The sequence below is a fragment of the Culex pipiens genome, chromosome 2 (assembly GCF_016801865.2).
Source record: "Culex pipiens pallens isolate TS chromosome 2, TS_CPP_V2, whole genome shotgun sequence".
Lineage (NCBI taxonomy): Eukaryota > Metazoa > Arthropoda > Insecta > Diptera > Culicidae > Culex > Culex pipiens.
Genome location: NC_068938.1, coordinates 201,608,094 through 201,679,986, shown reverse-complemented (window position 1 = coordinate 201,679,986; position 71,893 = coordinate 201,608,094). Strand labels below are relative to the sequence as shown.

The window sequence follows — 71,893 nt, the reverse complement described above, 5'->3', positions numbered from 1 at the left end:
TTCTTAAATTCTTAAATTCTTAAATTCTTAAATTCTTAAATTCTTAAATTCTTAAATTCTTAAATTCTTAAATTCTTAAATTCTTAAATTCTTAAATTCTTAAATTCTTAAATTCTTAAATTCTTAAATTCTTAAATTCTTAAATTCTTAAATTCTTAAATTCTTAAATTCTTAAACTCTTAAATTCTTAAATTCTTTAATCCTTAAATTCTTAAATTCTTCATTCTTCGGAATGAAATTTTAGTGAGGAATTTGGAATACAATCTGTATTAAAATTCATAGATTTTGAATTTTTTGAATTTTGAAATTTAAAATTTAATCATATTAAAATTATAGATTTGGGTTTTTTGAGCTTATATTTTTTAAGTTAAATTTCATTTATTAGATTTTTCAATTTTGTTTATATTGGTTTATAATTTTCTATTTTGTTTATATTGGTCAAAGTTATTGAAGTGTCCCTCTGATTTGCAAAAAGATTTTTTTGTGACACTTGTCTTGATGTCTTTTGAGGTATTTTTAAAAAAGATTTTTGCTTTCATTCTTTCAAACATAAAACGAGTTTCATTTTTTTTTTATCAAATACTTTCTGTATTAGTTTTTTTCTTTGCAAATAACATTTCTTGAATGCAGGTCGCGATTTTTTTTTACATGGCGCGGATTTTGCGCAGATTGAGGTTTCGGTCGGCGCGGATTTGGCGCGGATTTTTTTTCGACTTTCCCGTAACAACCCTGAAAAAGCAAAAACTGAAAAATTGGTTTATTGGACCTTTTCAAAAAAAAACTCCAGATATGAGCTTGACATTTCGGTCAAGTAGGTTTCCCATACTGATGGGCTACATATTTCAGAGTGTAAAATCAAATTAAATTGCATAAAATAATGCAATTTTTATTTTACACCCACGCCTTTTACACGCAGCTGGATTACCACTTTTTTAGCTGTGTAAACCGAGTGGAATTGAAAGAATTTAAATCAATATATTATTGAACCGGTAAAACCTGTTTCTAGAGTTGTTGAAATATGTTCTTGGTGTCCATTTTTTCGAATCGTTTTTTCTTCAATATACATAGCTTTATTAAATTTGATATCGAAATAATTCGGGCTGACAATGTGATACCTGTGTTTCATACAAAATTTCAGATTTAAGGTGTGCAAGTTTAAATTGATAATCAATAAGAATGTTTAAACGCGCTTCATTTTGTAAAAATAAATAAAGTATATTCATTAAATTTTTATTTAAAAAAAATTAAAAACAAGATTTAAAAAAACTCTACTCCATGAATTGCCAATAAATTTTATTTTTTTTTTCAAGAAAAAAATGTTTTTTAAGTTCGTGTCACTGGGTTTAAAATGTAGCCTAATGATCAATAGCGTTTTATGCATTAATGATATGTATTTTTTTTTTAATTTTTGGAGCTGTTAAAATTACATTTCAAAGATTTCCAAAACTTTTTTTGATTACAGGTTTAAAATTGCATCAATAAGTACTAGTGATATTTTGATAAAGTGCACAATTTTCAAGTAAAATTTATCTATTTTCAATCGCTTTTCTTTAAATTAAGAAAAAGTCCAAATTAAATCAAACGAAAAGTTGAGAAGTTTTTCTACTTTTTTTCACTGAATTGCACTACATTGATGTTAACGTAACATTTAAAATTTGATCCACAATTTCCGTAAAATCAACAATTTAAAAATAAGGACTAAATTTTTTTTACTAAATAAGTGACACTTAAAAAAACATATTTCGTTTTATTTTTTTTTTTTTGCAAAACTTATACTAAAGCAACGAAAGGTGGGATAAACAGCGTTCAAAAAAGAAAACATTAGAAACTTTTACCAACCTTATAGAAAAACGTTACTTAATCCACCTTTAGGTGGTTGGTTCCTTCCTCACATTCATAAAGTTAATACATTCAGTAAAAATAGCAACATTCCCCCTTAACATGTTTAACAAATCAACTTTATTACTTAATTCTTATGATAGGGTTCACAGACCTTCAATATTTCTGGCTCATCGGCAAGGTCTGATAAAAAACCTATCCAGCGATAGTTCGAAGGAAGATTCAGACAATATTTCTATCACAATATCTGAAATCAGTCCTCCAAAAAGTGTATAAATAACACATAAGTGCTAATAACTTTTGATAGGGTTGTCTTATCTTCGATGTTTTAGGCTCATTTGAAAGGTCTTTTTAATACCTTTCTGAAAATCTATAATATGATAGGTTTTCTTGCAAAAATCACCCTTTTTACAATCTTCCGGACATACACCAAAATCGTTTTTTTAACATAATTCTTGAAGTACTTAACTAAACTTGCTGATTTTAAATAGACCAGTCCGGAGATAATCGAGTGACATTTTTTTGTCCACCCACCTACACACATCTACACAGACATTTGCTCAGAACATGATTCTGAGTCGATAGGTATACGTGAAGGTGGGTCTACGAGGTCAAATTAATTAGTTCATTTTTTAAGTGATTTTATAGCCTTTCCTCAGTAAGATGAGGAAGGCAAAAATGTATAAAAATTTGGAAGCGAAACAATGTCCCTGGGCTTTGTCATAATGAGTGTCATAGGTTTGATGCTTGTTTGGCAAAGAGTATGATTTGATTCGATGTGGAATTAAAATCGAAGTGTTCAGTATATTGCTGAAGCTTCCATTTTTACACATGGACACCACTTCATGCTGCGAGAACCCACTTTGGCGTAGTCTCAGGGCTTAATCGATGGCCGGTAAGCTGTCATCGAGACAAGGAGGTTCTCTGATAGTGGAAATATCACATTTGTACAATGAACCGCTACATATGTGATTTTTCCCTATCTTAATGTGGGTGTCAGGTTAGGATGCGGGTTTAAAAAAATAGTGATTGTAGAATTTAGGATTTTAACTATAAATATCAACTTTTTATACTTTGCCTTTAGTTATTTAGGGACAAAATTAGTAACAGTGAATTTAGTAATTCTATCAGAATCGGTGATTTTCATTCAAGTAGCATTCAAGTAACCATTCTAATTTGTCAAAATTTTCATAGAGTCTCGATCAATCAATAGTGAAATGATATCGGACTAAATTCGTTGATCTGTTGAACTAACGGTTGTCGGATTATGATTGTATCGACCATTGTTGCGAATCGAGGATCTACTGGAATTCTGACGAACAAATGGTCGTCTCTTTTTCAATTCACGACTTGTAAAATATCAACTGTTATTTTTTTTGTTTTTTTTTTTTAGAGGAAGCCAGACAGGTTTTAAAAGAAACGTTTTTTTTGGTTAATAATTAAAATGTCGGGGATTTGAGATAAGAGTAGCTTTCGGATAGGTTGCTTTAAATCTTGTATTCAATTCAAGTTAGGTAGTTATCCGCAAATGAATATTTGGACTTATATGAATAATTGAACATTTTGGACTTATGAATAACACACAACTGTGCATTTATTCTAGAGTCAGATCCATACAGCGTCAGTGTTTATTTGGTCGAAGTGTACTAATTCATTGGCAGATCTGATTCTAGTTGTAATGTACGACAAGACTACTGACGGACGTGACAGGACGAGGGCCCAGTTTAGAGGTTTCGACATCAACGATGTGCGGCTGGATCACCCTCCCAAAAAAAAAAAAAAAAAAAAAAAAAAAAAAAAAAATTTGGAAGCGAAACAATGTATCAAAACATCATCAAAAATTTAACTATTGCCAATATATTTCTATCATTAAAATTATTTTTGAAAAAATCTGTGGATAAATTGCAATGAAAAGCCTATTTGCAAAAACGCAGGAATTTAATACCTGGTTTAAAAAATATTAAGTTATGTTTTGTTGAAAATTGATTTGTTTATTATGTTCAAATATTTTGTTTGGGATGATTTTCATATGTCCACCATCACACAATTTATCTTCTGGTACCCCCTAAGACCGCTCGTGGTACGTGTACCCAAGTTAGAGAAGTGCTGCTCTAAATAATTACAGTGGACTCTCTCGTTGTCAATATTGAAGGGACCGTCGAGAACGAGAGATATCCAATTATAGAACAAAAAATCAAAGCAATCTATTTGAAGGGACTGAAAAATTTATTGACAGCTCGAAAATTATTGATATCGAGAAGATCGACAGCCAGAGAGTCCACTGTAAAATGATATAACTTTAAACATTAATCATTTTCAAAAACAAAGTTATTTCTAGTTTTAGCTACTGCAGGGTTATGTTAAAAATGTTTGTTTTTGACTTTTTGATAAAATGTATTTGTATGTTAATTTCCGAATGTAATTTTTGTTGTGTAATTCCGTAGTGCTTACTTTTCCTTTCATTCTAAAACGGCGAAGCGGCCTACTTTTCCCCAACAAAAATATCAGAATCAAAAAGTAATACTTTTCGACACAACACACTTTTCAGCAATGGGTGCTCAAAACTTGAACTTTTCAGCACTTGTATCGAAAATTGTTCTTATTGTTTTGGCTTAAAATTCCATTCACATGGTGTTTTTTGGAAATGCAAAAAAAGATAAAATTCGCTGCAAAACTTATTTTTCAGCACTCATCGTGTGTATCCAACTCGGTGAACTTCGTTGTATAAATGTACGAAGAGTGCTGAAAAATCTGATACTTCAATTAGCTGAGAATATTCCCTACAATTTTTATCTTAGAACTGAAATTTGAGAAAATACTTGCGCTAAAATAACAATATTGAAAAAGTTAAATTTTCAAAGTGTTGGCCAACTTTTCAATTTTTTTCAATTAGCGAATATTGGTCCGGTTTCGAAATTTATAAAAATTTAATCTCTGTTTTCTTTTCAATCTTCCAAAAGAGTAAAAAAATGTTTTGCCTCAATAAAAAAAATCATTAACTCAAATGTAAATTGTTAGGCACCTTTTTTTAAACTTCATCTCCATTTTTCCTCTCCGTTTTCAGAGATAAAGAGTTGCATGTGAAACCGCGTCATCCGTCCCGCCAGTCAGAGTCTCAAGACGGATCAACCGCAGTGCATCAGCAGCAGCAGCAGCAATCCCCCGGCAGAGTGTAGTGGCATCCCAACCTCCTGCCCTGCCCAACCTGCTGCTGCCCCATCCTCTTCTCCCGCTGGTGAAAGCAGCAGTACTGGAGACGCCGCCGCCCCAACAGGAACAACAAAAAGTCGCAAGCGCAAACTGCAGGAAACCGCCATGTACAAAATGCCCGAGATTAAGCCAATTCCGATGCAGTCCCTGCCCCACTCGGACGGTCAGCAGCAGCGGCAGCCCAAGACGACGCCGATTACGGACGATTACGAGATCTCCAACACGGTGCTCGGGCTCGGCATCAACGGGAAGGTGGTTCAGTGCACCAACCGGAAGACCGGTGCCAAGTATGCACTTAAGGTAGGTGGCAGTAGCTGCCGGTGGTGGTGGGATTAGATCACAAGCGACTCAGACAAAGCAAAGGCAACTCACGCCCGTTTGTTTACATTTGGGGTGACTCATTAGTGTGGGGGCTGCTCTGGGACCTGTTGTTGAAGATTAAAAGCAGCGCGCGCATATGTTGCCATTCGTTGCGTTATCGACGTAGCAAGTTCAAGCGAGCATCAAATAGCGCCCCGACTGGATGATTCATTCCGGTTGTCATTACGTGTTCTAATTAGCACTTGGCAGAGGGAAATCCCAGGTTTTTTTTGCAACTTTTTGCGATTGATGAAATTGATGATTTCAAGTTATGGAATTTAGCGACACAAATTCAAATGATTTAATTTCATGAGATCTGTACAAAATACCCATCATACAGAAAAACAACCAACAATGTTTGTGCATATTCTCAATTCATGGGGATGCATAAAGCAGAGTGTCCATAAAATCTCGCTCAAAAAAAAAATACTGTTCTTGGGAATTTTACTTTTTGTCCTAATGACCTACAATTTTTTTGAAGACACCAAATCGCAATTCGCTATTTTCAGTGTAAGAACGGGCCTTGACCGATCTTAAGCACTAGGTTCCCGACATACGCGCACTGCCCTTACACCTACATCTCACCCTTGCTCTGAGTCAGTACGAGCAACTCGCTAGAACACGCATTGAGTGTTCGTGCCAGGCATGCACACCTTCTTTTTCGGTTACGCATTTTAACTCGGCCGGGGATGGTACATTGCGTAGGGTTTGATGTAAGTATAAGCGCCTAACCATTTTTTTGAAGACGCCAAATCGACCAGAAAATCCCTTTCTAAGATATACACGAAAAGTAACATTTTTCAAAATAACTTTTGAGCAATTCTCTCAGATTTCGGCCATTCATTTTTTTTTTGATTTTTTTTTTTATCCGGCTGAAACTTTTTTGGTGTCTTCGTTATGCCCAAAGAAACCATTTTGCATCATTAGTTTGTCCATACAAATTTAACAGCTGTCCATACAAAAATGATAAATGAAAATTCAAAAATCAGTTTCTTTTTAAGAATTTTTTTGATCGATTTGGTGTCTTGGGCAAAGTTGTAGGTCTACAATGAAAAAAATGATACAAGGCAAAACTAATTTTGGTGATTTTTAATTTCACTTTTTGTCACTTAAACTTGATTTGCAAAAAACACTGATTTTTTCCATTTTCTGATATGTTTAAGGGGACATAAAATGTCAACTTTTCAGAAATTTCCAGAATGGGCAAAAAATCAGAGTTATGAATTTTGGAATCAATACTGATTTTTTCAAAAAATCGAAATATTGGCCGCAAACATTTTTCAACTTCATTTTTCGATGTAAAATCAAATTTTCAATCAAAAATTACTTCAGTAAAATTTTCATAAAGTGCACCGTTTTCAAGTTAAAGCCATTTAGGTAACTTTTTGAAAATAATCGCAGTTTTTAAAATTGTGCACATGTTAGCTCACCTTTGAAAAAAATATTTTTGAAAAGCTGAGAAAATTCTCTTATTTTGCTTTTTCCGATCTGTAAGCCCATACATCCAATTGAAATGTGGTCAAAGATAAAACTAATGGGAAATTGGACGAGCTTTTTGGTAAAAAACCTATTTTTTCAACATTTTTATTTTTAAAAACGCTGTAACTTCATAAGGATTGGACGTAGGACAATGGTCAATATGGAGACATTAATGTAAAATTGTCTGGAGAATCGATTCCCGTATTCGGCTTTTGAAAATTTTGACGTTTAGAGCACTTTTCAAAAAAACAGTTTCAGTAAATGATTTTTGTATTTTTTTAGGTGAGTTGCTCCATCCTGCATTTTTCGTGAGTCTTTTTGTAACATCTTAGGCTATTTTCACAAAAAAATTGAGCGAAAAAAAATCGTGGGCTCACCTTCAAATTTAAATTTAAAACTTAAAAATCAAAAAATCTCATAAAAGTGGAGTGTTTTTTCTTTCAGTGTATTTTTTTCGGAAAGCCCGTCAAATTTCCTACAAGTTTGTCTTTGACCACTTTTTGATACAATGCAACGGCTTCGAGATACAGCAATATTTAAATCACGAAATACAAAAATATTGAAAACACGTACGCCCTTCTCAAATGTCATTATCGAGTGTTACTGGCTCCATATACACAAAAATGGCTTATACATGCCTAGGATAACATGTCTACAAAGTTTCATTGAAATCGGAGAGGGTCGAGTACAACCGATTCCCTATTTGACATAGAATTGCTCTATATTGTTTTCGAAAATATCGGAAAATTTCACAATTGTTTCATATATTAACATTGAAAATCGGACCATTAGTTGCTGAGATATTGACGATAGAAAATGGTGGGTTGTTTGGGTGAAACTTAGAAAACATCAATTTTCCTGTTTTTAAACCTTTGCATTGCAATATCTCAGCAACTAAAGGTCGTATCAACATAGTCCGAATAAGCAAAATATAGAGAATTTTCTCAGCTTTTCAAAAATATTTTTTTCAAAACTGGGCAAACATGTGCACTAATTTAAAAAAATGAAAAACTGCGACTATTTTCAAATAAGTCACTTAAATATGGCTATAACTTGAAAACGGTGCACTTTATCAAAATTTTAGTAAAGTACTTTTTGATTGCAAATTTGATTTTACATCGAAAAATGAAGTTGAAAAATTTTTACGACCAAAATTTCGATTTTTTGAAAAAATCAGTATTGATTAAAAAATTCATAACTCGGTCAGTGATTTTTTGCACAACCTGGAAATTTCTGAAAAGTTGGCATTTTATGTCTTCTAAAACATATCAAAAAATAAAAAAAATTAAAAATAGTGTTTTTTTGTAAATCAAGTTTTAGTGATAAAAAGTTAAATAAAAAAATCACCAAATTTTTTTTTACCGTGTATTATTTTTTCCAGTGTAGTCCGTATCCATACCTACAACTTTGCCGAAGACACCAAATCGATCAAAAAATTCCTTCAAAAGATACAGATTTTTGAATTTTCATACATCATTTTTGTATGGACAGCTGCCGAATTTGTATGGAAAATTATATGGACAAACTAATGATGCAAAATGGCTTCTTTGGGCATACCGAAGGCACCAAAAAAGTTTCAGCCGGATTAAAAAATACAAAAATTAAAATTGAAGAAAAAAGACCGATTTCGTAGAGAATTGCTCTCTAACACGTGGCAAGTGAAGATACTTTCAGCACTCATCGTATTTATCCAAATTGCTAGAGCCTCGTTGTACGACTTGTTTAGAAATAATCTTAATTTTACTACTTGTTGCATAAACTTCTATTTAATAGAATTCGCTCATTTTTGGGGTTATTTTTTTAAAGCTTGATTTCAATTATGGAATTGAAAGTTTGCTACAAATAACCAAGTTATGCGTTATGCCATAATTCAAAACCCAACAGAAAACTTAACAACCATCATTACCCGCAACTAAAATTCCGCCGGACCTGGTTTAATTGGTTCCGACCAGACACCGGAGGGAGAGCATCCAAAATAAACATGAACCGTAAACAAATTGAATGTGCAAACGACCGAACTTGGCCGACCGCTGCTAGGTTTACGTGAGTAAAACCCGCATGAAATAAGGTAGAAAAAAGAATTCCGGAACAGAAGTATGACCTATTTTAACTCGTCTCAGTTTCTGGGGATTTTTTTTCAGTTGAATTATGATATCTTTTTGAGCTTTCGAAATGAATATTTCTCAAATGACTTTCGCGTTGTTCGTAACCATTCACAATCCCATAATTACGGCAGTAGCAACATAATCCTGTATACAATTAAGCAAGTAGCAGAATCTGTCCGACTGTCTGCGAATGAAGACCATGTCTGATGGTGCTATAATTACGCAGCCAAGAATTAGATTTGCCTTAGGCCTGGGCAGTGCCTTTGAAACTGTCTCTGCCCTGGTTGGCTGGTAATAATTAATTAAAACGGCACTTAAAAAACAATTACGAGACGTCGCAGCGAACGACTTCGGGCGCTACACGCACTAATATTTGGGATATTTTGTAAGAAATCGAAAGTTGGGGTAACTTTGATAAAATTTTCAAAAAAAAAATTAAATCACAGTATTCGTAAAAATTTTCTAACCAATCTAAAAATAACTATATTTGGAGTAAGATTGAGTCACCCCACGTGACGGTACCTTATGACCTGATCATTTAGCCATTGGCGATTTTCTTTAACCCTCGCACAGCTTTGTGTCACAAGCATTTGTGAGCACACAAACCAACCTCGCACACTGTAAAAGCACAGACAAAAGGACCATATTTCAACAAATTAACTTTGACAGCGTGGAATCTCACCACTGCAAACTTGAATTCACCACAGCTCGATTTCACAACTAGATGGCTCTCGTAAAAAGTGATTAAAAAAAAGGTTTCGTCTGCTTGTCCGTACCCTAATAGCCGGTGACTGCAAAACGATATATGAATATGGATTTGTGGGTCGTCGTGTCGAGTTGGAGAGTTTCCATTGGACTTTCATTACATTCGACGCACACGATGTCAATCACGACGACACAGCAGCGACACTGCGGGCATTTTGCGCGACGATTTAATACTATTTGCCAAGAAGGGTTCTGCGTTCGAAGTCAGAATCAATTGATTGACTTTGGCACAGTACAGCACCTTTGGTGACGTACGGCGTCAGACAGAGTGCTTTCAATGGAGAAAAATGTAATTGGCCGGTTAATTATCCGACTGGGGCAGGGTGGTTTTTTCTTTTACTCTTTTTCATGTTATTTTTATCTACTAGGTGACTGACTGACTAATTCGTTTGCAAACGGAAGGTTGATGGAATGCAACACGTGAGAAGTTTAGATTGGCCTAGACACGCGCAAGCTAATTTATATCGCAATTGAAATCGATTCGAACTGGAATGCAGTTTTTATGTTCTACGGTAGATTTTATATTAAACATTGAACAGTTTAAAAAAAAACTCCTTATTGTTTTTTTAACTCTAGTTTAAGTCTAGTCTCTTTAAACTCTACTTCCCTTTTTTGTTTTTCATTGTTTTCTAAAATATTTAATTTTGTACTAAAATAAAAGGAAGCCCTACAGAGGAGCGGCCGTGGCTGACTGGTTACGGTGTTCGCTTTGTAAGCGAATGGTCCTGGGTTCGATTCCCATCTGCTCCCAACGAGAAAGTATAGGAAATATAAATCTTGAAACTCTGAACATGAACGAAAAATCAAAGTCGCTCGAGTCGGGGTTCGATCCCCCGTCCTTTGGATTGGTAAGCAAAAATGCTAATCACTAGGCCATCGCGACTTGGTGAGCTATGACTGGAATTAGGAATACTGTTACTATCAACTATATACGCGCTGGGTCCTTGTCCATTTGACAAGGGTTCGGAAGTTCTAAATAACGTTTGAATCCGATTGGTCCAAACGTTCTTCAGGGCGGGGCTTGTCGATAAAGCTGAAGTACCTCGCGCTCGGCTAGCCAGCGTAGAAATGGGTAACCGAAGCTCGGCAGAGCTAACACCTTCCAAATGCCTATGCGAGTTATTTGCATGTATAGAATGTAGATCTAAAAAAAATACATGGAAACAACTCAATTTGTAAGAAGCGACCGCGTGGTCCCGTTTGGTTGGTTGCACACACGCACACACACACACAAAATAAAAGGAAGCCCTACAGTCGCAACAAATTATGTTAAATAGTATTGAATATTTAGCCCTTTTGAAATGTTAGTTTTGATTCCATAGTTTCAAGGTTTTTTTTTTTCAATGTTTAATTTTTAAGTTAAAAATCGCCGATGAAAACCTTACCGTGTACTTATATTTCTTGAATAGTCCTCACCAATACCTACAACTTTGTCGAAGACACCAAATCGGTCAGAAAATTCCTTAGATACTGATTTTCGAATATTTACATACTAGTTTTGTATTGACAGCTGCCAAAATTGGAGACTGGTATGGGGGAACCAATTACACAAAATGGCTTCTTTGGTCGTAGTTTGAGCAAATAAAAATGCACTAAATCAGAGCAAGAAACTTTCATGATTTATGTATTTTTTAGGAAAGTTGCTCCTTTTTGAATTTATCTTGTGTCTGGAACAAAAAAAAAATCATCTTGAAATTTGATATTAAAACGGAAAAATCAAAAAATCTCATAGAGGTGGCGTATATTTTTCAGAGATGTCGTCCAATCCTTACAAGTTTGTCACTGACAATTTTTTATACAATGTAACGGCTTCGGAATACAAAAAAAAAACAAAAGCAATCCACTTTAATGACCCCCGGGACTTTTGTGGTCTCTGTTGCACAAACTCTGCTCATTTCTAGGCGTCCGAAGGTTATGTGTGATGAGTCACCCAAAACCTCTTTTACGCAAATGGACCGACGCCTTACTTCCCCATCCGATAGAAGGCGTGATTAGGCAAATCTCGTCTCGAAAAATGCCAGCGGGTCCATCTGGGATTGAACCCAGGCCTACTGGGGTAATAGGCTACCACGCTAACCACTAAACCACCGGACCCGGTGGCTTCGAGATACAGCAATGTTTAATTTATTTAGATACAATTATATTCAACAAACATACACCCTTCCAGGGTTGTTACGGACGGCGCGGATAGCGCGGAATTGCTGGCTAAATTTGCTCATACCCAGATTTCGCGTGGATGGCAATCTTATTACATAAAATAATAGAGAGAGATAAAATTACTTTCATGTTAAAAAGAAAAATACTATCCGGAATTACGATATTTTTTTTTCATGTGCAAAAACTTCGATTTCTTAGAAGTTGTGATTTTTTTTTGTATTTGTAAATTCTGCTCGGTTTGTTCTAGAGGTCGTATCGAGGTGCTCCGATTTGGATGAAACTTTTAGTGTTTGATTGTCTATACAAAAATGTTAATTCTTAAATTCTTAAATTCTTAAATTCTTAAATTCTTAATTTCATAAATTCTTGAATTCGTAAATTCTTAAATTCTTAAATTCTTAAATTCTTAAATTCTTAAATTCTTAAATTCTTAAATTCTTAAATTCTTAAATTCTTAAATTCTTAAATTCTTAAATTCTTAAATTCTTAAATTCTTAAATTCTTAAATTCTTAAATTCTTAAATTCTTAAATTCTTAAATTCTTAAATTCTTAAATTCTTAAATTCTTAAATTCTTAAATTCTTAAATTCTTAAATTCTTAAATTCTTAAATTCTTAAATTCTTAAATTCTTAAATTCTTAAATTCTTAAATTCTTAAATTCTTAAATTCTTAAATTCTTAAATTCTTAAATTCTTAAATTCTTAAATTCTTAAATTCTTAAATTCTTAAATTCTTAAATTCTTAAATTCTTAAATTCTTAAATTCTTAAATTCTTAAATTCTTAAATTCTTAAATTCTTAAAATTCTTAAATTCTTAAATTCTTAAATTCTTAAAATTCTTAAATTCTTAATTTCATAAATTCTTAAATTCGTAAATTCTTAAATTCTTAAATTCTTAAATTCTTAAATTCTTAAATTCTTAAATTCTTAAATTCTTAAATTCTTAAATTCTTAAATTCTTAAATTCTTAAATTCTTAAATTCTTAAATTCTTAAATTCTTAAATTCTTAAATTCTTAAATTCTTAAATTCTTCAATTCTTAAATTCTTAAATTCTTAAATTCTTAAATTCTTAAATTCTTAAATTCTTAAATTCTTAAATTCTTAAATTCTTAAATTCTTAAATTCTTAAATTCTTAAATTCTTAAATTCTTAAATTCTTAAATTCTTAAATTCTTAAATTCTTAAATTCTTAAATTCTTAAATTCTTAAATTCTTAAATTCTTAAATTCTTAAATTCTTAAATTCTTAAATTCTTAAATTCTTAAATTCTTAAATTCTTAAATTCTTAAATTCTTAAATTCTTAAATTCTTAAATTCTTAAATTCTTAAATTCTTAAATTCTTAAATTCTTAAATTCTTAAATTCTTAAATTCTTAAATTCTTAAATTCTTAAATTCTTAAATTCTTAAATTCTTAAATTCTTAAATTCTTAAATTCTTAAATTCTTAAATTCTTAAATTCTTAAATTCTTAAATTCTTAAATTCTTAAATTCTTAAATTCTTAAATTCTTAAATTCTTAAATTCTTAAATTCTTAAATTCTTAAATTCTTAAATTCTTAAATTTTTAAATTCTTAAATTCTTAAATTCTTAAATTCTTAAATTCTTAAATTCTTAAATTCTTAAATTCCTAAATTCTTAAATTCTTAAATTCGTAAATTCTTAAATTCTTAAATTCTTAAATTCTTAAATTCTTAAATTCTTAAATTCTTAAATTCTTAAATTCTTAGATTCTTAAATTCGTAAATTCTTAAATTCTTAAATTCTTAAATTCTCAAATTCTTAAATTCTTAAATTCTTAAATTCTTAAATTCTTAAATTCTCAAATTCTTAGATTCCGAAATTGGTAAAGTCTTGATTTTAAATTTTTTAAATTATATATGTTTAAAATTCCAAAACTCTAAAATTTAAAAATTTCTGAAGTTTCATATTTCGAAAATCCAAAAAGTCTAAAAAACAAAATTTGATTTTTTTTTAATATTCTTATTTAAAAAAACTAAATCTTAAAGTATTAATTTCTTTTAAATAAAATAATCCTAAATTCCGTAATAGTTAAAATTAGTTATTCTAAAATTCAAAATACAAAAATACTGGGCTGCTCAATAAATACGAAATACCTACGCAAATAAAAAATAAAATTATAAACTTCTAAAATTATAAAATTCTAAAATTTTAAAATCCTGAATTTGAAAAGTATTATTTTAAGATCTAATAAGATGAAGGATTCCCTATCTTTATAGGACCTTTTCAAATAAAACTCTAGAAGAGTTTAATGCTCAGTGACCTGTAATGTTTTCCTTTAAATTAAAGTTGACATTATACGCCCTCACAAAAGTGTCAAAATTCATTCACCCAAAATTTAATTCCGTTTCGTCTCACCCTCTCTCCCTTCGACAGGTCCTCCACGACAACGCCAAGGCCCGGCGCGAGGTGGAGCTGCACTGGCGCGCCAGCGGCTGCCGGAACATCGTAAACATCATCGACGTGTACGAGAACAGCTACAGCGGCAACCGGTGCCTGTTGGTCGTCATGGAATGGTAATTTTGATGATCTTTTATGGGTGGCTGTGGGTGGTTATGGGGGGACGGGATAATGTTGTTGTTACCTGGTGCTTATTTCACTTGCACTTTTAAGGAATTGGAAAATTGTAGAAATTCAAAATCGAGATAATAATTTATAAAATTTAATTCAAATTATAAAATTGATTTTGAGATAAAAAAAATTAAACAACGAAAGTACAATTTCGTCTCCTTTACACAGGATCACTTCTATTATGACTAGAGTGATATTTAAAGGGTCTGGGGCTGTTCCACGTGCAATCCCAAGACGATAGACTACATTGTTGCATCATGAATTGATGATTTCGGCCAATAGTTTAAGGTTGATCCAAAAGCAACAAACTATATCTCTGTAGCGAAATTATTTGTAAATCGTAGCTTTTTTTTCGCCCACTTCAAATATATTGTACAGTTCAGTTGCACAAATTAACATATGTTTGATAAACGATCAGTTGTTGATACAGTTTTGCGTCGCGTCGTAAAAACATCTACACTCAGTACGCTTCAGGCAGGTGTGATAGAGAGCAAAAAAAATAATAACTGCAAACCGTTTTATCGTTCATAACCCATATCTGCGAGGAGCGATGTTTGTGTAACATGCAAGCTTACACAGTTGACTGAAGGTTGTCAGAGCGAGGGGTTGTTAAAATGATAGATGAGAGTGGACATTGTTGGTTTTGTTTTAAATTTATATGGTATGGTATCACCGAATTCTTTGTTTCTATTTTTTTCCTAAATTACAAATTTGATTTTCAAAGTAAGACACCAAAAAGATAAAAACTTTCTCAAAAGACTTAACAATATTATGTCAACGGTCGTAAAGCTTGTTCAGACATATCCCAGACCTTAACCATCTCAAAAACAGCCAAACTTATTTGGGAATGCCGTGGAGAATTTCCCTTATCCCCTTAAAAAAGTGGAACATCAATATTTCACATCTACCAATTCATTTTTCTAGTATTTTTTCTGGATTTAATTTTGAAATATGGAAATCTGAAATCGGATTCTTATTTTCCAACAACCCAAAATTTTTTTTTGGGCACAACATTTGCCTAAACCTCCCCTAGACCTAGTTTTTCCTCTCCCTAAACGGTCAAATCAATATGCTGATTGCAACCTTCGTCCCGCCGTGTAAACGCCAGGTCAGCTGGCAACCTTTTCGCTGGGTTTCCATATCGTCCATCATGTTTATTTTTACGAGTTACTAAACTTATGCGCCAAAAAAAGCACCACGCCATAAAAAACACAAAAAGCGCCATCTACACAGTTGAAAAAAAAAGATTAAGGTGAAAAAAAGTTATTTTTATGAAATTTGACAATTAGTGGCTAAAAATGGCAATCACTTCAAAAACGAAGTAAATTTACATGATTTCTATGTAAAATTACACTTTTTTCATGACATAAAATCTGTAAACAATTTCAGGTTATTTTTAACTGTAGGCTGAAGCCCACACCTTCCCCCTTCAGACAGTCACGTGGGCCGGGAAAAACTAATTGTTGTGTTATTTCCGGTTTTTAACCCGTTTTTCTTCCTCTTCTTCCTGTTTTCCAGTATGCTCGGTGGCGAACTGTTCCAGCGCATCCAGGAACGCCAGGACGGACCATTCACCGAACGAGGTAAAGTGGATTAGAATTGCAGAGCAGAAATTTCCAGTGAGTGTGTGTGTGTGTGCGTTTGTAACTGTAGAATTTGTGTAAAAAAGGAAAAGATTAGAATTACGTCAGTGGCCCCCAACACAACACAACCCTGCCTCTTGACCTGCTGTAATTGTGAACTAACCTTTTAGGGTGGGAGGCATTCTTCGTGTTACGCTGCTCAGCCCCCCCGTATGTGGGTCTACGGCCTTGAACTATTTTTAAAGTTTTCATTTACTTTGTTGTGGTCTTATTCTAGGTTTTCGTGCTTGGATCTTAAAATTAATACAAGAAAGCAAATCAAATTTAAATATATTTTTTTAAATTAGAAAAAATCAAATACTAATTTTTAGTATCAGTTTTATTATTCGAAGGGTCTCCAATGGAGAGACTTTAATACACAATTCGAGTTCAACGACCCCTAATTAGTAACCCTACAACCTACAATCACAAAACAAAACGTATTTTTCACCGAAAAAAAAACAATATAATAGTAGTTTATGCAACAAGTTGCAAAAAGAGGATTTTTTCAGCACGAGTCGTACATTTATCCAACGAGGTTCACCGAGTTGGATAAATACGAAGAGTGCTGAAAAAATCAAGTTTTGCAACGAGTTCCACACAACATTTTTTGCAATTCCAAAAAACACACACTGAGTGAAATTTTTTGTCAAATTTTCATGTATTTTGTCAATAAATCGTTTAAATCAAAAAAATGTTGAAAAGTGTTACTTTTAGAAACAAGTGCTGAAAAGTTCAACTTTTCAGCACCCATTTGAGTGCTGAAAAGTAGAACTTTTCAGCATTTATTTTGAAAAGTGTTGCTATTCGATTCTGTTATTTTTGGTACAGAAAAGTAGGCTATTTCGTCGTTCAAGAATGACAGGAAAAGTAAGTAGTTTCACGACGGAACTGCAAAAAGATTTTTTAAACTCTGCCATTTTTCGTAATTCAACTGTAACATTTTTTGGAACATGTAATGTTTTATGGGAAACAAGCCTCACCCGAAAAACTTCGTCTTTTCCTTTTTTCGTTTGTTGACGTTTTTAGCTCTTTCCTAATCAGCCTCCTATGATCAAAATTTGATTTTACGCAACTTTTTCCATACAATCTGCAGATTTTCCGGAATCGGTTCCAGAGTGGCCAAAGTTGCCACTTTTTGTCGTAAGAACCTTCCTTGGGCTTAGACGAACCCAACGCAACAAAGAGCACCTCGATCCGTATTGAACTGATTCGCGTTCGAACAAAACCGTCGAAATTTGTTATATATATAGAAGATTAATGTACATTTTGAATCTGGAATAACCTAGAAGGATCATTTTTTCATTTGGATTTAATTTTATTTTAAGATTTCGTGTTTTTCCAACTTTGCAGGGTTATTTTTTAGAGTGTAACAATGTACTACAAAGGTGTAGAGTAGATAATTACAAACATTTTGATATATAAATATAAGGGGTTTGCTTGTAATCATCACTAGTAATTGCGATTTTACGAAAAAAAAGTTTTGAAAAATTTACTTTTTGCGTTTCTCTTTGTTTCGTCGTCCGTGTCTGTCGCGGGTGACCATGAACGGCCATGATCAACGACGACCAACTTTTAAAATTATTAGAAAAAAATACTAAAAAAAATGTTGAAGATGTTTAGGGAAAATGTTGGAAATATTTTAAAATAAAACGGTCTAAATATGTTAAACTAAATGTTTCGGAAATATCATCAAAATATATACCTTAATAACAATAATATTAAGTTTGAAACTGCTTCAAAAAATCTTTAAAATGTTTCAAAATAAGTTGGTGTAAATATGTTGATGTTGAATAATTAATTTCGGAAATATATTTAAAAAAAATCAATTGCAAGGCTGTATCTCAGTTTTTAGTTCCGTTCCTCAAAGCAAAAAAAAACAAAATTGCAATTTTGAAATTTAAGTATCCTTGATGTACGCATAAAACATTAGCAAAATAAATAGTTGTTGGTAAAATATTCATTTTATTATGCCTTTTTCCAAATTTAAAAATTTAGAAAAATAATTTGCTTCAAACATTTTTTTATTACATGATAACAGGCAAATACTTGTAAACTGTATTGAAAATGTTTTACACATTTTTAAATGTTTGGGCTTTTAATATAAAGTAACAAAAATATTGAAAAATGTCTGTTAAAAGTGAGCAATTCTATACGGAATCGGTCTTTTTTCTTTAATTTTAATTTTTGTATTTTTTAATCCGGCTGAAACTTTTTTGGTGCCTTCGGTATGCCCAAAGAAGCCATTTTGCATCATTAGTTTGTCCATATAATTTTCCATACAAATTTGGCAGCTGTCCATACAAAAATGATATGTGAAAATTCAAAAATCTGTATCTTTTGAAGGAATTTTCTGATCGATTTGGTGTCTTTGGCAATGTTGTAGGTATGGATATGGACTACACTGAAAAAAATGATACACGGTAAAAAAAAAATTTGGTGAGTTTTAATTTAACTTTTTGTCACTAAAACTTGATTTGCAAAAAAAAACACTATTTTTATTTTTTTTATTTTTTGATATGTTTTAGAGGACATCAAATGCCAACTTTTCAGAAATTTCCAGAATGGGCAAAAAATCTTTGACCGAGTTATGATTTTTTGAATCAATACAGATTTTTTCAAAAAATCGAAATATTGGTCGCAAAAAATTTTCAACTTCATTTTTCGATGTAAAATCGAATTTGCAATCAAAAAGTACTTCAGTAAATTTTTGATAAAGTGCACCGTTTCCAAGTTATAACCATTTTCAGGTAACTTTTTTGAAAATAGTCGCAGTTTTTCATTTTTTAAAAATAGTGCCCATGTTTGCCCACTATTGAAAAAAATATTTTTGAAAAGCTGAGAAAATTCTCTATATTTTGCTTTTTCGGACTTTGTTGATACGACCCTTAGTTGCTGAGATATTGCCATGCAAAGGTTAAAAAACAGGAAACCCATAATTTTCTAATGTCGATATCTCAGCAACTAATGGTCCGATTTACAATGTAAAAATATGATACATTCGTGAAATTTTCCGATCTTTTCGAAAAAAAATATTTTCAAAAATTTAAAATCAAGACTAACATTTCAAACGGGCCAGACATTCAATATTACGCCCATTCTCAGCTTTTCAAAAATATTTTTTCAATAGTGGGCAAACATGGGCACAATTTTTGAAAAATGAAAAACTGCGACTATTTTCAAAAAAGTTACCTAAAAATGGTTATAACTTGGAAACGGTGCACTTTATCAAAAATTTACTGAAGTACTTTTTGATTGCAAATTCGATTTTACATCGAAAAATACAGTTGAAAAATTTTTGCGACCAATATTTCGATTTTTTGAAAAAATCTGTATTGATTCAAAAAATCATAACTCGGTCAAAGATTTTTTGCCCATTCTGGAAATTTCTGAAAAGTTGGCATTTGATGTCCTCTAAAACATATCAAAAAATAAAAAAAATAAAAATAGTGTTTTTTTGCAAATCAAGTTTTAGTGACAAAAAGTTAAATTAATTTTTACCAAAAATTTTTTACCGTGTATCATTTTTTTCAGTGTAGTCCGTATCCATACTTACAACTTTGCCGAAGACACCAAATCGACAAGGTTGAAAAAAAATCACTTCGAGCGAATAACGAATTTTAATGTATCATTTTTGTATGGACAGCTGCCATATTTGTATGGAAAATTATATGGACAAACTAATGATGCAAAATGGCTTCTTTGGGCATACCGAAGGCGCCAAAAAAGTTTCAGTCGGATTAAAAAATACAAAAAAAAAACGAATGACCGAAATCCTAGAGAACTGCTCAGCTACAGACGGCTAAACATTTATATTTTGGCCTTTTCAAAATTTAATGCCTGACTTTGAAGTTTTGAAAGTATTTTTATAAGATAGATTAAAATATTTCATAGACATTTTTTTTTATTGTCATTGAAAATCGAACCAATAGTTGCCGAGATACCGTCAGTTGGAACTAGTTTGTGTTCTCACCATACCCTTACATTTTTAAAGCCGACTCGGTCAAAACCAGTACCGAAAAGTACCTAATAAAAATAATTTTATTGAAAAAAAATACCCTGCAACTTTGGTGAAGAAACCAAATAGATCAGAAAATTCTTTCCCGAGGTAGAGATTTGTTTAAATATGTACAGATAAATTGTGCCAAAATTGTATGAATACAAACTTGTATGGACAAATCAATGTTGCAAAATGCCTATTTTGGTCATTGGGAAACTCCCACCAATTTTTAGCCGGAAAAATAAAATTCAGTTTGATGTTCAATATTATTTTTATACGGTTGACCCTTTCCCTGAACTCTCTCTCACACAATTGAACAATGATTCTTCCGAATGGAATTTTTCCTCGGTTGTTTCCAATTCCGGTGGGAGAGCAGTTTCATTTCCCCGTTTGTTTCCATCAACGCGCCGGGGTTTGCAGCGCAACCCACAACATGACTGTTTATTTGTGTTTATCTCACCACTTTAACTAACCTTCTCCGCACCGCTCCCTTGGTGTTGTTGTGCAACACCTGCTAATTTATGTAGTTTTAGACATTCCGATGCAAACGCGGTGTGTGCGAATGTGTGTGGCTGTGTGTTTGATACAATCTTTACTCCTCTTTCTTGATTCTCCCTTCTCTGAGTGATTTCTTCCTACACGGAAATGATTGTATTTTATTATTGTTCTCTTTCACTTTATCTCTCTCTCTCTCTCTTATTGATGTATTTTCTTTCTTTCTTTTTTTGTTCTCTCTTCTCCTGCTTTGTCCCCATTCTACCCATTCATCCTCAATGTGGCCCGCACCCCCCACCTCCAGAGGCCGCCCAAATCATGCATGAGATCTGTGTCGCTGTGAAATACCTGCACGATTCCAACATTGCACATCGGGACCTCAAGCCGGAGAATCTGCTGTACACGTCGCCCCACCCGAACGCCATCCTCAAACTGACCGATTTTGGCTTCTCGAAGGAAACGTTCGTCAAGGACACACTGCAGACGCCCTGCTACACGCCGTACTACGTCGCGCCGGAGGTCCTCGGGCCGGAAAAGTACGACAAGAGCTGTGATATCTGGTCGCTCGGCGTCATCATGTACATACTGTAAGATTTTAATTTTTTTTGTTTTACTAAATAAATTTAACTAAACACCATTTCTTCCCACAGACTGTGCGGCTTCCCGCCGTTCTACTCCAACCACGGGCTGGCCATCTCCCCGGGAATGAAGACCCGCATCCGGACCGGCCAGTACGACTTCCCGAACCCCGAGTGGCAGAACGTGAGCCAGGCCGCGAAGGATCTCATCAAGGGCATGCTCAGCGTCGAGCCCGAGAAGCGGCTGACCATCGATCAGGTCATGAAGAATCCGTGGGTTCGGGTGAGTAATCACACTTGAAGCAATCCAACTTTGGGTGAAAATCATTTAAATTCTGTTTTGTAATTTGTAGTTGTACATGGAAGTGCCCCAGACGCCACTGCACACCGAGCGAGTGCTGAAGGAGGGTGAAGAGACCTGGCCGGAGGTGCAGGAAGAGATGACCCGATCGCTCGCCAACATGCGAGTGGATTACGATCAGGTAAGACTTAATTTAATTTGACATTTAACAAAATTTATAAATCATTAACCTAGAAAAAGCTGTTAAATCAGTTGAACCTGAATTGTGGTAATTTCATACCCAGTAACTAGAATTTTTGCCCGATAACATAGGCGCAAGAAACGCGGGGTTGTTACGGACGGCGCGGGTGGCCATCCTGATAATTGAGAGAAATAGAATTACTTTCAGGTTAATAAGAGAAATATTATCAGCAATTAGTGTGATTATTGGGACATGTTCCGGTGAGCGTACTGTGCACAAATCCCAAATAGGGGCTTGTGACTAAACAGAAGCTGGCCTCCGCCTTTGAATTTTAGATGGGATTTAACCCGTAGAATTTTGTTTTTCTTAATTTTAACATTCTTGAGGAAAAAAGAGAACGATCAAAACATTCAAAAATTAGAGCAATTAAAAATTCAAATTTTCTGAAATTCAAAGATTCCAAAATTTAATTGATCCGGAATTTCTGAATTCAAAATTTATAAAATCAAAAGTTCTAAACTAAAAAAAAAAAATAAATTCAACATTTAAAAAATTTCAAAATTCAAGAAATTAGAAATTTAAAAGGTTAAAACGAAAAAAAACAATAAAGAGAACAATAATTTTATTTTTCAAAATCAAATTATTTGCTCTACAGCACTGCCTTGGCGTTCTCGATTGCGAGATTCATACTCGAAACTAGGTGTTCGAAGGCTTGATTGTTGAGGCGATTGCAAACCTCTTTTTACACCTTAGCTTCCATCCATCACGGGATTCGAACTGACGACCTTTGGATTGTGAGTCCAACTGCCTACCAGCGACTCCACCGAGACAGGACCCAGGGAGACGACTCCTACACCCGGACTGAGCTAACGACCTAACCCTCTAGCTTGGTTAGACTCGTCTCGAAAAATGCCACCGGGACCTTCTGGGAACGAACCCAGGCCGACTGGGTGAGAGGCAACCACGCTTACTCCTACACCACGGTCCCGATTTTCAAAATCCTCTATTCTTAAGTTCTAAAATTCTAATATTTTGGACCTTGAAAAAAGAACTACAGAATTCTTCAATTCTGGGTGAAATGAAAAACTGCAGAATTCTTAAATGCTACCATTTTTGTCACCATCTAGGATTACAAAAAATCTAACCGGCTCCGTGGCTTAATGGTTACGGCTTCGGTCTCCCAAGCAGAAGCTTCAGGGATCAAATCCCGGTCGGTACCTTTGAAATTTGGAATCAGGAATTTTAATATGATAATAATAAAAACTAAAATGAATCAGGTGGGATTCGAACTCACACCTTTGGATTGGTGGTCTGGGACGCTAAGCAGTCAGCCATCAGAAGGTTAAACTTTAGCAGTGAATTGATCCGTAGTGTTGAAACATGTTATCTCTTCTTCTCATATTATTAAATACGCGCTGATCCCTGATTTGCCTAAAGGGATTGGAAGTCTAAATATAGATCGAGTTTCCTTCAGATGCTTGCTTCTATGTTTAGGCGGGGCCGAACAATGCCCAGCGACCTCGGAATTGGACCGCAAGGAGCTCTGTCATTCTGAAATGGGTCGTTGGAAGCAGCGCGAGGGCTATCACCACCTAATACCCGGGACTGAGATAAGTTGTATCAGCATTCGGCATGTACACAGTCTGATACAAATTATACTTTCCCATAATTTCGCTACCGGTTAGCGGGTATTGGATTGGGCCACACACACACACACACACATCTAGGATTACAAAAAATCTGATAACTTTAGAACATTTTGGACTCATTTTTTAGGTGAGAGAAATTTTGAGAAGAAAATAATATATTAATGCTTCACCCAAAGTTAAAGAACGAGAGGATAGTCCTCACGAAAAGAAACGTGAGAAAAGTGATATTTTGCGAGAGTATAGTCCTTTCGCGTGTTCATTCGTTCATTGGAACAGTTCATCCTATTGAGTGGCTTATATGGACACATGACCGCCACTTTGTCACCGAACCACGGTGGCCCATACGGCAAAGGCACGGTTCAATATGCCGAAGGTCTTGGGTTCGAGTCTCCGTACCGGTACTTTTTTTTATGGATGAACTTTTTTTTGAAGATGAACCCATGAGTAGAGTACTCTCGGTTATTTCGGGATTTATCCTCTCAGTCCGCACACAGTACCATTTTACTACCGAATCGTGCTCTTTATTCTCTCGTATGCCGATGCCCAGTTCTGGGTGTTCGATTTTTCTAAGTGACAATTTGATGATGATCATCGAGTACGAACTGTATTTTAATTTTCAAATCTCAAGATTTGGGAATTTTAAATTTTTTAAATGTTTTTTTTATTTATTTTTTATATAAATTTGATTCAGTTTTTTGTCTAAATTTATAAATGTTGAAATTTCTATTTTTTTATTTCACTGTTGCCAATATTTTTGTTTTGCCTTTTCCCTCTGGTATACTTAATCCTAGCAAAAATAAATTTGACCGGCGTTCCAAGATTCTGCGTTCTGAATATTATCAACTGTTATGAAACTCTTTTGTATGTTCTTAAAAAAAGATAAAACTTGAAATAACAAGCTATAGTATCAACACTTTAATAAAAATAAAAGTGATTTAAAATGCGTTTTTCACTAGTTCAGTTGTTCTGCAATCATTAGTTTTCAAAAAATGTAATATTTGATAAAAAAAAATTGCAAAAAAAAAAACTTTTTGCTTCCCGTGCATCGAAAATTTTCAAAAAATCAAAATATTGTTGAATCAACCAAAACTGATTCTGAACCCAGGGGAATGCATTTCAAATTGATTTCAGCAGATTTCATTTAAATTTTTATTTGAAATTCAAGCGCTTTGAAAATTTTAGTTTTGCTCCCTGATTGTTCGGGCCGATTTTGAAGGGGGGTGGGGGGAAAGGGTGGTGAAAAGAACCTTTAAAAATATGTTAACCAGCCTAATTTTAGGATTAAAAAATAAAGAGCTTAAGAATTTATTGATTTAAGAATAAAATGATTTCATGATTTCATGATTTAAGAATTTAAGAATTTAAGAATTCAGAAATTTAGGAATTTAAGAATCTAGGAATTTAAGAATTTAAGAATTTAAGAATTTAAGAATTTAAGAATTTAAGAATTTAAGAATTTAAGAATTTAAGAATTTAAGAATTTAAGAATTTAAGAATTTAAGAATTTAAGAATTTAAGAATTTAAGAATTTAAGAATTTAAGAATTTAAGAATTTCAGAATTTCAGAATTTCAGAATTTCAGAATTTCAGAATTTCAGAATTTCAGAATTTCAGAATTTCAGAATTTCAGAATTTCAGAATTTCAGAATTTAAGAATTTAAGAATTTAAGAATTTAAGAATTTAAGAATTTAAGAATTTAAGAATTTAAGAATTTAAGAATTTAAGAATTTAAGAATTTAAGAATTTAAGAATTTAAGAATTTAAGAATTTATGAATTTATGAATTTCAGAATTTAAGAATTTAAGAATTTAAGAATTTAAGAATTTAAGAATTTAAGAATTTAAGAATTTAAGAATTTAAGAATTTAAGAATTTAAGAATTTAAGAATTTAAGAATTTAAGAATTTAAGAATTTAAGAATTTAAGAATTTAAGAATTTAAGAATTTAAGAATTTAAGAATTTAAGAATTTTAGAATTTTAGAATTTTAGAATTTTAGAATTTTAGAATTTTAGAATTTTAGAATTTAAGAATTTAAGAATTTAAGAATTTAAGAATTTAAGAAATTAAAAATTTAAGAATTTAAGAATTTAAGAATTTAAGAATTTAAGAATTTAAGAATTTCAGAATTTCAGAATTTCAGAATTTCAGAATTTCAGAGTTTCAGAGCTTCAGAATTTTAGAATTTTAGAACTTAAGAATTTAAAAAAATTAGGAATAATAATTTATGGACTTTGAAATTTGATTATTTTTTTTCAATTTAGAAATTTAAGAATTAAGGAATCTGAGAAAAAAAATTTACGACTTTTGGCGGAAATTTTGAGCTTTTATTTTACTTTTAATATGACAAATATTAAAAAAATTAGTTAATTTCCCGCAGAAAATGATGAAAAAAACAGTATATACATAAATTTCCAAAACTTGTTTGCCCTTTTCCAGATGCACATCAAAAACCTGGACAGCTCAAACAACGCCCTGCTGAACAAGCGAAGAAAACGGGGCGAAACGGACGCCAAGGTGAAGAACTAAGCCGGATCGGATCCGATTCTTCCGGACCACCAAGAGGTTTGTCGTACATAACCTATAAACCTGTATTTATTGACAAAAGGGCCACGGGGGGCGACGCTCCGCTCGCTCCCGGGGGCCTCCGCTGGAAAGGTTAAGATTAGAAGATTGGAGGCGACGATGCAATTACGAGTTGGCCAAATTTCGCGCGCGAGCGAGACAGCTGAGAAATAGCTAGAGGGTAAGAGTGAGAGAGAGAGTGAGGAGAGGATTTGACAATAGCATTTTGTCGTCGTGCGCGGATAGTCGGATGTCGAAGATCATTGTATTTGTACGGTTTTTTATTTACAATTCCCGCGCCCCCTCGTTTTTTAAAGACGTAACCGAAGATGTGTTTTTTTTCGAATTAAGTTTTTTTAACTACCAAATAAGGTAGACAGGCACTACTTTTTATCGATACGTAAGACAGTTTAAGATTTAAAGCAAGAAAAACAATTTCCAGAGCGAGTAGCGAACAACAATAGCATCACTGTAGCTGAACCTAGTGTTAGTCTTTACTTTTAAGTTTAATGAAACAATCATTTTCAACTTCCCAATCAGGTTTAACAAGAGAAATGAGGAAATTTTATTTCGCTGTTACCGACTTTTTTTGAGTAATGCTCAAACAAGTTTTAGAAAACAAACAGCCAACCACAGACAAACAAGCAAAACAAACTTATACAACGATAAACACGCAAGCCACAGTTCAATTCCAGAGATGTTGAGACAAAAAAAGAGATAATCTTTCCTCCCTCCTCCCCCGCAAACATGTCAATCTACTACTTAGAGAAAAAAAAAAAAACAAAAAAGCTAGAACAAGCAAACAAACGGTTGTAACACTATTCTCCCCCTGTCAGTCCCACAATCACGCCACAATTTAAACTAGTAGAAGTGCAAAACAAACATAAAATAGTCACCACATGACTTACCCTTACAGAGAGTTGTTAGATCGCAGCTTGGTTCTCTTTTAAACTCTAACGATTGGCTTTTCTCGCGCGGATCACCGGACTAGGGAAAGGTAAAACAAAATTCCATCCAGTTTTTGACACATAAACGGCGAAACACCCACAAAAAAAAACAGAAAATCACACATTAAGGAGCGATATATTTACAGAAGAAGAGGTTTGGCTTTTGCGTGTTGAAACTTTTGTGTTTTCGAACAAATCAAATCAATCTAGCGAAAGTTATGCAAATTAAGCAAACAAAAAAAAACAGCAAACGTAGCAACAACACAAAGTTCGTCCGGGTGAACTGAACACTCTATACATAAAGATGAAAAATACTATATATTAAAGAAAGCGAAACTATGCAACTACAGAACGATTGAGGTATTTATTTCGCATTTTTTTCCCTTGCTCCTCCCCCCGTGTCATATACCTTAATTACAAAAAGAAAACTTGAAAAGTTTAAACAAAATACGTTTCCCCTTTACACAACTTTCCAAACCCCCTCCTCCCCAGGCGGAAGCGGAAGAAGACACTGAGATTGATTGTGCAAATGCTCGAAGTAATTAAAAGTGCGTAAAACAATTTAACAAAACACAGAGTAACATAGAAACAGGAATTGCATCACATACGCCCGGCCCGAGTGGTTTAAGAGAGACAAAAAAAATGCAGAAGGTGCTGCGCGTTAATATATATAATATATATACTTAAAAAAAACTAAACGTAAAAAGATAAATCCAGAGAAGGGATTTGAGTGAGCATGATGTAAGCAAAGAGCAGGATGCCTTTTTTATTTTAATTGTTGGTTTTTTGCTCCACCCTTGAACAAAAAAAACGAGGTTGCGGAAAATATACTGTTAAAGCGATTAAAGTAAAGGTTTTAAGATGAATTTGATGACATCCCTGCTGATTGCCTTCTTTCTTTACTAAGGAAATGTTATCACAATGCTCAAAAAACAGTCTAAGTCAGGTGTCCCCAATCTCCGGCCTTCGAAGCCATATCTTACTTCAATTTTGTTTTTGAAGAAATTATATTTTAAGAAAAGAAATTCTGGGATCTCTGAAATTATTGTTTCAAATTTAAAATAACAAAAGAAAATTAAATTTATTTTTTTTAACTTAAAGGTGACGTTAGTGTATTAAAAAATAAGAAAGCAAGGCTGCATAAAATAAATTTTAGTTCCTTTTAAGACGTACTTTTTTTTAATTTTTTAGTTTGGGAATAAAATTTAAAAAAGCCAATTCATCAGGAAAAACTCAAATTCAAACTCTTACAAATATTTTCAAACATAAAAAAATGTCTCAAAAAATTGACGGACCTGAAATATGTTTCATTCGACCAACTTCTAAATTGAATTAAAAAAACTGTGATTTCAAAACCATTGAAAATATATTTTTGCAATTCCGTTGTGAAACTACTTACATTTCCTAACAGAAAATAACAGAATCAAATAGAAGCACTTTTCAATACAAATGCTGAAAAATTCCCCCCAGGAACTTGGAAAGATTTACTTTTGTTACTTTTTTTATTTAATCGACTTAATATGTGAATATTTAACTTACAATTCCATTCAAAGGGTATTTTTCGGAATTGAAAAAAAATTGTATGAAGCTCGTGGTAAATTACGTAGGGTTTGAAGATGTAAGTAAATAAAGGCGCCTAACCATCTATAGTGTGCCTATCAACTTTCATTAAAGCAAAAACTGTTATATTTTTAGTTTGAATTCAAAAACTAATTTTTATTAACTGTGTATTGTTTTCTCCTGAAATCTCCCCTGTTGTTGAGTCGTGTTTAGGCCGATGCAAATATTTAAAAAAGTTTTTGTCCCTCGGCCCTGGCCGAGGTCAAGGGGGGGGCAAAAAAATAAAAAAAATATAAAAAATTAAATAACAAGCCATAATCTTCACATTTAAATGAAAAAAGTGTTTTAAAATGCATTTTACACTAGTTCAGTTGTTTTGCAATCATTAGTTTTCAAAAAATCTAAGATTTCATGAAAACAAAAATTGTATCGAAAAAAAAGATTTTGCATCGAAAATTTTCAAAAAATCTTGAGATTTTTTAATAATTCCAAACATGCTAAAAATTATTTTAAACGCAGGAGAATGTATTTTAATTTGATTTCAGCTGGTTGCACTTGAATTTTCATTGAAATTTTGAAGTTTATTGTAAAATAGTAGTTTATGCAACAAGTTGCAAAAAGAGGATTTTTTCAGCACGAGTCGTACATTTATCCAACGAGGTTCACCGAGTTGGATAAATACGAAGAGTGCTGAAATAATCAAGTTTTGCAACGAGTTTCATACAACATTTTTTGCAATTCCAAAAAACACACATCGAGTGAAATTTTATGTCAAATTTTCATGTATTTTGTCAATAAATCGTTTAAATCAAAAAAATGTTGAAAAGTGTTACTTTTCGAAACAAGTGCTGAAAAGTTCAACTTTTCAGCACCCATTTGAGTGCTGAAAAGTAGAACTTTTCAGCATTTATTTTGAAAAGTGTTGCTATTCGATTCTGTTATTTTTGGTACAGAAAAGTAGGCTATTTCGTCGCTCAAGAATGACAGGAAAAGTAAATAGTTTCACGACGGAATTGCAAAAATATTTTTTTGCCCCCTGATTTTTCGGGCCAATTTTGAAGGGGGGGGGGGGGGGGGGGAAAAACTTTTAAAAATATTTGTACCAGCCTTATCTGTTGCTATTTCTTTTGTCGCGGTGTTTTGTTACAATATTTTGGTCCTAAGCATTTTAGAAAAGTTTTTCAAAAGTACAATAGTAATATTTAGTAATTAAAAGGAACAACTCGTCTCTTTGTATTCACAGTAATATTTGTGTTAATCCTTTAATCATTCTATAAAAAAAACTCAAAACTCACTTGTTTGAAAAAAAGGGTGAAGATTGAAAACAATAGACAGTTAAATAGAATATATTTTATAAAAAATCAAGAATCAACAGTAAGAGAATGATGAGCGTATTTTAAAGAATAAAAATGAGAAGCTATTAGATATTAGAGGTAAAATTAGACAATAGTTAATAAAACGAGATAAAAAAAAACAAGCTTAGATTATACTGTTCTGATCAAGATAATTCGGATGATCTAATAGAACTACGGATGTAGTTAGTTGCGCTCCTTCCAGGATGTTCCTTACATGGACGTCAACCGAAGAGAACGCAACAAGATCAGTACCATTGCATGCTCTTAGGTATCAATCCTTGGCCTGCACAATGCTTATAATTTTAATGCAATTTTTTTAAAATTGGCAAACGTATAGTTTTTGATACTTCATTTCAACCGGAAATGGCAAAATGTTAAAGATAAATAATTTAAAATTCGAAGAATTTAGAAAAATATCTAGGAATTTGCTTTAAACAATCTTTTTACCAACTTCCCTTTTTAATATTGTAAATGTTGATATTAAATTTTTTAATTAATATTCATTTTTTTTTAATTTTTTTCAATGAGAAATTCTGTATGATAAGATTCCAGGTTTTACCCCTTAATTTATGCGAAATGTTTGAAGAGACTTTTTTTTGTTCCAAAGCGTTTGGAACGGTATGTCCACGCATCCTTCCTCCCCTGTAGATTCTGTGGAATGTGATCCGTTCACAGAATCCTCTCACCGGTAGAAACAACGCAGTAGGGCTGGCCGCTTTAATTTTTGCATTACATTTTCGGGTGATCTCGGATGTATTGTAATTATTAATATTGATTAGATTAGATTAGAAATGTTTGAAGAGACAAATTCTTAGAACATATTTGAAATAACTTTAATCACACAATTTGCTTCGTGTTTTCAAAACGTTAGGGACCATCCATAAACCACGTGGACACTTTTTTAAAATCTCAGACCCCCCCTCCCAAATATTTTTTTGTATGAATCGTGGACAATCGTTGCCATTCTTGTAGAAAATGCTCGCATCCACATAATCGTTGTCCGAGATCCAACGTAGCTTAAACAAATTAAAAAAGGTAAATTAGTAAAAAAACGCACCAATTTCATCAGATTTACGATAGGGCCAGGGGGGGGGGGGGTGGCAGAATGGCCCCCTTAAGTAAAATGAGACTATTCGAAGTCAACAAATCTTAAGAAGAGGATTGAAATCGAGATTGGCATAATTCGTCGCTAACATTTCAATAAACGCAATGTCTCACGCAAAACCTACGCATTCTGTCTTTTCAGCACTCAAATATTTAAAAAAGCTTAATTTTTTGTCATTTGAATAGCAACGATGTATTATGTTTTTCTAACAGTTTTTTGTATGCTTTCAATCAATTAAATCGATTAAAAACTAAAAAAAAAAGAAAATAATAGATAAAAATAGTGTATGCAACCTTAAATTTATTGTTTTGTTGTGGTCAAAACGAATTCAGTTCAATCGAATTTAAAATTTAACATAGTATTTCAAAATTATAAAAAATAGAAATAAATTTTCAAAAAATTTACTAGTTTCTGAACTTGATTAGCCACCCAGAATTCTGTGAATTTTAGATTATCTTCATTTTAAATCGATTTTCGGATCGAATTGGTGCCTTCGGCAAACTTGTATGGCATGATCCGGGCTTTAAAGGGAAAATAGGCAAAAAAGGCGTGACCTAGTTGGTGTAAATTGTTATTGTAGACGGTATTGTTTTGATTCGCAGCATGTGGAATCATAAGCATTAGGGTGGCAGGAAGTTTAGGGATCATATCTCGGTCGGCACTCTTAAAATTTGAGAGGATTTGAAATTTGAGTAAAGATCAAGGATCCATATGGTGGTTGCTTCTATGTTTAGGCGGGGTTAGACAATGCCCAGCGAACTCGAAATAAGATTGCAAGGATCTCTGTAATTCTAAAATAGGTCGTTGGAATCATCATAACACCCTGGACTGAGATAAACTGTATCAGCATAACCCAAGTCTGATAAAACTATACTTTCCCATAATTTCGCTGCCAGTCAGCGGGTATTGAATTGGACCACATTTGTGGTATAATGAGTTGGTTGATTTTTGATTTTTAGATTGTGTGAACCAAGAGAAATTTTTGTGGCTTGAATTCTAGATAACGGCACATTCAAAACACCAACAGAGTGCTGACACAACCCCCAGCAAACTCATACCACTATTATCGGTCCACAACTGCCCACAATATTACAATAAACACCACATCTATCGTGTTCATCCAGAGATAGATTGACTGCGATCTGCCAGTCGGCATTCTTCTCTTTACTGATAAGCACTCGAAAAGCACGAACGAACAATAACTGCAAAGCCAGACAGATTGTAACTCAACCTATACTGAACTCATCCTCGTCACGGGAGTGCGATGGCGTCGCCGAGGCGAATTCTTCTGCTAGTGGCCGCGATCCTGATTCAGGCTCACCGAACTGATCAAGCCCTCCCGCTGGTGATCAACACCTGGGCGTTCACGAACGCCACGCTGCGAGCCCATCAATGGCTGGTGGTCGGCGAGACGGGTCCCATCGATGCCCTGGTCGAGGGTTGCAGCGTTTGCGAGCGGGAGCAGTGCGACGGAACGGTCGGCTACGGTGGCAGTCCGGACGAGAACGGGGAGACAACGCTGGACGCGATGATCATGGACGGGAGTACGATGAACATCGGGGCTGTGGCGGCGATGAGGGATGTTAAACATGCTGCGGCGGTCGCGAGGCATGTGTTGGAGAATACGAAGCATACGCTGTTGGTCGGCGATCGGGCCACGGAGTTTGCCGTCCAGATGGGATTCAGGCGGGAGAGTTTGGAGACCGAGCGATCCAAGGAGATGTGGGAGCAGTGGAAGAACAATCACTGTCAGCCCAACTTTTGGCAGGTCAGTTTGCTGTGAGAAACCTTAAAATAATAAGATCTAACTAACACTCACTTTCAGAACGTGATCCCGTCCCCCTCGATGTCCTGCGGTCCGTACGAGCCCATCTCCGGCAACGCGATCCCTCAGAACCACTGGACCTCGAACGAACTCAACGAGGACGATCACGCACCAACGTTCAACCGCTTCAACCACGACACCATCGGAATGATCGTGATCGACGCCGAAGGTCACGTGGTGGCCGGAACCTCGACCAACGGAGCTCGCAACAAGATCCCGGGTCGCGTGGGAGATTCTCCCATTCCGGGTTCGGGAGCGTATGCGGATTCGACGGTGGGCGCGGCGGCCGCTACCGGTGACGGGGACATTATGATGCGCTTTATGCCGTCGTTGTTGGCAGTGGAGGGATTGCGCCGGGGGTTGAGTCCAATGCAGGCGGGGGAAACGGCACTGGCAAGGATTGCGGTGCATTATCCGAACTTTGTGGGTGGGATCGTGGTCGCTAGTAGCGATGGGCAGTACGGAGCGGCGTGTCATGGGATGGACGAGTTTCCGTACTCGGTTGCGGAGGGAAGCAAGGAGACGGAAGTGGTGGTGAAGAAGGTCAAGTGTAGGACGAAAAGACGTTGAATAAATGTTATGGAATGCTAAAAAAGAACTGCATTTTTTTTTTCATTGAAGAATGGCTAGGATATCGCTCGAAAAGTTAAGTTATTAATCTTACCAAGGGGTGCTCAACCTTTTGGCCAGATCTGATTTTTCTGAAGCAGTGGCGGGCCGGATCCACGGTTTGTCTAAAGGTTATTTTTATAAAACTTGAATGAACCTCGGTAATTCTTTCTGGAGCTTGTTGAGGGGACTGTCCCGAGTCAGGGAAACTGTTTTTCAAAAAAATCTATCGGTAAAAATTGATTTTATCTCATTTTGAAGTTTTTATATTGAATATTTAAGCTAAAATCATGAAAAAATATCAAAGAAATTGCTGAAATTTTGATGTTTTTTTCAATTCATTTCATCAAAACATCAGTTTTGAGTACCCTAAACATTTCTTCAATATCCTAATATCTTGGAAAAATGTATATCTTGGTCGTTAGTTTCGATAATAGCTGCAAAATAGGTTTTTCCTCCTTGTTATTTTTTTTTCTGGAAACTTCAACTTTATTCGTGTTAATCAAAACTGCTTACTTGTTTTTTTAGCAAATGAAATCCAGAATAAATTTGTAGAATAAACAACAATTTAAGTGCAGAGAAAGCTGTTAATTTAAAAATTCTGTGATATTTATTCCCTTTTCTTCCTACTACTACTTCAAGTTATTCAAGGATGACAAATCAAAAGTCCTGAGTTGGATTTTAATATTATTTTATTTGTAGAAAAAAAAAACACTTTGACAAATTTTTGAACATCTTACCAAATTCTGCAAAGCGACTTAAGTGTATTGTCGAATACGGTTTACGGTGTTCCAATACAACAATCTCTACGTAAACGGCATGGCCAAACCCTTAAGTGCTCGGATCGGCTTAAAATTTCGAGATTCTCTACCCAAAATAGTTTTATTTTATTCCTTTTTTTGTTGTGGTTCCTGCCGCGTTAAGGTGGGCCATAAAATGGTAATTTTGACGATTTTGCAAAAAAAACTTGAAGTAGTAGTAGGAAGAAAAGGGAAAAAATTGCACAGTATTGATAAACACGAATAAAGTTGATGTTTCCAGAAGAATTAAATAATAAGGGGGAAAAACCTATTTTGCAGCTATTATCGAAACTAACGACCAAGATTTACATTTTTCCATGATATTAGGATATTGAAGAAATGTTTAGGGTACTCAAAACTGATGTTTTGATGAAATGCATTGAAAAAAACATCAAAATTTCAGCAATTTCTTTGATATTTTTTCATGATTTTAGCTTAAATATTCAATATATAAACTTCAAAATGAGATAAAATCAATTTTTACCGATAGATTTTTTTGAAAAACAATTTCCCTGACTCAGGACAGTCTCCCCAACAAGCTCCAGAAAGTATTACCGAGGTTCATTCAAAATTTATAAAAATAACCTTTAGACAAGCCGTGCGGATCTAATGTTTGATAAAACTGGAAAAAGTAAATCATTTCATAAAATTATATTCATAAGGTTCTATTGAAATAAACAACAAAATTCACTTGTGTTGCAAATATGATAAATATATCTTGAATTTAAATAAAGAAAAAAAAAGAAAATTTCAATTAATTTAATTTATTTTAATTTTATTTTGTTTAAAATAGTATTGTAATTGTTTTTATCGATTTTTGTTGATAAAATTAAATGAAACGAAATTTGGATTCAAATCTTCTTAACAAAAAAAAAACACAATTTGCATTGTTATGACCTTAACTCAAATATTATACAAAATATTTTAAATTATTTTAAACACACAAAACAATTAAAAAGTGTGCAATTTATGTTTAATAGTTTCCAATTCGTTATTCTTCAAACATCTTTAAATTAAATTTGGCTAACTGATTTACAAAAAAAAAACTATTATACAGTCGACTCTCTGGCTGTCGATCTTCTCGATATCAATAATTATCCATCTATCGATGAATTCTTCAGTCCCTTCAAACTGCATACTTCGATTGGCTTTATTCCTCGATATTTTCTCTTGCTTGAAGGATCCCTTCCTCGACGGTCCCTTGGATTCTGTTTGCTTTAAAAATCTCTTCCGGGTGTCAATATTGTCACTATCTCATGGCTTGCATAGACATTTTTCTTTGCGAAACGAAGCTTTGAAGGGTGTTTGACATTAGTTTGTTTTTGTTTGCTGGACGTTGCCATGATTCTCTCCCATAGCTGGGTACCAAGAAAAATATATTTTCAATCGAGTCTTCATTTTGCATCGTTCTGTAAACTGATGATTCTCTTCCTCGACGGTCCCTTGGAAATTGACAACCAGAGAGTCGACTGTAATCAAGTTCCTCAAAAAAGTATAGTAAATATACAAACAGTAATACACAGTAATAACTGAAAATTAAATCCATGTGTTTTCATATACAGTAGTTGTTCGGTAACTGGGCGCCCGTTAACTGGGCTGTAGCCCAGTTAAAAGCAGACAAACGTCAAATAAACCAAAACAAACCAACATGACCGAGGGGTTAATGGATGCAAAAATCATATTCAATAAATAAAAAAAAACTTTTTTCGAACTTTTGTTTAATTTCAAGTTAGAATTAAAGAAATGTGAAAAGTAAGAATTGTAAATAAATTTGAGTAACTTTTATTTTTATATTTCATCTGGAAAATATTATTCATCGGTGGTCCCCTCGTTATTTTTTTGTTCAGCACAGTTAACGAGAAAGATTCGGTGATTGGGCTACGTTCTCAGCCCAGTTACCGAACAACTACTGTATTTATTTTTTTGCGAAATGGATAATTTTGTTTTCTTGCACAATTTTTCAGTTTAATAATTGATTCTGAAACTATCAATAAAGAAATCATTAGATTTAAATTCAAACATAGAGAATATTTGAATATGAAAAAAAAAACAAACATTTAAAAAATATACAAAGACAAAATCCGAATAATACGTTGAATTAGCAACATTTTATAGCAAAAGCAAATGAAAAAGGAAACAAAATGCTTCTAATTTAATTATTGTTATTGCTGTAAAATTTTGATCTCAAACTTATTTTGTTATTTAGACACTCAATTTATTTATATGAACAGCCTTAGGGTCATAGAACTATTTTGAAAAACCGTCGCGGGCCAGATGAAATGGCCTCACGGGCCGGATCCGGCTCGCGGGCCGTACGTTGGGCAGACCTGATCTAACCCATTTTTTACACATGAGTAGTTTTTTAGATTTTTTAAAAGGTCCAGAATAATTAAGGGAGCTGACCATACAAAAATGATATCACAATGTTCGTAAATCTGATCAAATTGGTCCGTTTTTTTTACTAATTCGAGCCAAACATTTCATTAGAGCACAAAACCAAAACGTAAACTTTCAGGATTATTCCACTATTCCATTCATTAGTACACTCCCTACATGCCCTCCAAGAATCAGATTGATAACAAACAATTTCCTATTGAAAAAATCAAAAACACAAAAGGGCACATAACCATGTTCCCTTTTATTTATCGTTAGGTTCTCGTACTTGAGGAACTTTGTGTGTTATAAAATGAACTTTTTATACATTCTTAACACTAATTCACTTTAAAAAAAAGTTTGGTTTACTTTTCACCAAAGATTTCTGCAGAGAAAAACTTCTTCAAAAAACAATATTTAATACGGTCCCGCGGCTGCTGTTCAGTACACTTTTGAAGAATTTTTATGTTTCACATACCTTATCTATACACTATTCAATCACAAAACTTGACTAATAATCAAATTTTCTACTGAATTCCTCATTATTTCTAACTAAACAAAAGGGCCCGTAAACATCATTCATAACAACAATCCGGTGACAGCGCTTTAGTGCCCTTTCAGCTCTCTTATAAATTGCATTTAGAAAGGGCCCATTATGAACAACAGTTGGAAAGTTAAAAGGGGTGTACCCCATTTGGCATAATGGACATTTGGCATAACGGGTTTTCAAGATGGACGTTTGGCATAATGGACGTTTGGCATAATTGGTCCAAGACATCAGGGACGTTTGGCATAATGGACATTTGGCATAATGGACGTTTGGCATAATTCGTTCAAAAACCATCAAGGACGTTTGGCATAATGGACGTTTGGCATAATTATTACTAGCTTTTTTTTTTATTAAGTATTTGTCATTTTCACGAACGAAAATGTATATTTTTTACCTTTTTTATATTACTTTAAGAGATTATCATTTTTTTCTATAAAAAAATAGGTATCTCTATATTTTTTCCCCAATAGTCAATTCTTTCCTTTTTGAATAATTCACAATAAATCTTTTCAATGAAATTTTGATATTTTTATTAAATAATTAGTATAAAGAAGAAAATATCTTATGTTAGCTAAAGATTTTTCCCCTTTCAATATAATTAGCAGTAATTTTTTAAATGAAATTTTCCCGTTTATATGAAATTCATGATGAGAAAAACCACTTCAAATTTTCGACAATTGAGCTTTTATAATGCAATTTTCCCTTCTTTTGATCAAAATTTTACTTGAAGAAGGAAATCTCTAAATAAATTCACATTTTTCCCTTCTTTTTCGAATTTAATCTAAAGAAACCCCAGAACTGGGCAGCACTCATCCGACACGAGACTAGCGGAATGATTCACAGACATAGAGAACACAGTTCTAGATGACCGAGAGAATTATGCCCTCGAGTCCATTTTCAAGAAAAAGTTCATCCTTCAAAACAAAAAGTGTTCTCTACGGGAACTGAACCAGAGACCTTTAATAGACTAACTCAATGACTAAACTGCCTTGGCCACAGCAGCTTGGTGACACAAGAGTTGTCAGATTTCGATGTATGACTCTTGTTGCAGATTTACTGTTTCAATTAATTAATTAAATTAATTGTTTTGCAGGTGTGAGTTGGTACCATTATTCTATCGAGTTTAGCATTGAGCTCTCTATAAATTTTGATGGAATTATACTCTCGATCCTGTATTTTGGGTGAATGGATGTCGATGTTGCTTTTCTTTAAATATTTTGCAATTAAGTTTTTTTATTCAATTTTCCCATCATTTTTTATATTTAACTTGAAGAAGGGAAATTCTCTTATAGATGTTGTCTTTAAACATTTATATAATTTCTGCACATTTTTTCTCTGTTGGTTAAATTTTTGCAATAAAGTTGTTTATGGAATTTTCCCTTCTTTTATTTATTCAATACTAATCTTAAAGAAGGGACAACTGCCCAAAAAAATAAATGCTGATTTAATGTTATTTTAAAGAGAGGTAGGTGAAAAACATAAAAATTTTGCGATAGTCAAACATTTAAAGAGTGTCAAAATGTGAATCTTTAAATTTGCTTTTCCTTCCATAAGTTAAATTTTATATAAATAAATATAAATGTTATAAAAAATTTCATAATCGAAGTTAATTGTCAAATATTAAAAAAGTATTGTTTTTAGAGATTTTCCCTTCTAAAAGTTGAATTTAAAATAAAAGAAGGGAAAATTTCATAACTCATTTGTCAAATATTTAAAGAAAGAAAAAATGTACATCCCTTATTAAGGATGAATATTAAAGAAGAAAAAATTGCATAACTGCACATTTTTTGAGAGATTTTACCTTATTTTAGCTTTGAAATAAAAGAAGAGCAAATTGCTTTTAAAAATTTAAGTGCATTTCGTTAAAGAAGAGCAAAATGTACATACATTCTTTAGGTTGAATTAGAAAAAGGAGGGAAAAGGGTAAACAGTATAAAATCTTTATTGCTAAATTTCAAAGACTGGCAAAACTTACATCACTTTGTTAGGTTGAACTTAAAATAAAAGAAGGAATAATTGAATACAAAAAATTAGCTGCAAAATATTTCAAAAGAAGACAAATCTCAATATTATATATTTATGAAAAAATGCATTTTATATTTATGAAAAATTGCATTTTCAAGCTTTATTAAGAAAAAAAAAAGGAAAAAAATACATCTATTGGGAGAAAATGACAAAGATACTAGATTTCTTGAAAACAAAAATCATTTTTAAAGTAAAGTTATCTGCTTAGAAAAAAGGAAAAAAATAGCTAGCAAAAATTATGCCAAACGTCCATTAAGCCAAACGTCCATTATGCCAAACGTCCTTGATGGGTTTTGAACGATTTATGCCAAACGTCCATTATGCCAAATGTCCATTATGCCAAACGTCCCTGATGTCTTGGACCAATTATGCCAAACGTCCATTATGCCAAACGTCCATCTTGAAAACCCGTTATGCCAAATGTCCATTATGCCAAATGGGGTACACCCAGTTAAAAGGGCCCAATAACGATTTTTTTGTTTAAATTATGAGTTTTAATGCGAAAATTAACAAAAATTAGGAAGCATTTAAGCAGAGTTGAGGATAATGATGTGTTTTATCGTATCATCAGTAAAAATGCCATCAGTCAAGCTTCTTTTTTCTCGATTAGCGGTTTTTGGTTTTGTGCCCTAATGAAATGTTTGGCTCGAATTTACCTTTTTTAATTTTTTAAGGGAGCGTTCTTTTATTACGTAACGCGAAAAATCGGACTTTTAGACCCCTCCCCCTCCTCGTAACAAAATTTCTATACAAATTTTAAAAAAAAATTGTATGGAGCGTAACACGGCCTCCCCCCCCCCCTCCTGCGTTACGTAATAAAAGAACGCTCCCTAAGCTACGTTGGAATTTTATATTCCTGATTTAGATGAAACTTGTGTGAGTATGTGAGCATTTTCTACCCGAATGCTAGCGATTGTCCACGATTCATACAAAAATATTTGGGAGGGGAGGTCTGAGATTTAAAAAAAAGTGTCCACGTGTTTATGGAATGTCCCTAACGTTTTGAAAACACGAAGAAAATTTTGCGATTAAAGTTATTTCAAATATGTATTTGTAGAATTTGTCTCTTCAAACATTTCTAATCTAATCCGATGAAAGCATGCTGGAAAGTCTTGTGATTAGATTACGCCCCAAGCACTTTTCTTGTCAATATTAATAATTGCAATACATCCGAGATCACCCGAAAATGTAATACAAAAATTAAAGCGGCCAGCCCTACTGCGTTGTTTTTACCGGTGAGAGGATTCTGTGAGCGGATCACATTCCACAGAATCTACAGGGGAGGAAGGATGCGTGGACATACCGTTCCAAACGCTCTGGAACAAAAAAAAATGTCTCTTCAAACATTTCGCATTTAATAAGGGGTAAAACCTGGAATCTTATCAAACAGAATTTCTCATAGAAAAAAATATATAACTGTACTGTAAATATAATACTGATAACAAGATAAATGAATATTAATAAAAAAATTTAATATAAAAATTTACAATATTAAAACTATACAATACAATATTATTGTGCATATTTCTACTCTGAATCAAAATAATGAGTGTTTCAATTTTTGAAGTACTTTTATGTATTTTTTATTTAAAAATTTGTAGTTAACTTTCTGTTTTTACAAAAATTGTCAGTAGTGTGATTTTTTTTTAAATTTTTCTTAGATTTTTTTTACCGGTGATATTGATTTTTTTTATAGAGAGTTTTTCTGTTGGAATCAATTATTTACATAAGAAATGCCTATTATTTGAGTTTCTGGAAAAGTCAGGAATTTGAAAATGGGATTTTATGATTGTACACACATTTAAACACAAGATGAGCGCCATAATCATCTTTGCATTTGCTGTGTTGTCCGGTTTTTAGGTTTTTGTAGTGTCAGTTGAATCGGAGATTTTTTTTGTCGGAGTTCCCTCCCCTATTTCCGTACCGAAGTCGTCTTTATCGATTGAATTAATGAGATTACTTTAAGGATGCGGAATTTCTTTTCAGTTCTTTTTGCTGGAAACATCCAACATTCATGTAATTTACTTGTTTACTTTTATTCGTCAAGAAAACTTTATTTACAATTTCGTTTATCTGTTGTTTTTTTTTCTTTTGCTCTCATACAATGATTCACAATCATATTTCTCTTTCTCTGTAGTGTGTGTAATTGTTTGTTTATCATCGCAATACAGGCTAGCGCGATTCCACTTCCCTCTATTTTTGCCATCTATTTCCTGTGTTTATACGTGTTTTACCATCTTTCCATAAGTTTGTGTATTCTATTTTTCGCTCTGCTGTGAGTGTATGTAAAAATTGTAAATCATTTATTGATCGTTTCATTTCATTTTATCGGCAGTGGCAAGCCCACTAGTTTTTTATTTCTCTTTTCTTTTTTTTTAATTTTTATGCATTCATTTATTTTGTATCTTCTACAAACTACTAACACCGCCTTTTCCTTTCAAACAAACAACAAACACACACACATATTTCATTCGTTCTTTTTTTTCATCATTATTTTTTAATATATTTTTTTATATTTAGATAGGTGTATAATGTAAAACTATTTATCAAGAAGTGAACTCATCACGGTTTCACTCTATTGTTTTATTACGCGTATAGACTTCTTGATTAACAAACAAAACAATCATCAAAAAAAATAGGAAGAAGAAAAAAAACTATCTAAATCTAACACAAGAAAAAAATATGTTAATTGCAGCGAATGATATTTCTTGTATATGTGCGCGGCGAAGGAGGGGGAATAAGGATGATTAGATAAGGTTTAATCCAACGAAACAAAAAATAAAATAAACACAATGTGACGTTCGTTTATCAGTACGAATCATGCTCGGTCGCCTATCCTTCCAAGTTTCTCTATCTCAATTTCTCTTTTTCTCGTTCATTCAACAGCAGTCCGCCTTAACGTAGATGATGGTTTTCCTTAATTGAACCTTTTTTCACTCCTTCTCTCGCTCTCTCTCTGAATAGATATATTTATAGTTTAGTGTAAATTTACCCTCATAATTTCATTTAAAGTTTTTTTGCTTAAAACTTTTTCGTCCCACACTTTGCGACGCACACCCACACCCACTGGAAGCGATCCGATGCACACACAAGTACACGATAAAATAGGTTAATTTTCTGAAAGAAATAATATTTAAATTTTGATAAGTTGCTTGATTTTCTCTCTCCGACCGAATCGCATTCTTGAACAGTCTTGGTACTCTCTTCTCTCTTTGTAAACTGTTACTCATGAATCATACTCTCGTTCTCTCTCAATAAAAATTCTCTTAAAAAAAATCAAGGAGAGAAAAATTTACCCGATAAAAAAAACAAAAATGCGATTCTTATGGAGATTTTGACGTCTTTGAATTATTTGTTGAATATTCAACGATTTTAGAAAATAATCTTCATCTACTTACCATGCTCTTTCCCAGCTCTCACGACGACGTCCTTCCTTCTTTTAGAAGTAGATGAGCTTCGCGTCGGACGGGCACTGCTCCATCGGGCAGTACGGACACTTTAATCTGAAAGTATTGTTGAGGCTGCACCGATTAGAGGGTCGCGTCGTCCAACGGGGGTGATTTTGTGATAGAGTTAAAAATCGCGCAAGAAGCGAAAGCGGAACGAGGTTTCAAACGAGTTGTTGTTCGTGGTTTTTTTTTATTTGGTGGTTGTGGTGGTGGATGATGTGTGTTTTTTTTTCGCAGCATGCACAACAAACGAGATTGAAGAAAGGGAGAGAAAAAAGAGAATTGATAAGCATCTTTTGTTTGAAAATCAAATTTTAATTATTAGAGAAATAGTAGTTTTCCCTGCGGTCCCAGGAAGGATGGTTGGTTGGCAGAAGCTGAAAGAGATAGTGGTTTCCATGGGTTAGTTTTGATGATTTGAAACCTTAACCGTTAGCCTTTAGGGAGTTTTTTTAGTTCAAATAATTATATTTTTTACAGCTTTTGAGTTTTAATTTTTCCGTTTATTGATTATTTAATTTATGTTTTGTTTTGATTTTTTTTTAATTTCCTTATTTGATGTTTTTTGAATTTTTCCATTTTTTCATGTTTGAACATTTGTATTTTTGAATTTCTCAAATTTTAAATTTTAAAGTTTCGAATATTTTTTTGATAAAAAAAAATAATTATAAAATTTTAAAATTAATGTTTTTTTATTTTTTATCTTTAACTTCTTAAGAAGTCAAAATTTTAAAACAATCTTTTTTTTTAATTTTTTGATTTCGATTTGTATTTTTTTAGATTTTATTTAATTTTTAGTTCTTTTTTGTTTCTTGATTTCTAATCTTTAGAAACATTTCTTTAATTCCGATTTCTAAAGATTTTTTATTTATTTTAATTGTTTGAATATTTTTATTTTGAAATTTCTTCATTTTCAATTTTCACATTTTTTTATTTCAACATATGTAAATCTGAAAATTCAAATTTCTTAAATTCGAGAGTATTTTTTTTAATTAACCTATGCGCCACGAGTCACCCAGCAAGCTCGAATTCTTAAATTCTAAAATAGAACAAAACAATGAAAAAATGTTTTTAGATTATTAAATTTTGGAATTTTTCTACTATTGATATCTTTTTCTAAAATTTAATATTATTTAATTTTTTAACTTTTGATTGGTTGAAAATTTGTGTTTTTGAATTTGTTTTTTATTTGAAATTTTTGAATCCTAAATTTAAAGTCATTTTTTCAGCTTCTATTTTTTTGAAAATTCTGAATATTAAATTTTTGTGTTTTCAAATAGCTTTAAAAGTAAAATTTTAAAACTTTTTAAATTCTTTTATTTTTATTTTTAGATGTACTGATTTTTTTTTAATTTTGATTTTTTTGTTTCTTGATTTCTTAATCTTTGATATACTTTTAATAATTTCAGAATTCTAAGATCTTGTTTTTTATTGTTTAAATGTTTGTATTTTTGAATTTTTAAATTTTGAATTTTCTGAATTTTATACATAATTAGATTTTATTGAATTGGATTTTTTTAAATAACAAAAAATCTAAGATATCAAACTTCTTAAATTTTAGAGTACTTTTCAAATAAACCAATGCGCCATGTATTGCCAAGTAAACGAGAATGCTAAAATTATTAAATTGAAATTTTATTTAAATTTTTAATATTTTTTAAATAAAAAATATAATTTTCTCCAGAATTTTTATTTTAGTTTTGTTTTATTTCTTGATTTTTTTATTATTTTTAAATCCTACAATATTTTAAAAGTTTAATTTTAGAATTTAAGAGTATGAGTATTTTTATATCTATAAAATTCTTCAATTTAAAAAATATATAAATTCTTTGAATTTTTGAATTTTAAAAGATAATTTTTAGGGTATTAAAATCTCTCAACTTGTTGTTTTTTTGTTCCTCGATTTTTACATTTATAAATTTATTTCTTTTTTAAATTCTTAGGCCGTTGCAAATATTATTCAAAGTTTATGTCGCCATTTTTTGTATTTTTGATTCATGAATTTTGAAACTTGAATTTTTAAAATTATTATATTATTTTTTTTTAATATTTTTTAAATTTCCTTATTTAATGTTTTTTGAATTTTTCCATTTTTTTCATGTTTGAACATTTGTATATTTGAATCTCTCAAATTTTAAATTTTGAAGCTTCAAATATTTTTTTTGAGGAAAAAAAAATTCAATTATAAAATTTTAAATTTTTTTTCTTCAATTTCTTAAGAAGTCAAAATTCAAAACTTCTTAATTTTGAAAACTATCTTTTTTGAATTTTAAGATTTCGATTTGTAATTTTTCTATATTTTATTGAATTTTAAGTTCTTTTTTGTTTTTTGATTTTTAATCTTTTGAAACATTTCTTTACTTTCGATTTTTAATGATTTTTGATTTTTGTTAATTGTTTGAATATTTGTATTTTCAAATTTCTTCATCTTAATTTTTTTTTATTTCAACTTTTGTAAATTGAGTATTTTCAATATTTATTAAATTTAGAAAATCTGACATTTAAAATTTCTTAAATTCGAGAGTATATTTTTTTTTAATTAACCAATGCGCCACGAGTCACCCAGCAAGCTAAAATTCTTAAATTCTAAAATAGAACAAAACAATGAAAGAATGTTATTAAATTTTGGAATTTTTCTACTCTTGATTTTTTTCTAAAGTTTAAATTTTTTTTAATTTTTTTACTTTTGATTGGTTGAAAATTTGTGTTTTTGAATTTGTTGAATTCTATGTTTTTTATTTTTTATTTTTGAATCCTAAATTTAAAGGCATTTTTTTCAACCTCTAATTTTTTTTTTTGAAAATTCCGAATTTAAAATTTTTGTGTTTTCAAATTGCTTTGAAAGTAAATTTTTGAAACTTTTTAAATTCTTTTATTTTTAGATGTACTGATTTTTTTGTATTTTGATTTTTTTGTTTCTTGATTTCTAAACCTTTGATATACTTTTAATAATTTTAGAATGCTAAAATCTTTTTTTTATTGTTTAAATGTTTGTTTTTTCGAATTTGTAAATTTTGAATTTTCTGAATTTTATTCGTAATTAGATTTTATTGAATTGGATTTTTTTTAATAACAAAAAATCTAAGATATCAAACTTCTTATATTTTAGAGTACTTTTCAAATAAACCAATGCGCCATGAATTGCCAAGTAAACGAGAATGCTAAAATTATAAAATTGATATTTTATTTAAATTTTTAAGATTTTTTAATTAAAACAAATATTTTTCTCCACAATTTTTATTTTTGTTTTGCCTTCCTCACTTTACTGAGGAAAGGCTATAAAATCACTCGAAAAATGAACATCTCAATTAGACCTCCTAGACCCACCTTCATGTATACCTATCGACTCAGAATCAAATTCTGAGCAAATGTCTGTGTGTGTGGTGGGATGTTGATCAAAAAATTGTCACTCGATTATCTCGACATTGGCTGAACCGATTTTGTCCGTTTTGGCCTCATTCGATCCATCTTGGTGTTCCATAAGTCGCTATTAAAAATTATGCAGTTTAGTTAAGTACTTCAAAAGTTATGCTAAAAAAACGATTTTAACAAAAGTCCGGAAGATTGTAAAAAGGGTGGTTTTTGTAAGAAAACCCGTCATGCTATACATTTTCAGAAAGGTATTTAAAAGACCTTTCCAACGCGTCCAAAACATTGAAGATCTGACAACCCTATCAAAAGTTATAAGCACTTAAGTGTTAGTTATACGCTTTTTGGATGCCGGATCTCAGATATGTTGATGAAAACGTTGTCCGGATCTCTCATGCGACCTATTTTGAAATTGAAATTAAATATGTCTTTATTGAATATTCTTATAATAATTACATTTCTTTTACATGTTAAGTGGTATGGCCTAATGCTCTTCATCTTTGTTGTATTTTTCGTTGTATTATTAACTGATCACATTTATTTTATTTACTTCAAATTGTTTTACATTATTGCATTGAATCGAATACATTTGGGTAAAAAAGAAAAAAAAATCACTTTAACAACTAATCCTAACTTAAAACTAAAAAAATAAATTCATTGAAATATTCAAAATCACTAGAACGAGTAAACTACGAACTGTATTTTAAGATGAATGCTCCAAGAGTTCTTACTTGTTCCTGGCGAGTTTTGCAACCACGCAGTGTTGTTGTCATCTCGATGAAAATGTTCAGGAGTTCTTGTGGTGAAAACAGGTCACTACTGCCTTCACCCGTTGATGTTGGTTGGTTTTCCCTCGGTTGCTGATTGAAGCCTGGAGGTGTTGTGTTCTCTGCAACTTTTTGCCGCTGATTCAACGGCAATGGCTGCAGATTTGGAACCACTCGAACAGATCCCGCTCCCGCAGGTGACGCCAAAGCAGGAAAATCCACGTCCGTGTATGCTGGTGGTGTTTTGCGACGATTTGGTTGGTGCCTCGTCGTCGCTTGCTGCCGAATTTTTACAAACTCAGCACGTTTTGGGCAGCTTCGATTCTTGGTCGAATGGTCGCCGCCGCAATTGAAGCATTTGGCTTCGATGTTCTCGTTGATTGTTTCGCAAGCTTGTGTTTTGTGCTCACCTCCGAAGGTTGCACAACGACTCTTGATGAAACAGTTCCTTCCACCATGCCCAAACTGCAAACAGTTCGAACATTGCGTCACGTCACGGTGCACTGGACGATAACGTTCCCAAGTCACGATGATGTTGAAAATTGCCCGAACTGCTTTCAGCTCAGACGGCGATGTCGATCCTTTCTCGAGATGAACCAGGTACAGTTGATCACGATACTTGATGTCCTTGTTGTGTCTCGTCATCTTGAAGACTTCGATCACGTTCAACTTAAGAGTTTTGAGCTCTTCTTTCAGCACACTCACATCCATGTCGTACAGGCCACGGAGGACCTGTTTCATGGGGCGTTTACCTGGATCGTCATGGCTGTAGTATTCAATCTTTGTGTTGTTCAGGAAATCCCGAACGTAGTTGTAATCCTTTCTGGTAGGTAGCAGAATTTTGAGTCCATCAGCACACAAGCGAATGGAAGCTCGTAAAGCACCAGATTTGATAAACCCGGTCAGCCACTTTCGCACCGAATCCGATGACGATGTTTTCACAAAAATGGGTGGCAACTTTTCCCGTCGTTCAAATTCTTCCTTCTCGCTCACGTCCACAGGGAGGGTATCGAACTGGTTTCCAGACGAATTTTGAGCGTCCTTGCTCAAACTGCCTGGCTTTGCAGGTAGCGCTTCGGCATTCTTTAGCTTCTTCAAATCTGCCGATCCTGCTGGTGAGGACCGCCTCTTTTTCTTGCCGTGAGGCATTTTTGCACTTTTTAAGCACTTTTCAGGAGCTAATATCCAGGAGTACCTCACTGATTGGTGTTCCACAATGGAATGATCATGCGACCTATCGTTGGATAGGTATTCAAAAGACCTTTCTAACGCGTCCAAAATATTGAAGAACTGACAACCCTATCAAAAGTTGTAAGCACTTAAGTGTTATTTACGCACTTTTTCGAGGCCGGATCTCAGATATTTTGATGAAAATGCTGTCCGGATCTCTCATGCGACCTATCGTTGGATAGGTATTCAAAAGACCTTTCTAACGCGTCCAAAATATTGAAGAACTGACAACCCTATCAAAAGTTGTAAGCACTTAAGTGTTTTTTTACGCACTTTTTGCATTTTCGATAGCAATCTTTAAATGTGAGGAAGGCGCCAACCACCTAAGGGTGGATTAAGTAACGTTTTTTTTTATTTCTTGATTCTTTTTTTTATTTTTCAATCCTACAATCACTAGCGTGCCCAGATCCTCAAGGAAGGTGGGGCAACAATATGAGCGTTTTGAAAATTTTCTCGTTTATGGACACCCCCTTGGCAATTTTAGAACAAATTTCTGAGGATGGTGGGGCAACTGCCCCATGTTGCCCCACCCTGTGCACGCTAGTGCCTACAATATTTTAAATGTTTCATTTTAGAATGTAAGAATAAAATTATTTTTGTATCCATCAAATTCTTCAATTTAAAAAAATAAATATATTTTTTTTTGAAATTTTGAATTTTAAAATATAATTTTTAAGGGTATTAAAATCTCTAAACTTTAGAATTTGTTTTTTTTGTTCCTCGATTTTTACATTTATAAATTTATTTATTTTTTAATTCTTAGGCCGTTGCAAATATTATGTCTATGTCGCCATTTTTTGTATTTTTGATTCATGAATTTTGAATCTTGAATTTTAAATATTATTATATTATTTTTTATACTACTTTTTTAATATTTTTTAAATTTCCTTATTTAACTTTTTTTGATTTTTCCATTTTTTCATGTTTGAACATTTGTATTTTTGAATTTCTCAAATTTTAAATTTTGAAGTTTAAATTTTTTTTGAGGAATAAAATTAAAAAAAAATTAAATTATGATTTTTTAAATTTTTTATCTTTAATTTCTTAAGAAGTCAAAATTTAAAACTTCTTAACTTTTAAAACTATCTTTTTTAAATATGAAGATTTCGATTTGTAATTTTTCTATATTTTATTGAATTTTAAGTTCTTTTTTGTTTTTTGATTTTTAATCTTTTGAAACATTTCTTAACTTTCGATTTTTAATGATTTTTGATTTTTGTTAATTGTTTGAATATTTGTATTTTCAAATTTCTTCATCTTCATTTTTTTTTTATTTCAACTTTTGTAAATTGAGTATTTTCAATATTTATTAAATTTAGAAAATCTGACATTTAAAATTTCTTAAATTCGAGAGTATATTTTTTTAAATTAACCAATGCGCCACAAGTCACCCAGCAAGCTAAAATTCTTAAATTCTAAAATAGAACAAAACAATGAAAGAATGTTATTAAATTTTGGAATTTTTCTACTCTTGATTTTTTTCTAAAGTTTAAATTTTTTTTAATTTTTTAACTTTTGATTGGTTGAAAATTTGTGTTTTTGAATTTGTTGAATTCTATGTTTTTTATTTTTTATTTTTGAATCCTAAATTTAAAGTCATTTTTTTCAACCTCTAATTTTTTTTTGAAAATTCCGAATTTAAAATTTTTGTGTTTTCAAATTGCTTTGAAAGTAAATTTTTGAAACTTTTTAAATTCTTTTATTTTTAGATGTACTGATTTTTTTGTATTTTGATTTTTTTGTTTCTTGATTTCTAAACCTTTGATATACTTTTAATAATTTTAGAATGCTAAAATCTTTTTTTTATTGTTTAAATGTTTGTTTTTTCGAATTTGTAAATTTTGAATTTTCTGAATTTTATTCATAATTAGATTTTATTGAATTGGATTTTTTTTTAATAACAAAAAATCTAAGATATCAAACTTCTTAAATTTTAGAGTACTTTTCAAATAAACCAATGCGCCATGAATCTCCAAGTAAACGAGAATGCTAAAATTATAAAATTGAATTTTTATTCAAATTATGAAGATTTTTTAATTCAAAAAAATATTTTTCTCCGGATTTTATTGTCTTATTTTGATTTCTTGATTCTTTTTTTTTTACTTTTAAATTTATATTTTTTTTATTTTTAAATCCTAAAATATCTTAAATGTAAAATTTTTGAATGTAAGAATATAAGTATTTTTGTATTTATCAAATTCTTAAATTTCAAAAACCAAATATAATTTTTTTAAATTTTTGAATTTTTAAATTATAATTTTTAGGATATTAAAATCTCTCAACTTTTGGATTTGTAGTTTTTTTTTTGTTCCTCGATTCTTAAATTTGTAAATTTATTTATTTTTTAAATACTTAGGCCGTTGCAAATATTATTCAAAGTTTACATTCTTTATTTATAATTTATTTTTTAACTATAAAAAGCCGCTTTCGATTGATTTTCGCTCATGATCGTCATTCGTCAATACACTCAATGATAATTTTCTGTTATTTTATAAACACCTCCAAACAACATTGTTTAGTCACCAGAGCCCAAAAATCTTCCCGTCAAACTAGCTAGAACCAAACCAACCATCATTCCTCAACCGATACCACACCCGCAAAGTTTGTACTCACATTGGTCCGTTGCTCAGCTTGCTGAGCGCATCCCGCGAGATGACGTGCCCGCACAGCAGCTTCATCGGCGGATTGTCGTCCGAGCTTTGCTGGCGCAGAATCGGACACGCAAAGATCGAGTGGAAGCGGTTCTCCGGATCGAGGTCGATCTCAATCTGAAAGAAGAGATTGATTGGAGTGAGTTCTAGGGGGAACTTGAGAAATGGAGAAGCTTCTTACTGGCAGTTCGTCCCGGCCGTTCCAGATGCCGGTGACCTGGCGGGACATCATGACCTGCTTGAGGTTGAGCAGGGCTGGCAGGGCGGTACAGCCGGCGTTCACCACGACCGACAGCGGCGAGTCCTTGTTGATGCCGAGCAGCGTGCACGCGTCCTTGAGGAACACGTCGGCCGCTTCGACCCACATTTCCGGCGCGGTGAGGTACTTGTACGGCGAGTTCTGGATGCCGTTGGGAAGGTAGATTAGCGTGCCCATCAGAATTTGGATTTCCTTCTCGAAGCGCTTGACGAATTTGGCAAAGTTGGTGCGGGCGTACGAGATGGCCTCGGTTTGGGCGTGGATTCCGCCGTTGAGGATCTGCATGAACGCCAGCCGGTGCAGCTTGAACTCGAGCGTGCTGTGGCGCGCGTCCAGCTCGTCCGAGTACCGCGAGGCCCACTCCAGCGCCGGGACCAAGTTGTGCTCGTGAATCGCTTCCCATATCCGGTGCAGCTCGGCGTACGGTTCCGGCGTGATTTCCTCCTGCGGCAGGCCACTCTCGCGGATCAACGTGTCCGCGACGTCGTCCATGCCCTGGCGGTAAAAGTGCTGCGCCATGATCTTGTTCAGCAGCACCACGTTCCGCTCCGACTGGAACACATCGTTGCGCGAGGTCGCCGTAAAGTCCCCCACAAAGTTACGATCGATCGCTTTGCCCACCTTGCTGACCGTGCCGTGCAGGTCCCGGTGGTCCGTCGTCAGCCGCTGCAGCTTGTCCTTGGCGTTGGCGATGGCCCTAAAACGGAATTGATCAGTCGATTTGAACTTCAAGCAAACATCTACGCTAATTACGTGTGAAGAAGCTCGACCTGGCCCGGCGTCAGCTGTTCGTCCCCGGGACCTGCAATACAAAAAAAAACGTTGATCAGTTGAGGGTTAATGCGTGTTCCAAGTGCTTCTTCAAGAGTGCAAAACCCGGCGAAAGAAGTTACGACGCTGTGCGAAATGTTTTATTTTCAATTGCTTGTTTGCCTTGCTTCTTTCTGGTTTGCGAGCAAGCATTTTTGATTTATTATTGGATAATAACAACGGTGGTAACAACATTGCGAGCGGGCGAGCGCGCGCGTCGTTGGTTTTCGTTTCGCTGGCCTCGGGTTTTCTTTAGTTGATGATGCGCACACACAGTGAAAGCGACGCCGCGGTGGATAAAGTTAAGTCTTTCTTGATGCGTAGAAGGTGTTGTTTTGGTTTGAGGAACCAAAAGCAGACTTTGCTCCCACAGTCTCATAACGGTTTTCAAATAACTAACCCGGGCTAATAGGGACATAACATTATAGGGTGAATGGGGACAGGAGAGACAATTATGCAAAGAATGACAGCAACACGATTATTTTTAAGTTAATGTACTCTACAGTCCAGACTCGCTTATCCGAAGGTCTACGCATAATTGTCCCGTAGGTTCCTATTCGCCCTGCGTGTCCCTAATTACGTGATTCTCTTGCTATACAACAGGTAAACAAGACATAATGCTTCGTTAAACTAATGATTCCGTGTAAAAAAATACTTGGTGGGACAATTATGCGTAGAAGTTTAACGATGGGACAAACAGATTTGGTGTTGTTTTTAATGAGTTTCCGAACAAAGTACCAAATTTTATGTATTTTTCTTAAAGTACACGTCAAACTAAACTTAAAAATTTCATAAAGTCAAAATCGTCAAAAATGACATGGGACAATTATGCGTACAACGGCAGTAAACTACTCTAATCAAAGATGGCGGCCAAAATGGCGGAGATGAAATATTGCAAAAAATGCATTTCTTTATTTAATACGCAACCAACCATTCAAATTTAACTAAAATGGGGACGCAGTAGGGCGTCCAATTTTCCCGGGTTTTGAATTTCCCGGGAAACGGGAAAAATATTTTTTGAATCCCGGGAATTCCCGGGATCCCAGGAATTTTTTGCAGCAGTCATAAAATCTATCTTGCATTATATATAATATAATATATTTGTTACGTTTTTCTAGCTTAAATCATAGAATTAGCTCAAAACTGTTAATGGTGATAAGCTACCGTAAACTGGGGTCAATCGGGACACATGGGGCGAATTGGGACAGCAGTTTTAACCATGTTGGAGCACAATATTTTGATTTTTCTGGTTGGTTTCGGTTAGAACAGACTCAGACCAACAAAATGTGTACATCCATTTCCAAATTTAAAAGCTTTAAATGCTCTAAAAACTGCTGTCCCTATTCAGACTGTAGTCCCGATTCACCCCAGATTACGGTACACTTCAATCTGAACATGGACAGCAGTCTTTAGATAGTGTAAAACACAATTTAAAAAATGTGTTCTTTGATGTGCTTTGGAATTTAATTGAACCAGAATTTTGAATATATTTCTTTTATTTTTTTTATTTATATAATATAACTACAAAAGCTTATACAATTTCATTGAAAGTGTCTAAAACAACAAGAAATAAAATTATACCAGACAATGTAACACTTTGGATAAGTTTCGAATTTTATGTTTTATATTTAAAAACATATTTAAAAAATTATCTTTAAGTCACTACCAATCAACTACCAACTGAGGATAATCGGGACTACAGTCTGAATAGGTACAGGAGATTTTAGAGCAATAAATTTGGAAATTTGTGTACTAATTGTTTTGATCTGTTCCTGTTGTAATCGAAATCAATCAAAACAATCAGAACATTATTCAAAAACAAATTAGCTTAAACAGCTGTCTTAATTCGTTACTTTTTCCTGATTTGCTCCAGATGCCGGTTTATGATGAAAAGTTAAATAATTTTTAAAATATTATGCTTTTTTCAAGTTTAAAGTCATAAATGAACGTGAATATAATAATAAGTCTTTTTTTAAATAAATAAAATTTGGTAGAAAATATCTAAGGCGCAAAGCATTTTGCGGATCTGTAAACAAAAATTTTAACAATTTTCCCTGCCAAATTAATGTTGTCATATGCCGAATAAAAATTTTAATGCTTTAAAATGCTTATCGATTACTAATTTCCACAACCAAATCTGAATTTCTTGACCAAAATTTGATATGTTTTCAATTTCGGGAATTCCCGGGACAAAATATGAAAAATCCCGGGATTCGGGAATTCCCGGTTTTGGAAAAATCCCGGGATTTTTGTCCCGGGAATTCCCGGGATGGACGCACTAGGACGCAGTAAGTTGATGTTAAAAGTAAGAAAATAAAATAAAACGAAAAAAAAACATTCGAAGTCCCATACAAATAGGAAGGTGCTGTGTCCTATCCCTCGCCTAGACCAGACCAAAATCCATGGTAAAGCTGTCAGACCAAATCAGGGCCCCGGCGATGGCCTGATATGAGCTACCGAACAACATTGGCAATATGGCGTCGTTTGTTTACAAACATAAGATTGATTGTGGACAAACCGAAAAATTTACTTTTTTGTAAAAAAAAATCTATAATTATTGTGCAATAACATTAAGTCTTACAAAACAAACAACATTTTGTCAAATTCTAGACCAGAATTTGCTTTATTATTATTTTTCAATTTTAACCTCTTTTATCGTGATTCTGATCAAAATTGCACAGCAAATCATCGTGCCTTTGGTGTATCTTTAGTTTCCACATCGATTCGCTGTAGATTCGTGTTTAAATTTTGAAATTTAACATAAATTAAAATAAGTTGCAAAATTCCCAACTTCAACCATGTGCAACAATTTCCACATCACCCGTGCGGGAAACCGATAATGGGGTAATTCATGCGTTCCAAACTGTCAAAATTCCAAAACGTCATTGCCAATCTTCGGTTCGCTGCTTTTGTTCGTGTTTGAAGTTTCGGGCCGAGACTCTGGACCAAATAGAGCAAAAAGTAAACAATCTTGGTCTTCGACGCAGGTGCACACAAATCAAGAAAAGAAAATTTGAAAAAGAATTTTAATTTTCCAATTCAATTACTGGTTTTGGGCTGCAAAATTTAATGTACGCCAGAAAATGTTAAAACAGTGCGGCGTCCTGTACACCGACAATTAAATAAGCAGTTAGACGCTTTATTCTTTCACTTTAATTTTTGATCGCGTTTTCGTTTTACACCTGAACAATCTTGAAATTATTTATGCGGATTTGTGATTCCTCTCGTTCAATCATTCCCTTGCATACAAACCTTCGGATAATCGAAACTTCGAACTCTACAATTTTGATCTTGGCCGGAATAAGGTCAATTTATAACAAAAATGTTCTGTAAAAAGATTATTAATAGTAAAATAGTTTATTTTCATTCCATAACAGCGTGAATTTTTATGCCCAACAAATAAGCAAGATCTATTTCCAGAGTTTATTTTTTGAATAGGTCCTATTTCTAATCGTGAATGCTTTAGAAATAAATATTATCTGAAATAAACCTTGACATGAAATTTACAGACAAGCTGATATCTGGATTTTTTTTAAAAAAGGACCAATAAACCAAATTTCCAGTTTTTGCTTTTTGGGTGTTTTTAGAACCGCCTTGAGTCAGGGGTATTGAAAAACACCCAAAAAGCAGAAACTGAAAATTTGGTTTATTGGTCCTTTTCAAAAAAAAACTCCAGATATGTGGAATATGAACAGTAGCATAAAATGAATTAAATCCAATTAGGTTCTCTCATTATTTTTTTTTCATATTTTCAAAACATTCTAGAAATCCCGGGAATAGGGTCCTTCTATGTTAATTTTTATGTACAACGGTAAAAAACACGATTAAAAACCATTTCTGATTACTTTTTTCATTGTTATGAAGCAAAAAAAAATTTGGCAAGAAAACACTTTTTTGAAGGATCAACTATGGGCCCCTTGAACGAGTTGTCATGTAGAAGCTTTTCTATCAAGATTTTAAAATACATCCACATTGTCTTTATTTGAAATCGTTTTCAGTTGCCGATATGATTTTCGTTTTCGTTTTCGTTTTACGGAGCAAGGTGGGGGACGCGGCCTCAAGTCAGTCCAAGTCCGGTTTCTTGTGGAAAAAAGGGTAGTGGCCGAACTAGTATTGCATACCAAATGAACACCACCGGAAGATATAGGGGATCGGGAGGGGGGAGGTGAAAGAAAATTAGTGTTGATGTGAGTAGTAAGAACTTGGATGATTTGAGCAGTTACGGTAATCTAAGTTTAACACTAAATAAAGAAAATCTGAAATTGTGATTCAAAGTAAGAAGGCCCGGAATAAATTAAATTATTAGTTAATTAAATAAGAAAATGTAACTAATCGGAGATCTATACAAAAGAAACCTATGATGTATTCCAAATTTAAAGGAAATAAAAAAATACTAGAGAAAAAAAGATGAAAACTAACTGCCGACCTGTCACGTCCGTCAATAGTCTTGTCGTACATTACAACTAGAAACAGATCTGCCAATGAAATGTTACACTTCGTTCAAATCAACTAATCATTTAAGTCCAATTATTCATCTACGGAAAACTATCTAACTTTAATCAACAACCTAAACTAAACTGTCTGAAAGTAAATTTAATCTCAAATCCCCGAATGTTTTATTATAACGCCAAATAAGGTAAAGGATCTTGTTTTTAAACCAGTCTTGCCGCTTCCAAAAACCAATAAACATAAATGAACAGTTCATAAGTTGAACACTAGTAATTAAGACGACTATTTCATGCCATTCATTTCATTAGGGCATAGAGCTTTGTAAACAAGAGTGCATCTCTATTATACCTTATGAGCAGTTCTCTCAGATTTCGGTCATTCGATTTTTTTTGTATTTTTTAATCCGACTGAAACTTTTTTGGTGCCTTCGGTATGCCCAAAGAAGCCATTTTGCATCATTAGTTTGTCCATATAATTTTCCATACAAATTTGGCAGCTGTCCATACAAAAATGATGTTTGAAAATTCAAAAATCTGTATCTTTTGAAGGAATTTTTCGATCGATTTGGTGTCTTCGGCAAAGTTGTAGGTATGGATACAGACTACACTGGAAAAAAGTGATACACGGTAAAAAAAAATTGGTGATTTTTTTATTTAACTTTTTATCACTAAAACTTGATTTGCAAAAAAACACTATTTTTAATTTTTTTTATTTTTTGATATGTTTTAGAGGACATAAAATGCCAACTTTTCAGAAATTTCCAGGTTGTGCAAAAAATCTTTGAGCGAGTTATGAATTTTTTTATCAATACTGATTTTTTCAAAAAATCGAAATATTGGTCGCAGAAATTTTTCAACTTCATTTTTCGATGTAAAATCAAATTTGCAATCGAAAAGTACTTTACTAAAATTTTGATAAAGTGCACCGTTTTCAAGTTAAATCCATATTTAGGTGACTTTTTTGAAAATAGTCGCAGTTTTTCATTTTTTAAAATTAGTGCACATGTTTGCATACTTTTGGAAAAAATATTTTTGAAAAGCTGAGAAAATTCTCTATATTTTGTTTATTTGGACTTTGTTGATACGATCTTTAGTTGCTGAGATATTGCAATGCAAAGGTTTAAAAACAGGAAAATTGATGTTTTCTAAGTCTCACCTAAACAGCCCACCATTTTTCAATGTCGATATCTCAGCAACTAACGGTCCGATTTTCAATGTTAATATATGAAACATTTGTGAAATTTTCCGATCTTTTCGAAAAAAATATTTTCAAAATTTTTAAACCAAGACTAACATTTCAAAAGGGTCAAACATTCAATATTACGCCCTTTTAAAATGTTAGTCTTGGTTTAAAAATTTTGAAAATATTTTTTTCGAAAAGATCGGAAAATTTCACAAATGTTTCGTATATTAACATTGAAAATCGAACCGTTAGTTGCTGAGATATCGACATTGAAAAATGGTGGGCTGTTTGGGTGAGACTTAGAAAACATCAATTTTCCTGTTTTTAAACCTTTGCATTGCAATATCTCAGCAACTAAAGATCGTATCAACAAAGTCCAAATAAGCAAAATATAGAGAATTTTCTCAGCTTTTCAAAAATATTTTTTCCAAAAGTGTGCAAACATGTGCACTAATTTTAAAAAATGAAAAACTGCGACTATTTTCAAAAAAGTCACCTAAATATGGATTTAACTTGAAAACGGTGCACTTTATCAAAATTTTAGTAAAGTACTTTTCGATTGCAAATTTGATTTTACATCGAAAAATGAAGTTGAAAAATTTCTGCGACCAATATTTCGATTTTTTGAAAAAATCAGTATTGATAAAAAAATTCATAACTCGCTCAAAGATTTTTTGCACAACCTGGAAATTTCTGAAAAGTTGGCATTTTATGTCCTCTAAAACATATCAAAAAATAAAAAAAATTAAAAATAGTGTTTTTTTGCAAATTAAGTTTTAGTGATAAAAAGTTAAATAAAAAAATCACCAATTTTTTTTTACCGTGTATCATTTTTTTCCAGTGTAGTCTGTATCCATACCTACAACTTTGCCGAAGACACCAAATCGATCGAAAAATTCCTTCAAAAGATACAGATTTTTGAATTTTCAAACATCATTTTTGTATGGACAGCTGCCAAATTTGTATGGAAAATTATATGGACAAACTAATGATGCAAAATGGCTTCTTTGGGCATACCGAAGCCACCAAAAAAGTTTCAGTCGAATTAAAAAATACAAAAATTAAAATTGAAGAAAAAAGACCGATTTTGTAGAGAATTGCTCTTATGTAAACTGTCATTTGAGTGAAGGAGACACACTCCTGTTCACAAAACCCATGCGCCCTTTTGAAATGTTAGGCTCCATTTGATCGTCAAGGCTCCAGTAGACTCTCGATTCGCAACAATGGTCGATACAACCATAATCCGAAAACCGTTAGTTCAACAGATTAACGAATTTTGTCCGATATCATCGCACTATTGATTGACCGAGACTCTATGGAAATTTTGACAAATCAAAATGCTACGTAATAATATTTTTTTTAAAATAAATTTCAAAATCTATTCTATCCTACAATGCCTAGAAGAGGCCTCTGTTTCTGTTGTGAGTAAGCGCTGGTTTCAGAGTTCATTTTTCTATTTAAAAGGGGTGGGAGACGACTAATTTGCTTCATGAACTCCTACTCGGCCTTGGGACCACCTCTTAAGACACTGATGGCTCCTAGCTAGGAATTAAACCTAGACACAGCGTCGAGGCCCGCTTCGCATGGCAAAAATGTTGGCTGGGGGGAAGTGATATTATTACGAAATTTTATTTTAAAGCCAACATTGCTAACGGCGTCGAGGTCCTTACTCATGCCCAAGGAACAACCCTGGTTGCCGATATGATTTTGCACTGAAAAGTTATTTTTGAAATACCGTCATAAGGGAAGACATTGGGTCGCCAAAACCAATGTCACCCCTGATGACGGTATTATTTGGCAATATATTAGTTTTTTTTTTTGGGTTGATGGCCGTGTTACGTTTCATACAAAAATTTTGAAATTTGTTTGGAAATTTTGTGACGAAGGGGAGGAGGAGGTGGTCTAGAAAACATTTTTTGCGTTACGTAATAAAAGAATGCTCCCTATGCAGGCTGACATTTCTGCAAACAAACCAAGCAGGCAAACTGTCAATAAATTTGAGTCTGTTTACCAGAGACTAATACCTCCTTAACGCAAAAATTTCTTTTAGTTATTTATTTGTAAAAAAAATATTAAATTATTTTTTTGTCTTCTTAGTTGGTAACAGGATTTTAATTTATTTTTGGAATATTCTCCAACTGGTAAGGTTTGAAACATTTTCTACCTCCTGGGGCAAAAATCTCGATTTTGCCAACATTTTTTGAAGATTAATGGTTGCAAAACAACTTAACTAGTGTAGAATGCATTTTAAAACACTTTTTTGCAATTCCGTCGTGAAACTACTTACTTTTCCTGTCATTCTTGAACGACGAAATAGCCTACTTTTCTGTACCAAAAATAACAGAATCGAATAGCAACACTTTTCAAAATAAATGCTGAAAAGTTCTACTTTTCAGCACTCAAATGGGTGCTGAAAAGTTGAACTTTTCAGCACTTGTTTCGAAAAGTAACACTTTTCAACATTTTTTTGATTTAAACGATTTATTGACAAAATACATGAAAATTTGACATAAAATTTCACTCAGCGTGTGTTTTTTGGAATTGCAAAAAATGTTGTATGGAACTCGTTGCAAAACTTGATTTTTTCAGCACTCTTCGTATTTATCCAACTCGGTGAACCTCGTCGGATAAATGTACGACTCGTGCTGAAAAAATCCTCTTTTTGCAACATGTTGCATAAACTACTATTTGCATGCAAATGATAAGAGCACGGCTTGTTATTTACTTTTTTATTTAATCCTAATATTAAGTTACAGCCTAGGTATCAAATAATTTGCTAATTAAAAACCCACCTTCCGCGATGGACTTCCGCAGCTGCTCGATGAAGGTGGTCACATCGGACAGCACCCGCTGCGAGTGCTCGTTGATGGACGAAAACTTGGTGATGACTTTGTCCACCTCCTTCTCGACGGCGGCACACGATTCCATCTTTCTGCGCGATCCGGATGCTTCCAGAGATTCAGTCAAAAGTGGTACTAATTAAAGCTATGCGGGTGCGAGTCTTTGTTTTGAAACCAGTCTGGTCCTTTTGCTTTTTCGAGTGTTGTTTTTTTTTTCGCTTGCTGCTGCTCCTTCACTTTCCCTCGGGGGCTTCCTCCCCGGTCGTGTCCTCAATCAAACGAGAGGACGGTGACAGACAACAAAGAAAGGTTCACGAGAGGTCCTCCCAGCCAAACGGAGTAAAAGTGGGCCAACGATACGGCACACGGTGGAGGGAAGAAAGGGCCAATCTTTCACTGCTTTACGTCCATCTTTTCCTCCGCTCTCCGACACCTGATCCGGCTGTGGGTCCCGTTCCGAACGCAACACTTTTTCCTCTTCTCAACTTTTTAGTTTTTTTTTGCTCTTCAAACGCAATCAAAACACTTGACGAATTTCCACCTCAAACGGAGGCGGGCTGTTCCGGATTTTGCCCTGGATCGACACTACCGAACGGAGACGTGATTCGGAGACCGACGGTGGCCACTAAACGCGGAATTTCAACGCACCGAGCAGAGAAAAAGTGAACCAACCACAACACCAACTTTGCTCCTCCGATTTTCTTTCGCGAATGAAAATAAGCGATCATCGAAATTAATATGGAAGACGTCAGCCCAAGAGGGGGAAGGTGCAAACGGAACAGAGAAAGGCAGCCAAAAAGATATTTAATTTTTGATATAATGACTAGTAACACCAGTAAACATGTTTAAACAATAAATATAATAGTTTTGTTAATACAGAAGTTTATTAAATTGTGTTTTGACACATTTTTGAAGATTATCTTATTTTATTTTAAAACGAAAACGTTACCACCTTACCTCTCTTGGATCATTGATGAAAGACAGAAGTTTGACAGCTGTCATCATCACCTTTGCAGATATTTGTATCGCTGCGATCACTGCAGACTTTTTTGCAGTTTGTTTTGTGACCAACACACTTATTCAAATTTGAGGTTTGTTAAAGGCGTTTTTTACTTTTATTCCAAGTTAACGGTGTTAGACTTTCAAAATTAGATTCAACGCCGTAACCGAAATCTAGATATAGGACCTTTTCGAAAAAAAAACTAGATTTTACTAGATGTAACGCTTTTTATACAACTTGAAATATTAAAAAAATATAAAACACAAAAAATTTAAAAATAATAAAAAAAAATAAGATTTTAAAAAAAGATAATTCCAAGATTTTATGATTTTTTAGAGTTTTTGAATTCTTTTTTTTTAATTTTTAATGTTGAAAACAAGCTTGATCCCCAATCGTAATTTGTCGATAGTAGATTGATCGATAATTTCTCGACTCACGATCGAGATTTCTCGAAAGTAAGACAAATCTCGAACTGAAATTGGAAAAAACATATTTTTTGCAATTGCGTCGCGAAACTATTTACTTTTCCTGTCATTCTTGAACGACGAAATAGCCTACTTTCTGTACCAAAAATAACAGAATCGAATAGCAACACTTTTCAAAAAAAAAAGCTGAAAAGTTCTACTCTTCAGCACTCAAATGGGTGCTGAAAAGTTGAACTTTTCAGCACTTATTTCGAAAAGTAACACTTTTCAACATTTTTTTTGATTTAAACGATTTATTGACAAAATACATGAAAAATTTACATAAAATTTAACTCAGTGTGTGTTTTTTGGAATTGCAAAAAATGTTGTATGGAACTCGTTGCAAAACTTGATTTTTTCAGCACTCTTCGTATTTATCCAACTCGGTGAACCTCGTTGGATAAATGTACGACTCGTGCTGAAAAAATCCTCTTATGCAACTTGTTGCATAAACTACTATTTTCATATTGTCAAATTTGAAAACAAATTGGAAATTAAAAAACTACAAAATGAAAAAAATAACATTTTCAAGATTTCAAATCTCAGAATGTTTTAATTTTTCATATTTTCAATTTGCAAATTTACCAAATTTATCATTTTTTTGTATGATATTCTTGGTTAATTTAGAAAAGCTTAGGTGATTTTTTTTAGTTTTTAAATTTCCAAAAATGTTTAATTTTGAATTTTGAAAGCAAGCTCGATCCTTACATCGATAGTAGATCGATTGATAATCTCAATCTACTATCGACTAGTTACGACCTCTTAGGTTACGACTTACCCTTAACAAATTACGATCGAGAAAATCTCGAAGAGTTTGGTCATGTTACTGCTTGCAAACAACAATGGCAGAATAAAATAACAGTATTTTACTGTCAGTCTTTAAATCAATTTATTTGCAATTTTCCTTTTAGTTATGATCAATATCATTTTTAAAAAAAACAACACTCTTCCGGATCGCCAGCGAAACACTACGTAAATAAATAAATAAAAAAAAAAACAATATAAAATTCGCCCCACAAAAAAGTAATCACATCACGCTTCCTCTCTCAAATCTTCACATCACTAATCTTCCTAATGAGCGCGTCCATTCGCTGCTGGACCTGCACCCAGTTATCGTCCTTGCCGCCACCACCTCCGCCCTCCGCCTCGATCTCCTGCACCTTGTGCTGCTTCTCGTCCAGCTCGAACTTGACCCCTCGGATCGCTCCCGCGCCGTAGCAGTACCGAATGAACTCGTACCAGTTGGCGTCCTTCTGGAGCGTTTCCGGATTGCCGATCACAACGAGCAGTGCCTTGGCCCGTGTCAGTGCCACGTTGAGACGCTTCACGTTGTCCAGAAAGCCGACGCCGCGCGTTCCCGACCGGACCGTGGTGAGTATGATGACGGGCTTTTCACGACCTTGGAACGCTTCGACGGAACCGACCTCGACCGCGTTCCAGCCGTGGCGTGCCGTCATCTGCTTGAGCTTGATGCACTGCTTTTTGTACGGGGACACGATGCCGATGTCGAGTTGGGTGACGGGGCGGTCGTTGACGCCGTCCGTGAACAGCTTGCGCAGGTAGAACTCGACCAGTTCGATTTCCTTCTGGTTAAAGTAGCTGGCCGAGTCCTGCTCGCGGGCCAGTTTGCCCATGGTCGATTCGAAGATGATGGGGAAGGACTTGGCGGGCAGTTCCGGCCAGTTGAGCGCCCAGTGGGTGTGGCATTCTGCAGCGCACGGTTTCAGTTCGTTCTGGTAGAAGGTCTTGTTGGAGAAGTGCAGGATGGCTTCGTGGGAGCGGTAGTTCTGGAGGAGTTTCGTTATCAGGGCGTTGTTGTACTGGTTTGTTAGTTTGGATTTTTGGTAGACCGGAAGGTTCATGAGTCGCTCAAGCATCGAGCGTTTCAGGCCCATGTCGGCGGCGAACTCGGAACGCGTGACCGGTCCCAACTGCTTCGGATCGCCGGACAGGACGATCGAGCCGTCGATCTTCCCCGGTGAGCTGATGATTCCGGCGATTGGGACCAGCGCGGAAGCTTCCGTGGCGCTGCCGCACTCGTCGATGAACACGTAGCTAAAGTGGCCCGGCCGGATGTTGGCCTGCACCAGCTTGCCGGAGGAGGTCAGCGTGCTGATTACGATCCGCTTGCCGTACAGCTCTTCCTTCGAGGGCAGTCGATAGCAGCCGGTGTTGAGGTTTGAACACTCGATCAACTCGTAGCTCATGTCGGCCATCATCCGCTCGGCTTGCTTGGAGAAGAACCGGAACAGATCGTCCTTCGGGATGACCCCGAGCAGTCGTTGGGTGATTTCGTTGCACGCGTAGTTGGAAGAAGCCGTCACGAGGACAAACGCTTTCGGTTTGAGCTTCCAAATCTGGGCGATCGCCTCGACCAGGGTGGAGGTTTTACCCGTTCCCGGAGGTCCGAACAGCACGTACGGATACGGTCGAGCCGTCTCGTTGACGATGCTCACGATGGCCGTTTGCTGCTCCACGTTGCTGGCCACGTTCGGGTTGAACCACGTGAAGGATTCCCTGAAATTTCAATAATTTCTTTTAAATATTCGTCACTTTAAATGTAAAAAAAAACTATTTTTTTAAATTATTAAGATTTGTCAATTTAAAAAAAACTTAAAATCCCATTTTTTTTCGATTCTAAGAATTTTAAAAATTCTTCAGATTTGGTTATCTAAAGTGACATCTTCAGATAATCGAAAAACAAAAAAAATATATATATACATAGGTATATTTTTCGTTGTCTTGTTTTGGACGTTGAGTTCAAATTTAACCCCAAAATGGTTTAAAGTGATTTGGAAACATTAAATCCAAGATGGCGGTCGAAATGGCGGCGATGAAATGTTGAGAAATGCATTTGAGCAAGCTTCCCTGCACCGTGCGGTACATGCGGTTCAACTGTACCTCGGGTTTGCTTTGCGCCTGCTTTGTTCGGTTTACACCCGTACCCGACTCACACGAACCGAGGGTATTTTGGTTCATCGTACCAGCGCACCACGACACTCTCGGTTTGCCGCGTCGGTTTTGTGTCTGGCACTCACCCATGGCATGAACACGGTATATGAGCCAAGGTGCTTCACTCGTCACGAGCCGAGGTACGTGCCGTGGTACGCGCTTGCGGTACAAAACGGGTTCAATACTACGACACGTACCACGGCACGCTGTGTTCATGCCATGGGTGAGTGCCAGACACAAAACCGATGGGGCGAGCCGAGAGTGTCGTGGTGCGCTGGTACGATGTACCAAGATACCAATACAAAAATGGGTTCAGGCACGTACCGAAGCTAGAAAACCAAACCCGCGGTGTGCGTTGGCACTGGCGCATGGGAAGCTTGCATTTGAGTAATTCAACGGGGTACAACTAAAAAAAGTGTCAAACGAAACCAATTCGCAATTTTCAGTGTAAGAACGGGTCTTGACCTGACGCTCATGGTTAAGCGATTGTCCACGAACCATACAATGTATGGGTAAATGTCCACGAGGGGAGGGGTGGAGAATTCCTAAGGGCATCTCCAGCGCTGGGGTGCAAATCAAATTTGCACCCGGCTCATGAATACCGAGATCAAATTTGCCACCTTGAAAAAACTCCGTCATCCCCACCGCTAGGGTAGCAAATTTGCCACCGAAACAAGCCCACCGCGGAAGGCAAATATGGGTTTTTATCATTTTTTGCTCTCGTTTACCTTCAAAATCAATAATTATGCGTTGATTCACGCCTAGAAATGCTAAAAGTTTATTAACTATTTAATCCTATTGAAAATTTCAAAGAATTTCATTTTTCGAAAATGTCGAAAGTTAAACCATTTGCTACCCGATTTGATTCCCACCCAATTTGCTCTCGAGTTTGCCCCCGAGTCTCCCACCGCGCGTAGCAAAGCATGTATCAAATTTGATCTCAAGTTCATCTGTAGAAGAAAAATATGTGTCGGTACCTGTCGGGTACTCATTTTCTGATACCCGACAAGTACCGGCAAGCCGGGAGCAAAGTTTTGAATGCGTGTTATGGAGATTTTGGTATGTCTGCTCTTGTGTACCTATGATTCAAAAGTTCAAAAATTCAAAAATTCAAAAATTTAAAAATTTAAAAATTCAAAAATCCCAAAATTCAAAAATTCAAAATTTCAAAAATTCAGAAATCCAAAAATTCAAAAATTTAAGAATTCAAAATTTTAAAAATTCAGAAATTTAAAAATTCAAAAATCTAAAATTTTAAAATTTAAAAACTAAAAAATTTAAAAATTCCAAAATTTGAAAATTCAAAAATTTAGAAATTTAAAAATTCAAAAATTATAAATATCCAAACATTCAAATAAATTTAAATTCAAAAATACAAAAATTCAAAAAGTCTAAAAATTTACAATTTTAAAATTCAAAAATGCGTTAAAATTGCTTAATGTTTGTTGTTTTTTTAAATTTATTTAGCTATTTTTTTGGTTTTTTAATTTTTTTTTTATTTTATCAATTTATTTTTTATTTTTTTTCAATTTTTTTAATCTTTTTAATTGTTTTGTTATTTTTTTTAACTTTTCCAATTTTTTAAATATTTTCAATTTTTTTGATTTTTTTTTATTTTTATTTTAATTTTAATTTCTTAAAATTTATTAATATTTTAATTTTACTTTTATTTTTTTATGTTTTTAATTTTTTTTAATTTTTTTGTATTTTTTTTATTTTTCTTTTAAATTTTATAAATTAAAAAAATATATATTTTTTAAATCTTTTTAAATTTTTTTAAATTTTTTTCCATTTTTTTTATTTTTTTTAATTTTAATTTTGTTTACTTTTAATTTTTTTTTAAATTTGTATTTTTTTTAATTTAGTTTATTTTTTAAAGTTATTTTTAATTTTTTTTTAAATTAAAAAAAAAAATAATTTATTTTTATTTTTATTTTTTTTATTTTAATTTTTTTTTTATAAATTTTTGTAAATTTTTTTAAACTTTTTTTAAATTTCCTTAATTTTCTTTATTTTTTTGTAAATTTTATTTTTTTTAGATTTTTCAATAAAATTTTGGATTTTTTTTTTCATTTTTTTTTTCAATTTTTTTTTATTTTTAATATTTTTTTATTATTTTTATTTTTTTGAATTTTCTTTAAGTTTTTTTTTCTAATTTGATTTATTTTTATTTTTTTTTAATTTTGTATTTTTTTTAATTTTTTTATACACAAAAAACAATTTAATTTTTTTCCGTGCATCATTCCATTTGCCGCAGTAGCAAACCAGCAGAATAGCGGGTAGCAAAGTGAAATCCCGAAGAACTGAGAGCAAATTTGCTACCGCGACAGGTACCGTGAAGGGGTTGACGTCGGGTGCAAATTTGATTTGCTTCGATGTTTGCTACCCGCGCTGGAGATGCACTAATAAAGTATCCACGTGATTTGTGGATGGTCCCAAATCAAAATTGCTTTAGAATTTTCCATAGAAAATCAATCAGTCAAAGATTTTTTGGGAATCTCATCATTAGTACCACTTAAATTTATTTATTTCGTTTTGTTCACAAACATTGTTCATCTACGTGGCATATAATTTTTCGACGTTTGACGTTACACCTGCAAGATGATTTTTTGAGTTTCTTTTAACCGATCTTTCGTGTGCGAGATAAGTGAGCCATGTTTCTTTTTGATTTTTTTTTCTCTTGATGAGGGTCGCAAAATTTTCTGTTGGTGAAAATTCTTCCATCACTGGTCAAAAAAAGTCATATTGCATCGACCTTGTCATACAAAATAGGCATTCCAATATTCAAAAATCTCAAGAAGAGATTTTCTGATCTATTTGGTATCTTCGGCAAAGTGACAGGGGCACGAAAATAGAAAATCCCGATTATCATTTTTTACGTTTTTGTCACTAAGGAACCTATTAGACTATGACAAACAAACAAACAATCTTGCACTCTTTCGTGTTCGACAGTTTTTGATGCTTTAGGGGTCTGGAAAAAATAATAATTTTTTGAGTGCGTTTTTTTAGTTTTATCTTATATTCCCTCGTTTTGAAACTCGAAAACTGTTGGTTCGTTTTTCATTGTTAAAATATGTTGTGTAAAATGTTATGCTCTTTTGAATAAAAATAATTTCAAAACTAAAAAATCTAGCTCAACATTTTAAAATGTCCAAAATATTTATTTTAAAAATGAGCTCGTCTGATTTCAAACGATTATCTTCTTTCTGATAAATCGAGCTGGCCCAATTTTTGCACTATTTGATTTGAAATATATTCTTCCATTTTACTATCGAAATATTTCAATTTTAGAAAGTTGCTGTTGTCATTTACTTCTGACTGCTTAAAAAAATGTTTTCAAAATACACAGAATTTGCAGAGCGCTTCCCTTACACCGACGGGAGAATCAGTACCTCGAATGCATAAAATTGGCCACCGACAAAAACAATTCGCTAACACAGATGTTAACTTTACTGACCTAGACTGCCATTCTAAGCATAATTGTCCCATGTAATTTTTTGACGATTTTGACCTTTTGACATTTTTAAGTTTATTTTGTCGTATACTTTTCGAAAAACCCATAAAATATAGTACTTTGTTCGGAAACTCATCAAAAACAACACCAAGTCTGTTTGTCCCATCGTTACACTTCTACGCATAACTGTCCCACCAAGTATTTTCTTTCACGGGATCATTAGTTATACGAAGCATTGAGTCTTGTTTACATACTGTATAGCAATAGGATCATAAATAGGAGTGATAAACTAATAAACTGGGGCGATTGGGGACACATAGGACGAATAAGAACCCACGGGACAATTATGCTTAGAAACACAGAAATCGATCGAAAAATTTCAATCGAGTTTTTCTCAGTTGCACTTTTTTGAACATGGGACAATTATGCATACAAATTTGAAAGAAATCTAGCGTTTACCAAATCCATCGTTGCATTCCAAGTAACTCTCGATTAGGGAGCGTTCTTTTATTACGTAACGCAGTAGGGGGGGAGGGGGGTCGGAGGCCGTGTTACGCTCCATACAAAATTTTTAAAATTTGTATGGAAATTTTGTTACGAGGGGGGGGGGAGGGGGTCTAAAAGTCCGATTTTTCGCGTTACGTAATAAAAGAACGCTCCCTTAACTTTACTCTCGATTACGTTCTCACTAGTACTCTAGAACTAACATAAACTACGTTATTAACAGTTTTGAACTGCATGGAAACCCGTGACGGATAGGTTGTTTTGAAAATTTAATCTAGATAATATAAATACAAACCTTCCAATCGTCGCCACCTTGCAGACCCTCACCGTCGGAAAGAAGAACCCACTCAGTCCGTGCCGCTTGACAATCTCTAGCGCCTGGTACTCCATCCGGATGGGCGTCCGGTTCGGGTTAAACTTCATGTGCCAGCGTACGTCGTACTTGAGCGGTTCCTCCGTCTCAAACAGCACCTTGTTGGAGCAAATCTGCGAGATGACTCCGATGACCGTCTTGAGCGACTTGTTTGGTCTCGTGTAGGACAGTTCAATGTAATCCCCCTCGACCAACGATCGCGGAACAGTGCTGAACTGGTTCAGCCGGAGACTGTAGAACCGCTTTGCTCCACAAGCCGCCAAATGAACGTCCTTCATGTCGTACTGGGACAGCTCGAACTGAACGTTGTAGTCCTCCACGTTGTTCATCAGCTGGAGAATCTGCACGTAGTTCGCCGCGTTCAGTCGCGTCTCCGGGTCGGCGTCTATGAACGATCGAATGTCCTCGCACATCTTGCGCTCCTTGACCGTGTACGAATCCACCATTTTGAACCCGTTTTTGAACACGGCCACCATCTCCGGCGGCGGCGGATATTCCTCCAGCTTTTTCAGCGCGATCGGGTTGTCCTTGACACGCAGCTCAACCGGTTCCTTCAGCACCCGGAAGTGGTACTGTTCGACGTACTCGAGCACGCGATTAAAGTGCACCAGAATGCTGTAATCGTGTTCCGCCACCAGAAACATCCCCGTCGTTATCGAGAACTTGAACGAGTCCCCGGTGTTGATCGTAATCGGCCACACGTCCCGCATGACCGGCATCAGCTGCTGCGTCGTGTGGTACAAATACACCCCGTCGACCTGCATCGCCACGTGATGGTTGTTCCGGATCTCGAACAACGTCACCGGACTCAACGCGTCGTAGTGCTGAACCACGTCCAGCTTCTGGCCGGTCGAGAATCGCTCGTCATCGTTCGAAATCCGAAAGACCTCCCCGTGGACGTCCTCAAAGTGCTTCGAGTACTGGTCGGGCGTTTTGAAAAACTCCCGACACACGAAGCAATTTCGCGAGGACGGCGGAAAACTCTGCTTCAGCATCCGCTCGATCGTCGTGACGTGCCGGATGGTGGCCAGCGGACGTTTCGCCTCCACCATGTCGCGAAGTTCTTGCAGTGCTTTGTCGTTGTGCAGCGCAACCTCCTGGGCGAGCGTTTGCTTGTCCTTTCTCTTGGCGGTTAGCTCTGAAACGAACAAAAAGTCATCACTCCATAGCATCGCAGCTCGGTTGGCACGTCGACGGGGTTCTTACCGGCATGGTTTCGCTGCTCGTGAGACTCGAGGAGATCCCGCAAACGCTCCATATTGAACAGGAACAAACTTGGCGCCGGATTCTGCTCTCCCTCCTTACCGACCTCCGTGCCCTTATTCCGGTTAATGAGATCGTGGTTCATCAACACCCAACCCAGTTCGTCCATTTTTACCCGGGTTATCCGGCGTAACTTTATCTCCTCGAAGAGCTTCTCGCGCAACTTCCGCTTTATAATGCCCCCATCCTTGATCAGATTGTGCCGATATATACGGACGACGAACGATTCAATTTCGTGCTTTTGACCTGCGCGGGAACATTCAACGGAGTTTAAATCGTGGAAACCGGATTACCGTGAAGTACTTACGATCGAACCGCTGCTGCATAAATTTGTTGCTGGTCACTTCCATGGCGGGCATTTGGAAGGTGATACTTTTGACGAAATAAAAGTAGTGATACAGTTAAAAGATACACAAAAATAGTATAATTGAGACGATTCACGAAATTCACAGTGTTTTTTTAGGATTACAAATTGCTAATGATAAACGTTACAGCTGGGTAGATAAATAATAAAATTGCGCCAAAGTGATCGGCTGAGCAGATGACACCGGAAATGATCGTGACAGATGTGGGTTAAATTGGCCACATGGGAAAGTGGAACACAGACTACATTTTCACAGACGGATGACGCACAATAATTTCGACTAGGGGAGAGTGTGCTAATTGGGTCGTTCTAAAATTATGCTCGAATTTGTGATATTATTATTCTGTGTACCTTTGTACGACCGCATATGTTTTAAAATTGACAGAAAGCATCACACTTGACAGCTCGTTCCAAGGGGACTATAGTTGATCAATCGAAAAAATCTGGATTTTTTTTTTGAAAAGGTCCAACTAGCCAAATTTTCAGTTTTTGTTTTTTGGGTGTTTTTGAAAACGCCTTGAGTCAGGGGTATTAAAAACACTCAAAAAGCAAAAACTGAAAATTTTTTTTAGTTGGACCTTTTTTAAAAAAAAACTCCAGAAATGTTGCTACGTCAATTTATTTTTTTGCGCAAAAATGAATAAAAAAGTTCTCAGAAATGGTTTTAAATCGTGTAAATAAAAAAAAACAAAGTCAAACTAACAAGTGACCAACCATTACGAGTTGAGTGTATATTTGCAAAACATGCTGCGAAAAAAATGGACACATTTTAACCCTTTCAGGCCAGAATTTAAAAAAAATAGTATTGGGGAAATTGTCTTTAAGATCATATAAAAATGGCTAAATGGCTAAAAATTGTTAATCAGCTATAAATTTTTTGTGCCATTTTTTCACCTGCGACCACCACCAAGAAAAAAAGTTAAAATTCAAAAGTGTCAAATTTACTTTGAAATGAAAATAAACAGTAGGTTTTCCGAGGTTTCTCTGTTATTATATAAGCAAAAATATTATGTTTTGTATAACTGTATAAGTACGGTATGCTGATCGGAAGGAACGCGGTCAAGAAATGTTGCATGAGCAATTCTCTACCAAAACCGGAAATGGATTTGATTTGGCTCAAACTTTGTGGGGGCCTTCCCTATGACCAAATATGCTATTTTGTGTCATTGGTTCACCCATACAAGTCTCCATACAATTTTGGCAGCTGTCCATACTAAAATGGTTTGTAAATATTCAAACAGCTGTAACTTTTGATTGAATTTTCTGATCAATTTGGTGTCTTCGGCAATGTTGTAGGTATTGTTGAGGACTTTTGAGAAAAAAATAGGTACACGGAAAAAAAAATTTAGAGATTTTTTTATCAACTTTTATTTCACTAAAACTAAATTTCCCAAAATACGTATTTTTTTGATTTTCGAGATTTTTTGATATGTTTTAGGGGACAAAATCCGCAACTTTTGAGCCA

General features: G+C 34.0%; 4 protein-coding genes across 5 annotated transcripts in view; 2 read left to right on the top strand and 2 right to left on the bottom strand.

Moving 5' to 3' along the window:
* Nucleotides 1–26,553, top strand: part of LOC120420319 (MAP kinase-activated protein kinase 2) — a 36,630-nt gene extending 10,077 nt beyond the window's left edge. Inside the window, exons 2-8 of the mRNA XM_039583310.2 lie at nt 4,904–5,349; nt 14,315–14,454; nt 16,028–16,092; nt 20,931–21,213; nt 21,277–21,487; nt 21,558–21,686; nt 25,774–26,553. Coding sequence (XP_039439244.1) covers nt 5,155–5,349; nt 14,315–14,454; nt 16,028–16,092; nt 20,931–21,213; nt 21,277–21,487; nt 21,558–21,686; nt 25,774–25,863 — 1,113 coding nt within the window. The 5' untranslated portion in view covers nt 4,904–5,154 and the 3' untranslated portion in view covers nt 25,864–26,553. The remainder of the gene's footprint in view (nt 1–4,903; nt 5,350–14,314; nt 14,455–16,027; nt 16,093–20,930; nt 21,214–21,276; nt 21,488–21,557; nt 21,687–25,773) is intronic.
* Nucleotides 26,554–31,995: 5,442 nt separating this feature from the next.
* On the top strand, nt 31,996–33,286 carry LOC120420338 (N(4)-(Beta-N-acetylglucosaminyl)-L-asparaginase-like). The gene is made up of 2 exons (XM_039583333.2): nt 31,996–32,634; nt 32,692–33,286. Exons 1-2 carry the CDS (start codon nt 32,131–32,133, stop codon nt 33,259–33,261), a joined length of 1,074 nt encoding a protein of 357 aa, XP_039439267.1. The 5' UTR covers nt 31,996–32,130; the 3' UTR covers nt 33,262–33,286.
* Nucleotides 33,287–41,059: 7,773 nt separating this feature from the next.
* On the bottom strand, nt 41,060–60,776 carry LOC120420325 (E3 ubiquitin-protein ligase RMND5A). Of its 2 annotated transcripts, none has more exons than XM_039583321.2 (6): nt 60,007–60,776; nt 51,527–51,575; nt 50,696–51,470; nt 50,477–50,631; nt 42,447–42,551; nt 41,060–42,165 (listed from the first exon to the last, which is right to left on the bottom strand). In XM_039583321.2, the coding sequence occupies exons 1-5, from the start codon at nt 60,140–60,142 to the stop codon at nt 42,488–42,490; spliced, it is 1,179 nt and encodes a 392-aa protein (XP_039439255.1). In that variant the 5' UTR covers nt 60,143–60,776; the 3' UTR covers nt 41,060–42,165; nt 42,447–42,487. The 2 variants fall into 2 exon arrangements, with proteins under 2 accessions (XP_039439255.1, XP_039439254.1); XM_039583320.2 differs by having other exon boundaries at nt 42,447–42,569; nt 60,007–60,775.
* Nucleotides 60,777–62,382: 1,606 nt separating this feature from the next.
* On the bottom strand, nt 62,383–70,618 carry LOC120420331 (putative helicase MOV-10). Its single transcript, XM_039583326.1, has 4 exons — nt 70,372–70,618; nt 70,008–70,310; nt 68,724–69,939; nt 62,383–64,035 (listed from the first exon to the last, which is right to left on the bottom strand). The coding sequence occupies exons 1-4, from the start codon at nt 70,421–70,423 to the stop codon at nt 62,565–62,567; spliced, it is 3,042 nt and encodes a 1,013-aa protein (XP_039439260.1). The 5' UTR covers nt 70,424–70,618; the 3' UTR covers nt 62,383–62,564.
* Nucleotides 70,619–71,893: the final 1,275 nt, after the last annotated feature.

Excerpts from the sequence above, each read along its gene's own strand:
- LOC120420331 (XM_039583326.1), bottom strand. The coding sequence starts at position 70,423 with ATGCCCGCCATGGAAGTGACCAGCAACAAATTTATGCAGCAGCGGTTC. Across the intron at positions 70,311-70,371 it reads TATGCAGCAGCGGTTCGATC|GTCAAAAGCACGAAATTGAA; the intron begins GTAAGTACTTCA and ends GTTCCCGCGCAG. Across the intron at positions 69,940-70,007 it reads CGAGCAGCGAAACCATGCCG|AGCTAACCGCCAAGAGAAAG; the intron begins GTAAGAACCCCG and ends TGTTCGTTTCAG.
- LOC120420325 (XM_039583320.2), bottom strand. The coding sequence starts at position 60,142 with ATGGAATCGTGTGCCGCCGTCGAGAAGGAGGTGGACAAAGTCATCACC. Across the intron at positions 51,471-51,526 it reads CAGGTCGAGCTTCTTCACAC|GGCCATCGCCAACGCCAAGG; the intron begins GTAATTAGCGTA and ends ATTCCGTTTTAG. Across the intron at positions 42,570-50,476 it reads AAGCTGAGCAACGGACCAAT|CCTCAACAATACTTTCAGAT; the intron begins GTGAGTACAAAC and ends TAATCGGTGCAG.
- LOC120420338 (XM_039583333.2), top strand. The coding sequence starts at position 32,131 with ATGGCGTCGCCGAGGCGAATTCTTCTGCTAGTGGCCGCGATCCTGATT. Across the intron at positions 32,635-32,691 it reads GTCAGCCCAACTTTTGGCAG|AACGTGATCCCGTCCCCCTC; the intron begins GTCAGTTTGCTG and ends ACTCACTTTCAG.